The sequence below is a fragment of the Nicotiana tomentosiformis genome, chromosome 4 (genome assembly GCF_000390325.3).
Source record: "Nicotiana tomentosiformis chromosome 4, ASM39032v3, whole genome shotgun sequence".
Taxonomy (NCBI): Eukaryota; Viridiplantae; Streptophyta; class Magnoliopsida; order Solanales; family Solanaceae; genus Nicotiana; species Nicotiana tomentosiformis.
In genome coordinates, this window is record NC_090815.1 from 90,560,653 (window position 1) to 90,632,741 (window position 72,089).

Here is a 72,089-nt window from a genome sequence, read left to right on the forward strand (position 1 = left end):
ATAAAAGGTAAAAAAATCTTCTGATTCACTGATTGTCGGTTCCTTATCGATACTTGCCGAGATCCCTGCCGTAATATTCGGACGGTCACAGATATTTCGGCCTTATATTGGATTGTCTGACAATGTTTTTCAAAGTTGTTCGAGGCTAGGACCGATTGTCGCGCCCCTTTTTCTCGCGAAATCGGGTTTCGACGTGTGACAACTCTTTTAAAAGGAAGGGTTATTAAAAGAGAGAGTCACCACCTAATGATTTTTAAGGAGCGTTAGGGCGCCTATTGCAAATGACTCGGGTTTACTAGTTTGCGTCACCAAAGATCGGGTAAGGGCTCAAATTACCTCGAAGAGAAGGTGTTAGGCACTCCTTGAGGTCCACAACGGTGGGTCCGACCGAACTCAAATCATGTGAATTAGTCTAAGAGAAAAGAAACAATTGACAAATGAAATAAACAATTTATTTTAAAACAGAAATAGGGGAGTCCTAAGTTTTTTAGCATAAAGGATCACCCCGTGCAATATAAATAATACTTCGTAACTCCTTCAAGACGGGGTGTTACTCAAATTATTCAGCGGGCACAGACTATCATCTCCTGCTACCCAATTACTATCTTTAAGTTATTTACCTAAAGCGCTCTAATCAATTCTAAGTCGTACCCTATGCGTGCACTACACGTCCCATGCCTATGGTCCAGGAGGCATTTGGACCTCTATTTCATGGTGGTTCTAGACCTTAACTTAGGCAGCTCAAAACGGAAAATACTAAGCGACATACAAAATAGTTTAGGACTTTCACATATAAGCAAATAAGGGCTCAAGTTAGCCCCCGCATTTAGACAACAAATGCACATCAAACTCATTAACATTGATAGATTTTAATTAATTAAAATTGCAGAATCCTATAGGCAGGATCTCTATGTGAACGAATGAGCAATCAGTTATACGCAAAATCTAGTTTCTTAATACGATTACGAAGACCTACATAAATTTGCCTACTGATTTTAGCATAATACGATTAAGCCTACCAGCATGGTATCTAGATGTTTTACGCGATAATAAATTATGGCAATCACAGAAGCATATCCAAAATCACTTGTTTTGATCCTATAGGCATGTTTTCTAATGAGGATAGTAGCACAGTGTTTGACAAAACTCCTGAACCAACAGGCAAAATGATAAATAAACTGCTTCAAACCTATAGGCATGCTTTCTACAATTTGGTCCAGTTTTAGATCCTATAGACATGGTTTCTAGAATAAGGCAGCATGTAAACAGAATTTTTGCGCATACATTGAATCACACCATTTCCTATAAGAATGGTCTCTAACAAGTAGAAATATAACACAATTGAACCAAGCATTTAATCTATAGGCAGGGCTACTAGCATATGATGACTGAACATAAAAAAGTACCTATAGGCATGATTTCTAACATACGACATATAATAACACATTATCAAACCTATAGGCATGATCTCTACCCAACTTGTTGTTTTAAGTAAGATAAAAATCCCTTTTTCAATTTTACTAATACCCCAAAATATTATTACAATAATTATTACAGACCCAAAATGAATATAGTAAATTACATAATAGATATAGCTACAGGGAGCCTATAGCAGGCCCAAATACACCTGTACAGGCCAGGCCTTCATTCTCACAATTCACAACAACTCCAGAATTTCATATTCATAGATACAAAAGAGCTAATTGTTGAGTGATTCACCCAGTGAGCATATGTCAAGGCTAAGCATACAGAACCCAAGACCCTAGTGTGTCAGAGTTCCCAAGGGCTTCAAGAACCTAGGGCAGTGCTCACACTAGGGCGGTTGATTAGAAATAATTAAGAGAAAAAACTAGGGACCAAGTCCTAGTATGTCAGAGTTCACAAGGGTCTCAAATGAACCATGAGCAGTGCTCACACTAGGGAGGTCAAAGAAAAGAATCTAAGTAGCCTTGGCTTTCAGCCGGCTAAGGATAAGAATTCAGAAGGACCAGATAGTTGAGGAATAGAATGAAGTCAAGGGATTCCACTGAAGGACAGAATCAATTGAGCATATAAAAATAAATAACAGGCATGTTTAAACTTAAGGCGGACTTAATCAAGTTTCAGGAAATAAATTCAATCACATGCTAACAAGGCAAGTTACAAGACAAATTTATAGTGGAAAGAGAATTCAGATTAGGCTAAGTGCCGAAACTAGTGTCATAAGAAGAAATTATATCAACTGGCAATAGACTATAACATGCTGAAAACTAATTAGGGCAATTACTAGAGATGTCAAGATATGATGAAAACAGGATCAAACAGGCCACATTATAGTGAATTCAGAAACAGACTTGTTATCCTATTAATGAATACATCCATACCTAGTTAACTAATCCATAGAAGGAGATATGAGAGCATATTCAAAGAGCAGGATAATAACAAACTTAAACTTCAAGAGGTGGCTATCAGTGACATATAGGTTAGGCAGAATCAAATTAATCAACTCAAAGTAGGCCTAAACATGTCTCAAACTACGGACGTAATGGCATTTAGGTTAGTAGAATCTAATTGAAGTAACACATTAAACGAAATGACAGATAAATCATAATGAAATGGTAAAGGTTTGGTAACTCACTAGTTAAAATGAAACAAGAAGGAAAGGAATCCCACAATATTGTGAATATCACCCAAAGAGCAAGAACTCAGAATTTCTAGACTTGGCTTTCAGCCGGCCGGGAACTAGAGTACATAACAAGATTATTCACGAATAAGGAGTATACAGCTTTAGTTTTATAGCTTTTTAATAATTTTTCGAACTTAACCAAAGGGGAGTGGGGAGGGGTTTAAATAGTGTAGGAACTAAACACATAAATATGAAAATATAATTAATTCAAACAATCAGTAAAGAAGAAAAGTTTTGAAACCCTAGTTTTTAGGTAAACTCCACAAAATTGGCAGAACATAAAGGCAGTCAAACACATATTGTATAAAATGAACATAGACATGAATATTATTCACAAAACCAGAACCAAACCAGATTTGGTTCAAATAAAAAGGATCTGAAACCCTAATTTAGTGCAAGTAAAAATAATCGGCAGAAATAGACAGATTCATACATAATAAGGCGAATATAGACGAGATAGTACTTAATATTAAAGCTTGATTCAATTTCGGTTCGAATCAAAGAGAGTCTGTAAACCCTAACCTTAGGGTTAAGTATGAATCAGCAAGATACGAACAAATCGGACTCACACGGTGCAAAATAACGTGTTGGACTTAATGTCGTCCAGATTCTAGAGATGAAGATCGATTAGGGCAGAATCAGAGTAGGGTACTTGCCATGTTTAGGCAAGTACTAAATAATACCGTAAAGAATCAACCAATAAAGGAAATATGTCAAAATGGTAAGTAAATGGGAAGAAAATTCTATTAGGAACGGGATTAGGGGAGGATTTTGGAGAAGCGGCGGGCTAGGGTTCTTCATAGAGAAGGGAGTAGAGAGGCGGCAGGTTTGGAGGAATGGGGTTAGGGTTTGAGGACGGGTGATATACGGAAAAGGGGAAGGCGTTTGTGAGCCGTTGATAATTGTTGATCAACGGCTGGGATTTGGGAAGGGGTTGGGTCGAGTTAATTAAATAGATATGGGTACTGGGCTAATGAGTTTGGGCTTAGGGTAATTGGGCTATGTTTGGGTAGTTAGGTCCGAAATTAGTTATGAAATTAGGGATAAATTTTAAATACCCAATTTTAATAAATAAATAATTTATAAAAATAATAGATAAATAACAAAAATATCACTTGGGCATGAAAATGATTAAAAATAATTATTTAACATTATAAAAATATAAAAAATTATTTTTTTGTATAAATAATGTAATTATATGTAGATATGGGCTATTATTGCAAAATGTGCAATTTAGCCCTAAAAATGCAAATGTAATTACACGAAATACACTGAAAATATTTAAAATTTCATATTAGTATAAATGATAAGTTTAAATTATTAAATCATCATAAAAATAATTAGGAGGGTAATTATTGGATATTTATATAATAAAATACATAAATAAATTGATTTAATGTCTTTAAAAATCATGGAAGATTATGAAAAATACTTGTGTATGCTTGTAAATCAAATGATGATGCATATGCACTATTTTGAAAGTGTATATATATATATATAGAAAAATATGAGGAAAAAATTGGGTATCAACAGCTGCCCCTCTTTACCCGGGAAGGATGAAAGAGTTATCGGGTAAAGAAATAATGATCAATTTTGACCGAATGGGGTGTTTTGAAAACTATAGGTCGCACCCTGGTCTCTGAGGTGCCTACATATTCCTGGTTATACAGGAATCAGGTCATGTGTAGTTCTGGATCCAACGGTGGAATAAACCGATAGAATTGTTGTAAGAACGGACTGAATGTTCTGGATATGACAGGTTGAGAATGGTTACGGATATTTGAGTGGGCATCAGGTGAGAATAAGTAACGGATGGTGGTCGGTTGCGTTTGAAATAATTGAAGGATATGAACGTTGAATGGAAACTGGAGCGAAGATTGCTCCCATTATGAGAACGGTTACTTCCCGGATTACCTGCAAACTCAGAATACAATGCATGCATACAGATTATCGCATAAATTTAAACATGATGCAAATTCCCTTTGGACCATGGAGATCGTCCTTGGACGGTGAGGATGACATCCTTAGACCATGAAGTCCCGGGCCATGAATTGTGCGGTAAAGGATTCGCAGGCTATGAAATGATGTTCTCGGGCTATGAAGACGGTGCCTCTGAACCATGATACCTTTGAATAATGATGTGCAAGATTAAGAGATCCTCAGGCCATGGCATGGTGTCTCCCGGCTATGAGGATAATGCCTTCGGACTACGACGCCTTCACATAAATTGGCTATGTATCAGCCTATGAGATGCAGAGATATGATGCTTGAGATAAAACAAGACAGAGCTTAGTCCTGTGTAGAGTCGGGAGCAGATCTTAGTCCCGAGAGAAGAGAATAATGCAAGGTTTGGAGCAGAGAAACATTTGTGGTTATGCAAGGAGAGACAATGCTTAGTCTCATGCAATGAGAAGACAATGCTTAGCCTTGTGCAGTTGAGGAGGCAGGGCTTAGCCTCATGCAAGATGGAGGCAGTGCTTGGTCTCATGCAAGGGGAAGGTGATGCTTAGCCTTATACAGTTGAGGTGGCATGGCTTAGCCTCATGCAAGATTTGAGACAATGCTCAGTCTTATGCAAATGGAAGGCAATGCTTAACCTTATGCAGTCGAGGAGGCAGGGCTTAGCCTCATGCAGGATGGAGACAATGCTTAGTCTCATGCAAATGGAAGGTAATGCTTAGCCTTATGTAGTTGAGGAGGCAGGGCTTAGCCTCATGAAGGATGGAGACAGTGCTTAGTCTCATGAAAATGGAAGGCAATGCTTAGCCTATGCAGTTGAGGAGGCAGGGCTTAGCCTCATGCAAGATTTGAGACAATGCTTAGTCTCATGCAAATGGAAGGCAATGCTTAGCTTTGTGCAGTTGAGGAGGCAGGGCTTAGCCTCATGCAACATTTGAGACAATGCTTAGTCTCATGCAAATGGAATACAATGCTTAGCCATATGCAGTTGAGGAGGCAGGGCTTAGCCTTATGCAGTTGAGGAGGCAGGGCTTAGCCTCATTTAGGATGGAGACAGTGCTTAGTCTCATGCAAATGGAAGGCAATGCTTAGCCTTATATAGTTGAGGAGGCAAGGCTTAGCCTTATGCAAGATGGAGACAGCGCTTAGTCTCATGCAAATGGAAGGCAATGCTTATCCTTATACAGTTGAGGAGGCAGGGCTTAGCCTCATGCAAGATTTGATACAATGCTTAGTCTCATGCAGCGAATAAATAATAAGTGATAATGGAGTATTTCTTAGCTGTGGATGAGTTTGGTAGCCTTGTTGTTGTGAAGACAGTGATTCTAAGGTGCGCACGTACTGGCGATTATCTCTTGTTCCTACATTCAAAGAAAAATCGTGAGTTTTGCGGGAAAGGTTGGTTCGTGCCTTTGTCTGCTCTGCTCCGCGTTGGAATCCTATTCGAATTACCATGGGTAGCATTTGGCTAAAAATAAAGTTTTTCGAAAAATATGCATGCATAGTTATTCAAAACACAGTAATGTGCAATTTAAAAATTGATTAGATGAACCAATAATTGCGACATTGTTAGAGACATTGCGACCTTCTTTCCATAGAATTTTGAGGGTCCTCCTCAAAGTTCTGCCCCAGTTACCTAGACGAACCTCTGGTTGTTCTGCATACAGTGTCGTTGGCTGAACTTGCTTCGGAATTTTGAATGTCCTCCTCAAAATTCTGCCCCAGTTTCCGATTATGGGGAAAATAGAAATTTTATTGTATTGTGACCGAACCCACAGGGCTGCCTACGTATTCCCTCTTAAACGGGAATCAGGTCAAGCGTAGTTCAATTACATCATATGAAGAAATGCAAAAAGTTTAGACATAGTATCTTTTGTCTACGTCTGAATTGATAGGCTTCGGTCAAATTTCTCTATCCATCTATGCGAGTATGAGTGCTCTTCCTGTTAGTACCCTGTGAACCATATAAGGCCCTTGCCAGTTGGGTAAGAATTTTCCTTTGGCTTCATCCTGATGTGGAAAGATCCGTTTCAACACTAGCTGCCTCGGTGCGAACTATCTAGGTTTGACCCTTTTGTTGAAAGCTCTGGACATTTTGTTCTGATAAAGTTGACCATGACACACTGCATTCATTCTTTTACTGGCAATGAGAGCTAATTGTTCAAAGCGACTTCTTATCCATTCCGCATCACTGAGCTCAGCTTCTTGTATAATTCTCAAGGAAGGAATTTCTACCTCGGCGGGGATGACGGCTTCAGTACCGTAGACCAATAGGTAAGGAGTTGCCTCGGTTGACATGCGGACTATGGTACGGTACCCTAATAAGGCAAATAGTAACCTCTCGTGCCATTGCTTGTGGTTGTCTACGATCTTCCTCAGTATTTTCTTGATATTCTTGTTTGCGGCCTCCATGGCTCCATTCATTTGAGGCATGTATGCTGTGGAATTCTTGTGCTTGATTTTGAAGGTCTCGCACAAAGCTTTTATTAGGTCACTATTGAGATTGGCGGCGTTGTCGGTGACGATGGACTCTGGAACCCCAAATCGGCAAATAATACGATCTCTGACAAAATCTGCGATGACTTTCTTGGTTATAGCTTTGTAGGATGCATCTTCGACCCACATTGTGAAGTAGTCTATGGCCACTAAAATGAACTTGTGCCCGTTTGAAGCGGAGGGCTCGATTGGTCCAATGACGTCCATTCCCCAAGCGGCAAAAGGCCAAGGGGCACTCGTTGCATTGAGTTCATTTGGCGGCACCCATATCATATCTGCGTGTATTTGGCACTGATGACATTTTTGGACATACCTGATGCAGTCTGTTTCCATAGTCATCCAAAAATAACCTGCCCTCAGTATCTTCTTGGCTAAAATTAAACCATTCATGTGTGGTCCACAAATTCCAGAGTGTATCTCTTTGAGCAGTTTGGAAGATTCCTTGGCGTCAACACACCGTAATAATCCTAAGTCTGGAGTCCTTCTGTGCATAATCCCTCCACTTTGGAAGAAATGGTTGGACAATCTTCGGAGCGTGCACTTTTTAGTATGATTTGCATGCTCCGGGTACTCTCCTTTTGCCAAGTACTCCTTGATATCATGGAACCATGGATTCCCGTCTGCTTCTTCTTCAACATGAGCACAGTAAGCCGGCTGATTATAGATCCTTATCAGAATGGGGTCGATGAAATTCTTGTCTGGATGCTGTATCATGGAGGACAAAGTGGCCAATGCATCTGCGAACTCATTCTGGATTCTCGGGACATGTCTAAACTCTATCTTCGTGAACCTCTTCATCATCTCTTGAACATGATATAGATATGGTAATATCTTGGTATTCTTTGTAGCCCATTCTCCCTGCACCTGATGTACCAGCAGATCTGAATCGCCAATTACCAGTAATTCCTGGATATTCATGTCAACGGCCAAATTGAGCCCCAATATGCAAGCCTCATATTATGCCATATTATTGGTGCACGGAAATTTGAGTTTTGCGGATACCGGATAATGTTGACATGTTTTTGACACCAAAACGGCTCTAATACCCACTCCTTTGAAGTTTGCGGCTCCATCGAAAAACATTCTCCACCCGTCGTAGGCTTCGGTGATATCATCTCCTACGAATGATACTTCATCATCAGGAAATACGTTTTTAGTGTTTTGTATTCTCCTCCTACAAGATTTTCCGCAAGATGATCCACTAATGCTTGTCCCTTAACCGCCTTCTGAGTCATATAGACAATGTCGAATTCACTCAACAATATCTACCATTTTGCCAGCTTCCCTGTAGGCATGGGTTTCTGGAAGATGTACTTCAGAGGGTTCATACTTGATATGAGATATGTGGTATAGGCACAGAAGTAGTGCCTCAGTTTCTGGGCTATCTAGGTCAAATCAAAGTAGGTGCGTTCCAGCAAAGAATACCGTGCTTTGTAGGGTGTGAACTTCTTACTCAAATATTATATGCCATGTTCTTTCCTTCCCGTCTCGTCGTATTATCCCAAGACACAACCGAAAGACCCATCTAATACGGAGAGATAGAGTAGCAGTAGTCTACCAGGTTTTGGCGGGACTAGGACTGGCGGTGTGGACAAATATTCTTTGATTCTGTCAAAATCTTTCTGGTAGTCTTCAGTCCAATTGGTTGCGGCATCCTTCTTTAACATTTTGAAAATCGGCTCACAGATCACTGTTGATTGTGCTATGAAGCGGCCGATGTAATTAAGACGTCCCAAGAAGCTCATCACGTCTTTCTTATTCTTTGGAAGCGACAAATCCTGGATAGTCTTGACCTTTGATGGGTCTAGCTCAATTCCTCGGCGACTGACGATGAACCCTAATAACTTTCCTACGGGGACCCCAAAGGCACATTTTGCGGGATTCAATTTCAAATTGTACCTCCAAAGTCGATCAAAAAATTTCCTCATGTCTGCTATGTGATATGTACTCTTCTTGGATTTGATGATGATGTCATCCACATATACCTCTATCTCCTTGTGTATCATGTCGTGGAAAATAGTTGTCATGGCCCTCATATAAGTGGCCCCAGCATTCTTTAGACCGAACGGCATCATTTTATAGCAGTACACCCCTCATGGTGTGATAAAAGCTGTCTTTTCGGCATCCTCTTCATCCATCCAGATCTGATGATATCCCGCGAAGCAGTCCACAAAGGATTGGAGTTCATTCATGGCGCAATTGTCGATCAGTATGTGTATGTTGGGTAACGGAAAATCATCTTTGGGACTTGCTCTGTTTAGGTCCCGATAATCAACGCATACTCCGACTTTCCCATCCTTCTTCGGAACTAGCACGATGTTAGCCAACCAAGTTGGATATTCAACCACTTTGAGAACCTTAGCTTTGATCTGTTTGGTGACTTCTTTTTTGATTTTCAAACTTATATCTGGATTGAACTTTCTGAGCTTCTGCTTTACTGGCGGACACATTGGGTTGGTAGGTAGTTTATGAGCCACTATGGACGTGCTCAAATCGGTCATGTCATCATAGGACCATGCAAAGATATCCTCATATTCCTTCAAGAAACCAGTGTATTCTTCTTTATCTGATGGTGACAGGTGAATGCTTACACGTGTTTCCTTGACTATTTCGGAGTCTCCTCGATTAACTGTTTCAGTCTCATCCAAATTGGACTTAGGCTTGTTTTCAAAGTTTTCCACTTCTCTAACAATTTCCTCGGGCATTATATCCTCTTCCAGATCCTCTGAATCATTATCCTTATGTTGCGTTGTCTCATTACATGTAATAGTCGTAAGTTCATCGGGATAGGTAATAATAATGTTGTAGAGAAAAAAAAACATAAAAAATAATAATAAATACTAAAAGCATCAATGCATTTAGATAAATCTTTAAAACGTCAAACAGGTGCGGCTCGATGACCCGAGCAATTATTTCAAAACAAAACATGCTTAAAACAAAATGTTAAAAATGCCTTAAATGCTCATAAAAATTGCTTTTAAAAATAAGTGATGCTAATTGCTAGGTTACCCAGGAACTCGATAGGCCCTTGATGGTGCAGCAGTCCAGTTCTTGAGAACATATCCCTTCTCCACGGTCTGAATAATGAGGCCTTCCTCCTCCTCCTCAACTATCGCACTGCAATCCATGTCACCATCATCCAAAAATAGATTCCTTATACCCGCTAGAACTTCATCTTATTCGGACTCCCACATCATGTCAGCTTAGTGAAATGACTGGCTCAACTGTGGTATTGGTTGCTCTAGAGAGTAATAAGGACCACGCCATGGTGGCGACCAATTCTGATACTCGTGCCAGGTGTATTCATACCCAAGCCCAAAAGTTGTGCTGTGACGCTTTAGCTGTATTGTTTTGGTGATCCCCTGGAGATTCTTACCGAGACCTTTACCAGGCTCATACCTTGTCCATGCCAATATGCCTTCTATCTTACTGCTCCACCATTTGTCATTTTCAATTGCATTGACGTGCTCGATGCGATGGTATGTTTCTCCACCCAACTTCCTTCTATTCTCGATGACCGGAACAGTTTGACTGGTGTAAATGGGATTACTTTCGTCCCCATAGATGATCACTTCCTGATGGTTCCACTCAAACTTCACAACCTGATATAGAGTAGAAGCTACGGCCCCAGCAGCATGTATCCAAGGTCGTCCCAATAATAGGTTGTAGGTAGCAGATATGTCCAACACTTGAAACTCAACATCAAACCAGGTTGGGTCCATATGTAGGCTGAGGTTGGTTTCCCCAATTGTGGCCCTTTGAGACCCATCAAATGCTTTCACATTCATACTTCCTGCTCGTATCTCGTGCAGGCCTTTACCCAATCTTTTCAGAGTAGTTAGTGGACATATGTTAAGACTCGAACCCCCATCTATTAGGACTCTGGAAATGAACTTATCCTCAAATTACACTGTGATATGCAATGCCATGTTGTGACTTAGTCCTTCTGGTGGTAGCTCGTCTTCATGAAAAGTGATCTTGTGGCTTTCCAACACTTGTACTACCATATTGGCCATCTCTCCACTGGTAATGTTGTTGGGTAAACAAGCCTCATTCAACACTTTCATCAACGTGTTCCTGTGTGCCTCAGAATTCTGCAGTAGTGATAGAATGGATATCTGAGCAGAAGTTTTGTTCAGATGGTCTACTATAGAATATTCTCTTGCTTGCACCTTTTTCCAAAGATCATTCGGGCCAGTCTCAATGATGGGCTGGTTGGAAGCAGCTTATTTACTTGTTCCCCTTAAGTGTTCAGGTGTGTAAATTCTACCAGTCCTGGTCATCCCTTATGCTGCACCAGATTCTTCCATTTTTCCTTTCCTCCTGGCTTCTGCAACATAGTCCCAGGGTATGGCATTGGACTTAAAAGATGGTGTGGGTGCTACCGTCACAGTGCTGGGTATGATCACTTCTACTTCAAACGGAGCAAGTGCAGCTGTTGTTACTTCCACCTCGAACGGGGTTGGTGCGGCTACTTCAACTTCGACTGGTGGCTGTATATGTACCACAATAGGAGTGAGAGTGACCGCAGGTTTCTTTGGGTCATCCCCTTCTCGAATAAGCCCAATTGACCCTTCCGGGTCCCATTCTTCATCAGTTTCTATCACATTCGCACCCTCGCCCCTGTGATCTGGGAGGGGATTGTTGCGGACGTTAGGTGTAGCCTCCTTTGCTTGTATGACCTTGGTATCAATTAATGTCTGAATCTTATCCTTCAAAGTACGATACTCGTCAATAGTATGACATTTTATGCCTGAGTGATAGGCACATAACTTATTTGGATTGACCCATTGAGAGGGATTTTCCATGGCAACAACGGGAATAGGGGTGACATATCCAGCAGCTTTCAGTCTCTCAAATAACTGATCGATAGGTTCAGCAATAGGGGTGTACTGTCTGGGCGGCCTGCGATCGAAATTTGGTCTAGGTTTCTGATAGTTTTAGCGGGCTGGCAGAGAGTGATAGTATGATGGTTGGGTGTTATAAGTATGGTAGGCAGCGGAGGGTTGTGGATATCTGGGAGGTGAAGGCTGATATGTGGGTGGAGGTGTTTGTTATGTAAAAGGAGATTTTGGACCTTGGGCTATCATCATGGCCCATACTTCTTTCTTCTTGGATATACCCCCTGATTGCAAAGCTTTATTCGTAGCCTGTAATGCCTCAAAATTAGTTACCATTCTGCTTTATCCCTTCTTCAATCCTTTCCCCCAATTTGATAATGTCAGAGAATTTGTGATTCTCGATAACCATTAACCTTTCATAGTATTATGGATCTTGGGCCCGGACGAAAAACTTATTCATCTCCTCTTCTTCCAATGCCGGCCTTACTTTCGCAACTTCCGATCTCCATCGAGTAGCATACTCACGGAAAGTCTCTGTTGGCTTTTTCTTGAGATTCTGGATATAGAAGACATCTGGCGCATTCTCCGTATTAAACCTGAACTGATCCATGAAATTCGATGCCATGCTTACCCAGCTAACCCACTTCTTTGGACTTTGACTGATGTACCATGATAGGGTGTCTCCAGTGAGGCTTCTCATGAACAGTTTCATGCGAATCCTTTCATCTTTTCCAACATCTACGAGCTTGTCACAGTATGTCCTTAGATTTACCTTTGGGTCACATGTTCCGTCAAATATCTCGAACTTGGGAGGTTTGTAACCCTCCGGCAGTTCTACGTTTGGCTTAATACACAGATCTTCATAGTTCAAACCCTCAATACCTTTACCCCCTTCGATACCCTGGACTCGGCTTGTGAGCTTCTTAAGTTCCTCTGCCATATTCTTGATGAGCAGGTCCTTCTCGACGGATTCTGGTGTGTGTGGGGTTTGTTGAGTGGGGTGAGGTAGAGTTTCTACGTATATGGGGTTACTTTAGTGGATATCGGGGATTTGGGTGTAGTAATGATCATTGGTTGAGTTCTGCGGATCGGGGGTAGGTTGCGGTGTATTTTGAGGAGTATGCTAGGTAGTAGTTTGTGGATACTGAGTTGGAAGATGTTGGTGTTGAGGAGGAGTTGGCACTGGTGGAGGGTTAGGATTTTGAGGAGGTGTGGTGTATTGATGAGGAGTGGGAGGATTTTATGGATGTTGGTTTGGTGTGTTTTGAGGAGGTGCTGGGTTTTGGGCATTCTGTTGGTTAATATCCGGGACGTTTAAGGTGAGGGAGAGGTTTGCCAAGTTGCGGACCCGCTCAAATTCCCCTTGCAATTTCAATATTTTCTGCTCCAACCGTAGAAGCAAATCATTCTGTGCCGGAGTACTCCGACCATTTGAAGTTTCAACAATTTTCGCATGCGCAGCGTTATCCTTCCTGATACCACTCATGTCATCCATCTTAGCCTTTCCCTTACTTTTAGGATCACTTGGAGGAGGAGGAGGTGGAGGGCCTCTGGATCTGGTATGATACGCTGATGATGGCAGTATGCAAGCACTACTACAAAAACATTTATTAGCGGTAATTAATATGCTCTTTAGCAGCAATAAAAATTGTCGTTAAAATATTTACCAGCAATTAGACTTTGGCTGGTGTTGCCAGCGTCGCTAAAGGATTTAGTGGCCATTGCACGAAGTGCCGGTAAAGATCCTTTTTATTGTCGCTAAAAGTACTTGGGATTTAGCGGCAATTATTTACCGGTAATTAAAATGGCCACGAAAACTGCCATATGATATCCAACATCATACATTTTATGGCTTTTGTTATTGCCGGTAAAGACCCATTCAATTGCCAGTAAAAAGTGCTCTTTCAGCGGCATATATAATTGTCGCTAAAACTATCTATGAATTGGTCTTTGTTTGTATATTTAAAAGCTTTTGTTATGGGCACTAAAAATCCATCTGATTGCCTTCTTAACGAACTTTCCTATTGCTAGTAAGAATTAAAGAAAGGTTCCTTTCATAACCTGTAATGCGCATTACATAGATTCAAATTCAATTATAATAAGAATAAGATTCATTTTCAAAAGGTTTAATACACTTCATTAAACCCACAACAAAATATACTAATCCATAATTTCAAAGTATCAACAACATAACCAAAAAGGTAAACTATTTGAATCTAATAACTTGTGTGATTTGTCATCTACTAACTGGCATTATCAAATTGCTACAATACTATACAATAAATGGTGCCATTAAAGTTTGTCCAACTCTTGATCATGATAAAACCTTGCACATGCGAGATTATCTGAAGAACTACTTAATCTTTGTTCGAAGAATAGTTGTCTGGCTACCCATACCATACATACTTAGTCATTAGTCTCCAAAGCTATATGCCTTGCATAATGCAGTACCTTTACAGGAAACAAATCAAAGTATGAAATTAGTATTTCTTTTGTTGTAGTGGCAAGCTATGACTCTGTGATAATTACACAACTACTTTAAAACCGATAACGGAAGACTTTGGTGAGTGTCAACTGTCAAAGCATATGTTCCTCATTCACTTATATGTTATGCATGCAGACGTTTAAGCCAACACAAACGAAAAAAATAAAAAACCTCAAAACTATTTTCAATTAACAGCGGAAGGTCGATATTTAAGGATCCCAATAATCTATACTATGTGACAAGTAGCTCTTTTAAGTTAATTTTTCACAAACTACTTACTTTTGTATTTTAGACTTATAAGACCACATGTTCATGTTGTCATTCCACTATAATTACATGAAATAGTAAAAATCTAAGCTGAATCTGGAACAAGCTAGCAATATAATAAAATTTATGTGTTTTAGTTGTCTGTCCAATAAGATAGCCGGCATTACTTGGTTATTTATACTTTATTAATTTACTTATGTTTGGTCAATAGAATGAAATGCTTGATGTATGTTTGATGTATAAATGTTTTATGCTTTCTAGATAATTTCTATACAACCTTTTCTTATTCGACCTTTCGAAATCTTTTCTTTCAAAAGACATTGCCATATTAGACAAGTATATATACTATCAAATTTTGCTTTCTTTCTTTGGGATAATTAAATAGTAATTTAAACAAGTTTTTACTTAAAAGTTAACTAGGGAGTTAGTAGATGATCCCTATTGTATACAACTTGTTCAAGGATGACATAAAAATGACCTAATTTTTCAATAGAAATTATTCTTAATTTCAAAGCAAAGTAAGATGTCACTGGAACCATAGACACAGATCGAATATATAAAAGGTTGGAAGCAGAGTAAAGCACTCAAATACCTTAATGGCAGCTTCCCCATATGTTTTCTTTTTACCACTTGAATGAGGTTCAGAGGTGTCCGTGCTTCCAACTTTAAGTTTCTCATAGAGTCCTCTATCAGAAGCATGTCCACTCCCTTTCTGCTTCCCGCTTTGGTACTTGATATCTGTTGGAGTCGAACTAGGAGAAGCAATAGCAGCTTTGGCAACTTTGATCTTTCTCACCTTGGATACAGGACCGTATCGTAATCTTCATAACTAGAATCAGAATATACATTCCCATATATTTTGATACACCAATGAATCCGAGCAATTGAATTCAAGAACAGAAAGATAAAAGGACAATATCCAATATATTACACATGTACGAATATATGATCGTGGGAGGAATATCTATCTGAAATTAATTACCCAAAAAGTTTGTTCACATCTCTAGGGGAATGCCAGACAAACTCAATTCTGCAAATGCTACAGATCAAACTCAAGAAGGACAAAGATGAATAATAGAATGAAAAACAAGGCACAAATGCAATGTAAATGAAAGTGAATAAAGAAAAGGAGGAAAAATAAGCAACTCAAATTTCATTCACCAACATATTACATCATGTCTCCAATCACATTAAAGAATTTAGAAGTTTAAAATAATCTAGAACTATGAGAATTTGTTAACATTGCTATACTAACAGACTAGCAACATGACTGAAAACAAGGATCTAACAACCACCATGGATATTGCAAAGAGCCAAATATAGAAAATTGCAGAATGGAGATAACAAACATACATTCAAATATGCAAAAAGAAAAGGAATTTTTACATTGAAATGGCATTCATGGTGTTTATGTCGCTTGTGCATGGCTGCTTTTTGCCTCAAGAACCTAGCATATATCAATACATTAGGAAACAAGTAGACCAAATAAGTATCTTAAGCATATTATAATGTATAAACCTACCTCCAATGTGGGCTTAAGAAAATCTCCACCAAACTCTGTGTTAATATCAAGTTAGATGTTAAAAACTATTTTTCCTCTATCGAATATCATCTTAATGATGTAGATATAAGAAAAAGAAGATGAAGTTGATGATGACGTACCAGAGTAATCGATCCAACTGGAAATAGAAATGAATGTTGGGTGTTAGGGTTCCAATTGATTTTAATTTTTTATTCCTCTAGGTTCTTGATGAAAAACAAAATACAAAAATGAAGGAGGGAAATGAAAAACAATTTGGAGAGAGTGTGAAAAAAATGCCGCTCTTGGACTTGTTAGTGTAATAGTAAAAGACGCAAGCTTCAGTGGCGCTTTTTCTTAATTGCCGGTAATAAGTGTTTATTCTCGGTAAATGTTCAATTGCCGCTAACATTGGCCTATAAATTAGCGACAATTAACTTATTGTCACTAAATAATTGCCTCTAAAAGTCTTTTTCGTCATAGTGAAGAACCAACCTTAGGGATGAGAATAATCAAAACAAAGAAAAGTTAAAACGTAAACAAGTCAGTAGGGGATTTTGAAAGGATATTTACAGTATTTAAACATGTATTGCAGAATTATAAATTCGCGTCCTAATTTTGGGGACCTCATTGTGCCTGAGGTAGGCCTAGCGACACATTAGATTTGGAGAAACTTGATGCCGATAACTACCTCTTTTCATTAATGTAATAAATAGATCAAACCTCTAAAATGACAATAGTTAAAAGAGTTGTTAGTGGCATTTGCCTTATTACAATCAATTTCTAAAACGACTCTAGAAAAGCAAATAAACAACAATTCTATTCTATTCGGTCCCGGAGGGACCCTCTCCAAGCTTGGCCTTCTTGGCCCCATCGATCAGATTCCCCAGGTCGCGCATGTCCAGCAGCAGATACGCCCTTGCTAGGTGTCCTCCTTCGTTTCCCTCTGCATTCTGACAATTCACGATTCTTTTCTTCATCTTCCCTTCAAGTTCCATCAGACCCTGCTCTAAGTACTCCAACCTCTCTGTTGATTTTGTAGCAACTTCCCTCCATTAATTGATTGATTCCATGTCTATCTTGTGTTGTTCCAAATGTCTGGCTTCAGACTCAAGGATTCTCTTGCGCAACCTCTTGTATTTTACTATGCTTCAGAAACATCGTCTATGACCCTGTTTCCTCGATCGATCCCTGGCTCGACTTCTCCTGCTATGTCATAATCCAACCATGATAGGTAGAAATACACATGACCGGTGTGGTACCGATTTGGTTCGATGGTATCCTTTTCCACAATAATCTTCAGATGCCACATGTGACAACTCGCAAAATCGGGTTTCGACGTGTAACAACTCTTTTAAAAGAAGGGTTATTAAAAGAGAGAGTCGACACCTAATGATTTTTAAGGTTCCTAAGGGCACCTATTGCAAATGACTCGGGTTTACTAGTTTGCGTCACTAAAGATCGGGTAAAGGCTCAAATTATCTCGATGAGAAGGTGTTAGGCACTCTTCGAGGTACACAACGGTGGGTCTCGACTGAACTCAAATCATGTGAATTAGTCTAAGAGAAAAGAAACAATTGACAAATGAAATAAACGATTTATTTTAAAACAGAAATGGGGGGTGTCCTAAGTTTTTTAGCATAAAGGATCACCCCGTTTAACATAAATAATACTTTGTAACTCCCTCAAGACGGGGTGTTACTCATATTATTCAGCGGGCACAAACTATCATCTTCTGCTACCCAATTACTATTTTTAAGTTATTTACCTAAAGCGCTCTAATCAATTCTAAGTCGTACACTATGCGTGCACTATACGTCCTATGCCTATGGTCCAGGAGGCATTTGGACCTCTATTTCAGGGTGGTTCTAGACCTTAACTTAGGCAGCTCAAAAGGGAAAATACTAAGCGACATACAAAACAGTTTAGGACTTTCACATATAAGCAAATAAGGGCTCAAGTTAGCCCCCGTATTTAGACAACAAATGCACGCCAAACTGATTAACATTGACATATTTTAATTAATTAAAATTTCAGAATCATATAGGCAGGATCTCTAAATGATACTGAATGAATGAGCAGACAGTTATACGCAAAAGCTAGTTTCTTAATACGATTACCAAGACCTACATAAATTTGCCTACTGATTTTAGCATAATACGATTAAGCCTACCAGCATGGTATCTAGATGTTTTACGCGATAATAAATAGTGGCAATCACAGATGCATATTCAGAATCACTTGTTTCGATCCTATAGGCATGTTTTCTAATGAGGATAGTAGCACAGCGTTTGACAAAACTCCTGAACCAACATGCAAAATGATAAATAAACTGATTCAAACCTATAGGCATGCTTTCTACAATTTGGTCCAGTTTTAGATCCTATAGACATGGTTTCTAGAATAAGGCAGCATGTAAACAGAATTTTTGCCCATACATTGAATCACACCATTTCCCATAAGCATGGTCTCTAACAAGCAGAAATAGAACACAATTCAACCAAGTATTGAACCTATAGGCAGGGCCGCTAGCATATGATGACTGAACATAACAAAGTACCTATAGGCATGATTTCTAACACACGACATATAATAACACATTATCGAACCTATAGGCATGATCTCTACCCAACTTGTTGCAAGTAAGATAAAAATCCCTTTCCCAATTTTACTAATACCCCAAAAAATTATTACAATAATTATTACAGACCCAGAATGAATATAGTAAATTACAGAATAGATATAGCTATAGGGAGCCTACAGCAGGCCCAAATACACCTGGACAGGCCAGGCCTTCATTCTCACAATTCACAACAACTCCAAAATTTCATATTCATAAATACAAAAGAGCTAATTGTTGAGTGATTCACCTAGTGAGCATATGTCAAGGATAAGCATACAGAACCCAATACCCTAGTGTGTCATAGTTCCCAAGGGCTTCAAGAACCCAGGACAGTGCTCACACTAGGGAGGTTGATCAGAAATAATTCAGAGGAAAGACTAGGGACCAGGTCCTAGTGTGTCAGAGTTCACAAGGGTCTCAAATGAACCTTGAGCAGTGCTCACACTAGGGAGGTCAAAGGACATAATCTAAGTATCATTAGCTTTCAGCCGGCTAAGGATAAGAATTCAGAAGGACCAGATAGTAGACGAATAGAATGAAGTCAAGGGATTCTACTGACGGACAGAATCAATTGAGCATATAAAAACAAATAACAGACATGCTTAAACTTAAGGTAGACTTAATAAAGTTTTAGGAAATGATTTCAATCACATGCTAACAAGGCAAGTTACAAGATAAATTTATAGTGGTGAAAGAGAATTCAGATTAGGCTAAGTGTCGAAACTAGTGTCATAAGAAGAAATCATATCAACTGCAATAGAACATAACATTTTGAAAACTAATTAGGGTAATTACTAGAGATGTCAAGATATGATGAAAACAGGATCAAATAGGCCAGATTATAGTGGATTCAGAAACAGACTTGTTATCCTATTAATGAATACATCCATACCTAGTTAACTAATCCATAGAAGGAGATATGAGAGCATGTTCAAAGAGCAGGATAATAACAAACTTAAACTTCAAGAGGTGGCTATCAATGACATATAGGTTAGGCAGAATCAAATTAATCAACTCAAAGTAGGTCTAAACATGTCTCAAACTACGGACGTAATGGAATTTAGGTTAGTAGAATCTAATTGAAGTAACACCTTAAACGAAATAATAGATAAATCCAAATGAAATGGCAAAAGTTTGGTAACTCACCAGTTAAAATAAAATAATAAAGAAAGGAATCCCACAGTATTGTGAATATCATCGAAAGAGCAAGAACTCAGAATTTCTAGTCTTGGCTTTCAGCCTGCCGGGAACCAGAGTACATAACAAGATTATTCAAGAATAAGGAGTATATAACTTTAGTTTTATAGCTTTTTAATGATTTTTCGAACTTAACCAAAAGGGAGTGGGGAGGGGTTTAAATAGTGTAGGAACTAAACACATAAATATGAAAATATAATTAATTCAAATAATTAGTAAAGAAGAAAAATTTTGAAACCCTAGTTTTTAGGTAAACTCCACAAAATCGGCAAAAAATAAAGGCAAAGAATCACATATTGTATAAAATGAACATAGACATGAATATTATTCACAAAACCAGAACCGGACCAGATTTGGTTCAAATAAAAAGGATCTGAAACCCTAATTTAGTGCAAGTAAAAATAATCAGCAGAAATAGACAGATTCATACATAATAAGGCGAATGTAGACGAGATAGTACTTAATATTAAAGCTTGAACCAATTTCGGTTCGAATAAAAGAGAGTCTGTAAACCCTAACCTTAGGGTTAAGTATGAATCAGTAAGATACGAACAAATCGGACTCACACGGTGCAAAATAATGTGTTTGGACTTAATATCGTCCAGATTCTAGAGATGAAGATCGATTAGGATAGAATCAGAGTATGGTACTTGCCATGTTTAGGCAAGTACTAAGTAATACCGTAAAGAATCAACCAATAAAGGAAATATGGAGAAATGGTAAGTAAATGGGAAGAAAATACCATTAGGAACGGGATTAGAGGAGGATTTTGGAGAGGCGGTGGGCTAGGGTTCTTTAGAGGGAAGGGAGCAGAGAGGTTAGGGTTTGAGGACGGGTGATATAAGGAAAAAAAGGGGAGGGGTTTGTGAGCCATTAATCATTTTTGACCAACGGCCGGGATTTGAGCAGGGGTTGGGTCGGGTTAATTAAATGGGTATGGGTACTGGGCTAATGAATTTGGGCTTGGGGTAATTGGGCTATGTTTGGGTAGTTAGGTCCGAAATTAGTTATGAAATTAGGGCCAGATTTTAAATACCCAATTTTAATAAAATAAATAATTTATAAAAATAATGATAAATAAATAAAAAATATCACTTGGGCATGAAAATGATTAAAAATAATTATTTAACATTATAAAAATATAAAAAGTTATTTTTTTGTATAAATAATATAATTATATGTACATATGGGTTATTTTTGCAAAATGTGCAATTTAGCCCTAAAAAATACAAATGTAATTATACGAAATGCACTGAAAATATTTAAAACCTCATATTGGTATAAATGATAAGTTTAGATGATTAAATCATCATAAAAATAATTAGGAGGGTAATTATTGGATATTTATATAATAAAATACAGAAATAAATTAATTTAAAGTCTTTAAAAATCATGGAAGATTATGAAAAATACTTGTGTATGCGTGTAGATCAAATGATGATGCATATGGACTATTTCGAAAGTGTATATATATATATATATATATATATATATATATTTGAAAAAATATGAGGAAAATATTGGGTATCAACACCGATTCCGGGACCATTGCTTCGATATTCTCGAAGGCAGGCGTCACGCCCCCGGGTTCTAGCCCGGTGAGACTTTGGCTCAATTTCGGTCCCTTGTTGCTATATCTTGAGCCTGGCTTATTTTGTCGGAGTCTAGGATGCACCGTGAGTTAATTTTACATGTTTACATATAGTCCCCTCGTTTTTCGTAGAGTAAACGATGAGAAACAACACGAGCTTCCGAGTCATAATAGCATTAAATGCATGTCAGCCGCTGGTCGGTCGTGCCTGGATGTGAAATGCCGCTGAACTATTATAAATACCTCCTCCTTTGTTCATTTTTACTTTACATCCAGACCTTATACCCTCGTACCTTTAGGATTTCAATACTCTTTAGCACTTTTACCCCAGTTATTCGAGGTTCTTGCAAGAATTTTTACCCATCTTCATCTCAAGCCAACAAGTCTAATCCTTCAACTTCCTTTCTTTCTTCATCTTTCTCAGATTTTCCTCCATCTTCATTTTCTAAAAAAATGGAAAGGACTTCCAAAACCGTTCCCCAAGAAGAAGCTCTTTCTACTTCACGGTCGGCTAATAAGGTCGAGGATACCGCTCAGCGTGTGGCCGTTGATGAACCAGTGCACGGCCCCTTTAAAAATGTTCATCCCCAGGGGATGTTCGGCCAACGTCGATTTCAAGGTTGAAAAGCCTTCCTTCGTACAAGGTTGGTGCAAAGAGGTTTCGAGATATATCTGCTCGATTAACGAGCTCGCATTGCCACCTAGTTTATCAGCAGTCCATCCGGTGTTCCATGTGTCCATGCTCCGGATGTATCATGATAATCCTTCCCATGTGTTAGATTGCAATTCAGTCTAGTTGGACAAGGAGACTTATGAGGAGGAGCTGATGGATATTCTGGCTCGGCAGGTCTGACAATTGAGGTCTAAGAGTTATCCTTTAGTTCGAGTGTAGAGGAGAGATCAGCCGGTCAAGGCAGCGACTTGGGAGTCCGAATCGGACATCCGGAGTAGATATCCATACTTTTTCACTAGTCCATGCACTTTTCTATGTCTATTCGAGGACGAACGGTTGTTTTAGAGGTGGAGAATGTGATGACCCGATATGTCATCTAGAGTTTTAAACCTTAATTCTGTGTTTCAAAACATCAAATATCTCCTTTAAGCCTTTTTCGATTTACGTGCGCAGTCCGAGTAATTTTTCGGAAGGTTTTTATGTGAAAAATTGATAAAATATGAAATTGTGCCTTAAAGATCCATTTGAGTTGACTTCGGTCAAAATTTTAGGCAAACGGACCCGGATTTGTGTTTTAACGGTCCCGATGGATTCGTATCGTGATTGGGGACTTGGGCGTATGACCGGAATCGAATTCGGAGGTCCCTAGCTCGAGTTATCGCATTTTGTCAAAAATTTGAAATTTAAAGGTTTAAATAAATTATAAACTAGACTGATGTTTGACTTTGTTGACACCGGGTCCGAATTTTGGTTCCGGAACTTGGTATAGGTCCATTACGATATTTAGGACTTTACTACCAAATTTGGTGCAAAACGGAAGTGATTTGACGTGATTCGGAAATGCAAAACATAAGTGATTTGGTGTCCGATTCATAGTTTTAGGCGCTATTTTTGCGATTTGATCGCGCGAGCGAGTTCGTATGAAGTTTTTGGACTTGTGTACATATTTTGTTTGGAGCCTCGAGGGTTCGGGTGAGTTTCAGATAGGCTACAGAGTGGATTTGAACATAGAATCATAGCCGGTGCCTTGTGTTTCTGGTGTTTATTGCAGATCTCGTATTTGCGAAGAAACCTTCGCATTTGTAAGCATGGGTAGGGGGACTGATCTCGCATTTGCGAGGTCCATGTTCGCATTTGCGAACTAGTAAAATCTCTGTCAGGTTCGCATTTGCGAACCACTTCCTCGCATTTGCAAAGAATGGCTGGGTAACAAGGGATCGCATTTGCGATCGATAGGTCGCATTTGCGAGAGGGCCAAAGTTCACAATTGTGAACAAATCATCGCAAATGCGATGATAGCTGAGATGGAGATTCTTCGCAATTGCGAAGTATGTCTCGCATTTGCGGAGTTCGCAATTGCGAACCCTAGGTCGCAATTGCGACCTTTGCGCCTCGTCAAAATCTGAGTTAGACGAGATTTTTGTTCATTCTTTCAATTTTCAATCCTAGATTTTTGGTTGAAATCTTAGGAAATATAATGGGTAATTGAAACTTCAAAGGCGATTTTTACAAAGGCTATTTTTTCCCAATTCGTTGGTAAGTGATTCTAACTTACTTTCTTTCAATTACCCATTATATTTCCTAAGATTTCAACCAAAAATCTAGAATTTTCATGGTAGAGATTGGGGATTTGGGTAGAATTAGGGATTTTGTAAAATTAGAATTTGGACCTCAAATTGAGGTCGGATTTCGAAATAAATTACATAACCGGGCTCGGGGTGAATGGGTAATCGGGTTTTGGTCCAAATTTTGGCTTTGGACCAAGCGGGCATAGGAGTTAACTTTTTCAATAATGACCTAAATTAAACCTCTATCATTTGTGGGTAGTTCCTAAGGCTTATTTTGAATCGGTTGGTTGATAATTTACTAGATTTGATTGGTTCAGAGGCTTGTTCGATAAACAAAGCCGTGGTTGAGCTTTGAGTCGATTGTGAAGCAAGGTAAGTATCGTGGTTAACCATAACTTGAGAGATTAGTACGTATTTGCCTATTTTCTTCGTGTTTAAATATTTGTGTACAACGTATATGTGAGGTGACGAGTACTTATGCATTGTTGTTGGGTTAAAAGATGCGGGTGGGACTTGTTTCCTTGTAATTTCTTTCTTTCTTTGATTATGATATCCATGCTTAGACTAGTTTGTTTCTTAATTGATCGTTCTTTTCGCATTTATGAATTATTGTGATCATTGAGTACTTTTGGAAGTTGAGGTTTGGTACGTTAGAACCGTTGTTGATGTAAGGTTTGTTCTTGCTTATTCTACCTCCCAAATGTTATATATTCATTGCTACATGATGAGGGAGAGTGTTAAATCACGAAGGGTGATGTCGTGCTGATTATGGCTACATTTATTGATTAATACATGGTGAGGAAGAGAGTTAAAGCACGAAGGGTAATGTCGTGCCGTATTTATCGTTTCATGACGAAATTGAGAGTAAAAGCACGAAGAGTGATGTCGTGCCGTATTTATCATTTTATGAAAAGTTTGAGAGTAAAAACACGAATGGTGATGTCGTACCATTGTTACTGTTTCATGGTGAGGTTGAGAGTAAAAACACGATAGGTGATGCCGTGCAATCTTTATTCATAATATTTCTCTATTTTCATTGGTTGAAGGTTTATTGACTGTTTCATGTTGTCATTTCCTGTTGTTGTTACCGTATCTTGTACCCCTTTTTCATGTCCCCTCCCAATCGTACATATTTAATCTTTATTTGTTGTTATGTTGTATGTATATTTTTGTCTATACATGTTGAATTACGTATGTGTCCTGTCATAGCATCGTTACTACCTCGTTGAGGTTAGGCTCGACACTTACGGAGTACATTGGATCGGTTTTTCTCATACTACACTCTGCACTTCTTGTGCAGATTTTGGTACTGGTCCCAGCTGTCCGTGAGGCGCATCAGCTTGGATTAGCCTATATGGAAACTCGAGATAGATCTGTTGGCGTCCGCAGACCTTGAAGTCCCCTTCCTCTTTCCTTATTCATTGTTCATCTCATTCGAGATAGTTGTATTTATTTGAGACTCTATTTGTAGAACCTCTAGAAGTTTGTGTACTTGTGACTCCAAATCTGGGTTGTACTAGATATTTGATTATTAAGCTATTTCGTACTTTATTTTGGCTCCATTCCTGTTTAGTTGTTTAAATTGTTCGAAATGTTTAAAATTGGCAAAGAATTACTCTCACGTTGGTTTGCCTAGCAAGTGAAATGTTAGGTGCCATTACGGTCCCGAAAGTTGAAATTCCGGGTCGTGACACAGATGTTGCTTCATGCGGTGCTGAATTGATGCCCTGTCTCACTTTTGACAAGTCAAATGTATTTTTCACAAATGAGCCATACTAAAATGTTTGGGATTTGAAAATTTCTCGAGAACTTGATCACACTAGCTTCAAAAAAAAGAAAAAAAAAGAGAGGAAGCTTTTGAAAATAAAGAATAACAGATGAAAGTGTATTTGATAATACTTAGCATATTTACAAATTCAATTGAAAGAAAACAGAAGAAAAGACATCGTTTCCCCAACCCATACTATTGACCCAAACAAGAAGCCAAAAAAAAAAAAAAAAAGGTAGAAGAGGAGAAAAGGAAAGAGGAAATGAAGAGAGACAGCAAGATAGATTATTTTGTTGGTGCTAATTCTCTTTACCCTTAAGCTAACAAATTATTGTTCACTAGTTAAGGTGATAGGATTTCTATTATATTAGTTTTTGCCTTCAGCAAATTACTAAAAAAAGCTTGTACACGCTTTTGTAAATTAAGGTCCTTAGCTTCTCATATATCAACGACAGTAGGCATCAATTACTATATAGTGTTATGCAAGTAAATGATAAACAAATGCGATATTTGCTTAATTACCATATTTCTTTTTCAAGACACTAGTTTAATTACTCATCCATTCAAATGGATCTTCTCATTTCGCAGACTGTTGTTAGTACCTTCTTTTTTACCTTTTGCAAATAAATAAATGTTAATAATATCCTCAACATTTCCTAGGTTAATTTTCCTCTCCCAAATAATTTTAAAAATTTAACATTGTGATAACGGACGGATGGAGTGTGTTACTAACAGAGTTCAATTGAACAGTTTTTCTCGTCTTCTGTAAGATATATCAACGACAGTAGGCATCAATTACTATATAGTGGGTCATGCACAGTTTTTCTCGTCTTCTCTAAGATTAAACTCTTTGGAAGTGACCTACTGAAAATGCTAGTATTATAAAGTTGGGGGGTGGGGGATTTTTTCCCCCCTTGAATCCATTCAGTGGGGCTTATGCCTCCCGAGGTGGTGGGACATTTGATTTGGACCTCTACCCCATAGTTAATATTGAAATAGATAATACAAAGGAAATTTGGGACATAAAACCAAAACCTCCGACAAAACACCAAAGTATAGGGGTTCATGATCTAAGTTAAGTTATTGATTCTTATACATTGATTGAAATTGGTTCTAGAATCATATCTCTTAATATGATGTATTGTGTTTAATTTCTCTACTATTCCCGGCCTATTTTTGTAGCTAGAGAGGCTAGACTAAAAGATACTGTACATGCTTCTTGAGTACATGTGAAGGTTACTTAATCAGTCAGAAGTTGAACACCTATGTTTCTGCACCAGAATGCCATAAATTACATCAAGTGAAAAACTTAACTTGTTCAAAGCTGAACTGGAAATCATTTACATATAAAGCCTTTTAGGGCGACACAAGGATTGACACTAATCATGCTTGAATATTAACTTTACTCAATTTATCAATGTCTGATACAAGTGAATTAATTTCACTCTTTGTGATTTCGGTAGTAAATGTCAAGTTTCATAGTTTTTCTTTCTGAAATCAGTCATACATGCGAATAGAACTGTATACGGTTAAAATCGGGACCACCCGATTTTACTATTTGACCGAGGCCGGGAGATTGCATCGAAGAATGACCTCGTAACAGAACAGACTAAATCACGAGGATAAGGTACCGAGTTCAGAATCAAGGTACCGGTCGAGATCGAGGCTAGTAGCGATCAAAGTCAAATGAGACAGACATCGAGCAAGATCGAAGATAGCACAATAGCAGAAAGGCGAGATATCCGCGACTGGTCGAGGATCATGGCGTAAATTTCGGAACGGATCAAATCAGAAACGGTTAATTAGTTAATCATGGGATTTTCTTCTATAATTAGAATTATACCATAAGTGGAATTCCTCTACTATTTAAAGGGGGATTCTAATCATTTGGAAGACACATGGTTCGCATATATCAAAGCAATATAATTCTCTTTCTCCTTTATACTATTGTTCATCAGCTTGTTATATTGTAACTGTTCTTACATCAACCAGTTCGAGGGTACCCAAACGTGAGGGCTGAGTTTCATTCCAACACTGGTTTGCTTTACTTTATAGTTTATTTCTGTTATTAATCTTTATATTTATCAATTGGTATTAAGTGAAATCACGCGTCCTTAGAACCACATTATAAGTATAATTGTTATCCAATTTTAAGAGTAAACAGTTTGGTGCCCACTGTCGTGTCCTTAGAACCACATTATAAGTATAATTGTTATCCAATTTTAAGGGTAAACAGTTTGGCGCCCACTGTGGGGCCAAGGATAATAGTGATTGCTTAATACTAATTCCGATAACACACACTGATTTACACTTGTTCTCGTAAGAATCTTTGTTTTCAGGATAAACATGTCAAACTCACAAGCAGCGCTTACACATGAGATTGAATCTGTTCTACTGAAGAAATTTGGAGAAACCTTGTCGAAAGGAGCAATGATATGGTACCACAATTTGCCGCCTAATTCCATCAATTCCTTCTCCATGCTTACAGAATCCTTCGTAAAGGCACATAGCGGAGCAATGAAGGTTGCGACTAGGAAATCAAACCTCTTCAAGGTGAAACAAAAAGACAACGAAATGTTGAGGGAATTCGTATCTCGGTTCTAGATGGAACGCATGGAACTACCATCGGTCACAGACGATTGGGTTGTTCAAGCCTTTACTCAAGGTTTGAACGAACGAAGTTCGGTGGCATCACAACAGCTAAAGCAAAATTTAATTGAATATCCAGCGGTAACCTGGGCCGATGTACATAATCGGTACCAGTCAAAGATCAGGGTCGAGGATGATCAATTGGGGACCCTTTCCGGTTCCGTTTATCCAAACAGGCCCATCAGCATAACTCAAAGGGATATCGATAGAGAACCCCGGTTGAACAGAGATCGGTATCAACCATACAACGCAGATAATAGAAATAGCGGCCCAGGACGCAATCCCACCCGGAATGATCGAGGACATAGCTCTCGAGGGCTCATGAGAAAAAGTGGCTTCGATAAACATGCCGATCCCACAGAAGCACCATAATTATCAGAATACAACTTTAGCATCGATGCATCAGGTATTGTGTCAGCCATTGGGAGAATCAAAGATACTAGATAGCCCAGACTCCTACAAACTGATCCATCCCAAAGAAACCCCAATCAAATATGCAAATGCCATGGTACACATAGTCATAGAACTGAAGACTGTACACAACTAAGGGAGGAGGTGGCCCGTCTATTCAACGAGGGTCACCTTCGAGAATTCTTGAGCGACCGAGCTAAAAACCATTTCAGAGACAGGGATGCAAACAGGAAAACCGAGCAGGAAGAACCACAGTACGTGATTCACATAATTGTTGGAGGGGTCGATATTCCACAAGGGCCCGTGTTCAAACACACTAAAGTATCAATCATCGGGGAAAAACGAATTCGAGACTATGTGCCATAAGGCACTTTATCATTCAATTATGAGGAAGCAGAAGGGATCTCACAACCCCACAACGATGCTTTGGTAATCTCTATCCTTATGAATAAAATTCAGGTTAAATATGTTTTAATTGGTCCAGGAAGCTCGGCCAATATTATTCGATCGAGGGCCGTGGAGCAGCTCGGCCTACAAGATCAGATCATACCCGCAGCTCAGATTCTCAATGGCTTCAACATGGCGAGTGAAACAACTAAATATAAAATCATCCTACTAGTAAATGTAGCTAAAACTATTCAAGAAACAAAGTTCCATGTGATCGATGGCGATATGAGATGAAACACACTGCTCGGAAGACCCTGGATTCACAACATAAGGGCGATCCCCTCAACCCTTCACCAATGTTGAAGTTCCCAACACCGGATGGAGTAAAAATGGTGTATGGGGAACAACATGCTGCCAAAGAGATGTTCGCGATCGACGAAGTAATACCGGTATCAGCGCTTTTGTCAACAAAGGGATCAGAGTTCAAAGGAAAACAGGAATCTAAATAGCAACCACAGCCACCAGCCTCGACTCAGTCGGAGAAGCAGGTAACGGACGAAGACGATGACTACTGGACCCCTCGATCCTTCATAATCCCTGAGGATTCTGACGCCACCAAATTGACAGTCGAAGAGCTGGAGCAAGTCATATTGATCGAGAATCTACCCGATCGAAAGGTATACCTGGGTACGGGGTTAACCCTCGAGCTCAGGGAAAAATTCATTAAATTTCTTATTAATAATATGGATTGTTTTGCTTGGTCCCACCTAGATATGACAGGGATCCCGCCGGAGATCACTATATATCGACTGAGCCTGGACCCGAAGTTTCGCCCGGTAAAACAAAAGAGAAGGCCCCAGTCCGAGGTAAAACATGCATTCATCAAGGACGAGGTAGCCAAACTTCTCAAAATAGGATCCATTCAGGAAGTAAAATATCCCAAAATGTTAGCAAACATAGTTGTAGTCCCTAAAAAGGGAAATAAACTTAGAATGTACGTAGACTGTAAAGATTTAAACAAAGCATGTCCTAAAGACTCTTTTCATCTGCCGAATATCGACCGCATGATCGATGCCACGGCCGGCCACAAGATCCTTAGTTTTATCGATGCCTACTCTGGGTACAATCAAATACAAATGAACCCGGAGGATCAGGAAAAGACTCCGTTTATCACTAAGTACGGCACCTATTGTTATAATATAATGCCGTTTGGACTAAAAATGCTAGTGCTACTTATCAACGCTTAGTAAATTGAATGTTTGAAGAACAAATAGGTAAATAAATGGAGGTTTATATTGACGATATGCTAGTTAAGTCCCTGCGAGTAGAGGACCATTTGACACATTTGCAGGAGACTTTCGATATACTAAGGAAATACTACATGAAACTCAACCCGAAGAAATGTGCATTCGGGGTCGGCTCGGGCAAGTTTCCCGGCTTTATGGTATAAAATTGGGGGTTCGAAATCAACCCCGATAAGATCAAGGCAATCAAAGACATCACAGTCGTAGACAATGTTAAGGTCGTACAAAGATTAACAGGGCGTATAGCCGCCCTAGGCCGATTCATCTCGAGGTCTTCAGATAGAAGTTACAGGTTCTTCTCACTGCTCAAAAAGAAGAATAATTTTGCATGGACCCCGGAATGCCAACGAGCATTGGAAGAATAAAAGCGGTACCTATCGAACCCGCTATTGCTTCATACTCCGAAAGCGGACGAGCAACTCTACTTGTACTTAGTAATCTCAGAAATCGCGGTAAGTGGGGTCCTAGTTCGAGAAGAGCAAGGTACGCAATTTGTTGTTTACTATGTTAGTCGAACTTTAGGTGAGGTCGAGACCCGGTACCCACACTTAGAAAAATTAGCGCTTTCCCTAATAAGCGCCTCTAGAAAATTAAAACCATATTTTCAGTGTCACCCGATATGTGTGGTGACTATTTATCCCCTTCGCAATATTTTTCATAAGCCCGAACTTTCGGGATGATTGGCCAAATGGGCCGTCGAGATCAGTGGGTACGATATCGTGTATCGACCCCCGAACGGCCATCAATTCTCAAATCTTAGCGGACTTCATGGACGACTTTACGGGCTAGGCATCGTTTTGAAGCCGCACACGGGTAATACAATTAGACAAGTTATCAAAACTTCAAAGTTAACTAACAATGAGGCTGAGTATGAGGTCATGATTGCAGGTCTCGAGCTAGCTAAAGGTTTGGGAGCAGAGGTCATCGAGGCCAAATGTGACTCCCTGCTTGTGGTAAACCAAGTCAACAGAACCTTCGAGGTTCGAGAAGATCGGATGTAGAGGTACTTGGAAAAACTACAGGTGACTATAAATCGGTTTAAAGAATAGACCCTACAACATGTGCCTCGAGAACAAAATAGCGAGGCCGATGCCCTAGCAAAGTTGGGGTCGTCAGTCGAAGACAACGAGATTAGCTCGGAGACTGTCATACAACTTTCAAGGTCAGTAATCGAAGAAGGCCACACCGAAATCAACTTCACAAGTCTGACCTGGAATTGGAGGAACAAATATATAGAGTACCTAAAGAACGGGAAGCTTCCATCGGATCCTAAGGAATCGAGGAATCTACGTACGAAGCCCGCATGATTCTCATTGGCCGAAGATGGAACACTATATAGAAGGATGTTCGATGGACCATTGGAAATATGTTTAGGACCAGGAGATACCGATTACGTACTACGAGAAATCCATGAGGGCACCTGCAAAAATCATTCAGGTGCCGAATCATTGGTTCACAAAGTCATCAGAGAAGGATATTATTGGGCCGATATAGGAAAGGATACAAAAGAGTTTTTTCGAAAGTGCGACAAATGTCAAAGGTATGCGCCGATGATTCACCAACCCGGAGAGCAACTCCACTCAGTCTTATCCCCATGGCCATTCATGAAATGGGGAATGGATATCGTCGGCCCTAGGTAAAGCAAAATTTATTTTGTTTATGACTGACTATTTCTCTAAGTGGGTTAAAGTGCATGCTTTTGAGAAAATTAGAGAGAAAGAAGTCATAGATTCCATCTGGGACCACATTATATGCCAATTTGGGATCCCCGCCGAGATCGTATGCGACAATGGAAAGCAATTCGTTGGCATAAAAGTGACAAAGATTCTCGAAGATCACAAAATAAAAAGGATCCTGTAGACACCATATCATCCTAGTGGGAACGGATAGGCCGAATCGAAAAACAAGACCATCATTCAAAATCTAAAGAAAAGATTGAACGACGCTAAGGGAAAATGGAGAGAAATATTGTCCAAAGTCCTTTGGGCGTATCGAACAATGCCAAAATCCAGTACAGGGGCAACACCGTTCTCTTTAGTATATGGCGCCGAAGCTCTGATCCCGGTTGAAGTCGGGGAACCTAGCCTCATGTTTCGATATGTAACTGAAGAGTCAAATCGCGAGGCTATGAATACAAGCCTCGAATTGCTAGATGAAAAATGGGAAGCCGCCCTCGTTCGAATGGCCGCACAAAAATAACGGATCGAAAGGTACTACAATCGAAGAGCCAATCTTCGACACTTTAAAATCGGGGACTTGGTTCTAAGGAAGGTCACCCTCAATACTCGAGACCCAAACGAAGGAAAACTTGGCCTGAACTGGGAGGGACCATATCAGGTCCTCAATATCATCGGAAAGGGATCCTACAAACTTGGCACGATGAACGGAGAACAATTACCAAACAATTGGAACACATCACTCCTCAAATGATATTACTGCTAAGGTACGACCACCTCCATTTTCATTTATATTTTATACTAACCATTTGTAGGTGTTTAATCGAAGAAACCAAAGGATTCTTCAAACACAAAGTCCTTAGGTCTGAAAGCACGCGTTGCACTCTTTTTCTCGTAGACCAGTTTTTGTCCCAAATGGGTTTTTCCGGCGAGGTTTTTAACGAGGCAACTATTGTTCGTGCTAACTTAGAGCAATTCAACAGTATTCGAGGCCCCTTTACAATCGACCTTGAATACTGGGGGGAATCACCCTCGGATAGTTACAAGGAAAATGCTTTGTGTCGACATGGTCTCGATAGGTATAGGACCAAACGGTCAAATAAACCATGTCCATGTAGATTACTCGAGCCCTAATGAAAAAACATGTACGCATGTATAATGTACGCATATATAATCTATTGAAAGAAGTATTTTTCCTTACCAGATGTTCCATGCCTTAGAGAAATTTATACTTTACAATTTCATACTTATGATCTATTATGGAAACTGGCTTAAGGGCCGATCACAACTGAAGTTCAAATAATTTACCCTATACTTGGGGGCTACCGTCCAAAATATTGACATGATCGAATTACTAAATCTCGAAATTGTAAGACCTTAAAAAGGCAATCCTCGATTTTATAGGCCACGGCCACCCCACTCGGGGACTGACACTTCGAACGAGTTCGAAGTATAGCAGGGAAACAAACCTAAGGGGAAAATCCCAAACTAAAGACTACGGCCAAATTAACACGGTTCAGAGACGTCCGAATTCTGTTATAAAACAGGCCTTCAAATATTCTCATAAACCAGTTAAAAAGGGTAACCCTCGGCTGAATTACTAAGGGTCTCGATAATATCGACCCTCGAAAAACCCTAAGGGATAGCGAATTGTTCGAACTACCAGAAAATTTTGTGCTAAGGCATAACAAAGCAAAGGATTTCGATAACACCAATCCGTGAAAAACCTAATGGGTACAAATTTATCTCGTGCTAAGGCATGATAAATTTTTATGATTAATGTTTCAAGCCGAAAAGGGGGAAAAGCCATTCTTTTGAGGCCACAACGGCCTAATTCAAGAGCCTAAGGTCCATTTTATTTTTTGAGTTCGAGAATTCGTCCTTACTCAACTAAAACCTAAGGGTTACTCTACTTTGAGTTTGAGCAAGTACTCACTCGATTTTAAAGACTACACTGGTCCGACTTCGGTCTAGTTTCCTAAAGTCCCAAACTTGTGAGCAAAATCTCCATAAAGTATGAAGGCATGAATGAAATAGAATTTTTACGAGGCAGGAAATAGAATAAAGACAAGTCAAAGAGAAAAAAGATCTTTTATATATACGAAAATATTTACAAGGACCGATCAGGGTCCCGCACAAAAAATCAAAAAGAAAAAGCCTAAGATTCCTTATTTTCCTCAAGGGTAGCTTCCTCTCCATCGAAGTCCTCCCTATTCTCGGACCCGCTCTTGCTGTCATCATCATCATTGGAAGAGGCCAGCGATCTAGCATCAGCTTCATGCTCTTTAGCCTTTATTATCTCGTCGGTAAGATCGAAACCTCGAGCATGGATCTCCTCGAGGGTTTTCCTTTGAGATTGGCATTTGGCGAGTTCAGTAATCCAATGTGCTCGAGTTTGAGCGATCTCGAATGCCTCTCTCGCTTGGACTTGAGCGGCTTCAGCATCTCCCGGTAGATGGCCACGATCGCCTCTGCCTCGGCCTTTGCCTTTTCAGGTTCGGATTTGGCCTTTGCAAGTTCGGAAGCCAACCGAGCCTTGAGCTCCTCTATTTTCTTTGCCTGAGCTGAGCTCTTCTCCTTCATGCCTCAAAGTTGACTTTCGACCGATGACAATTGGGCTCGAGCAGCCTCTTTTTCAGCAGCAAAGTGGTCCATACTTGTTTCCACCCCAAGGTCTCCGCCTTCATTATGTTGACCTCCTCGCAGAACTGCTCGATCCTCTTGACCTTCTGCTTCAGCTGTGAGATTGAAATGTTAGCCACCGTTCCCGAATCAAGCCCATGAGCTTTTAAGATTTTCATTACCTGCTCGATCAGGTCGGTCTGATCTTGGTGAGCTTTGGCCAACTCGGCTCGGAGGTCCTTGATATCCTCTTCTTTTTGCCTACTGAGAAGTTTAAGGGCATTTCTCTCCTCCGTGAGCCCTTGGAGGTCAGCCTCACATCGGCTCAGCTTTGCTCGGGACTTTGCGAACGCCTCCTAATAGAGCGCCAAAGCCTATACGGAAAAAAGAAAGGAAATTAGACATGAAGAGAAGAAATAAACTAAGTATGATATTGACAAAGGGATTTGAGACTCACCCGAATCAAGACTTGTTGAGCCTTAGTGAAGAGACTCGATGCTTCACTCAGGTCGGTAGCATCCTCGACCCCAATAAAGTAACCACGGAAGGGGTCCTCCTCTCCATGGGCCCTGTCTACTTCGGGAGTCCTCGTAGCTTGGGCCTCCCGAATTGCCTCCTCGGAAAACGCAGGGAGAATCAATGAGTCTCCAATATCTATTGCCCCAAGTGAGCCACTTGGGGTGTTCTCCTCGCTGCGAAGGGCTTCGAAGCCGACCCTTTCAGATATACCCGCCTTTTGCTCATCTCGACGGGAGGCATCTTTGTTCTTCAACGACTTGGGGACTTTGCCCGAGTCCTTTTCTAAGACGCCGAGGCGGAATCTCCTCAACCACCACCGATTCAGCGGCCTTTGGGGCCTCGATGGTTTTTTTCACTCAGGCCACCAGTTCCGAACCATCATCTTCATCCTCTTCTTCTTCCTTCCTTAGCCATTGAATCACATCCACAGGCAGGGCAACGGTATATTTCTTCGGCTTACGAACCGGATTCTTCTTAGGCTTTGGATCCTCGGAGGTTGAGGTCATTTTCCTCTTCTTATCCTTCATCGGCTTCGAAACCGGGGTCGAAGTCTCCTCCTCACCAGACGGGGGTCTCATGACCGCATCATTGCCCAGGCTTGTACACGAGAAAATTGAATAAGTAGAAGAAGGGCATCTTAATCAAATCAACAAATACACAAAAAGTGGGCTTACCATGATTCTTGGCCTCCCATCGGCCCTTTGTTAAATCGTGCCATGAGCGCTCGGCGTATGTAGAGGTCGAGGCCAGGTTCCGAACCCAGCTCTCAAGGTCGGGAATCGTACGGGGCATCCAAGCGACCGCTACATCATGGAAAAAGATATCAATGAGAAAAGACCAAGGAACAAATAAAATACATGGAAGCTAACAGTGAGACGGTACTTACGATTCATGTTCTATTTCTCAGGAAATGGCATCTTCTTGGCTAGGATTAGGTCGGAAGTCCACACTCGAACGAACCGGCTCATCCAGCCTCGATCCTTGTCCTCGTCTATGCTCGAGAACAACACTTTGGTAGCCATACATTGGAGTTTTATTAACCCGCCTCGATAGAGGCGGGGCTATACAATCTGATAAGGTGATCGAGGATGAAAGGGAGCCCCTCGACTTTGCTCACGAAGAATCGGAGCAGAATAACAATTTGCCAAAAGGAAGGATGGATTTGGCCTAGGGTTATTTGGTATTGACGGCAAAAATTAACGATGACGGGGTCGAGGGGGCCCAACGTGAAAGGGTAAGTGTAAACACTTAGAAACCCTTCCACATGAGTGGTGATATCTTTTTCGGGGGTCGGGATCACCACCTCTTTGCCTTCCCAGTTGCGGTCTTTCTTTACCTGCTTAAGGTATCCCTCAGTTATTGAGCATATATACCTCGACATTGGCTCGCATCGATCAGGAATCGACGAGGCTTTATCGGTCTTAAAATCGGAGTTTAGCACGCACCCCCAAGAATGCATTCCTCAAGACGGGGATCCACCAGCGTTTTTCCGTCGGTCGGTTGAGAAGATGAAGCAACTTCTTTTTGTGGTACCATTTTTGATGTTTTTGCCATTCTTGTGTAAGTTTGAAGAAGAGGAAGATAATAGGACTTGACATTTGAGACATGATTAACAGCAAAGCCTGAAGATTTGTAAAAGGGACGAACTTAAGAGATGTAAAAGCTTTAGATATTAGAAGGAAGTGAAAGTAAAGTTTGAATCAATGAGGAAGTGATCTATTTATTGGACTCACGGCGACAGTTCAAAGGCACTAGTGGCCGACAACCAACTAACACTCATTAATGACTTGGGAAACTGTACTGACGGGACGTTTTGGTCACTCCCGTCGCTTACGTCACGAGGATGTCGTCATTACAGGTCGAGATAGAAAATTGAAGGCTCAATTCGTTTCTTGTCATTTCACTCTAAAAAACGAGGAGACTATCTGTATACGATTAAAATCGGGCCCACCCGATTTTACTATTTGACCGAGACTAGGAGGTTGCATCGAAGAATGGCCTCGTAACAGAACAGACTAAATCACGAGGATAAGGTACTGAGTTCATAATCGAGGTACCGGTCAAGATCGAGGCTAGTAGTGATCGAAACCAAATGAGACAGACATCGAGCAAGATCGAAGATAGCACAATAACAGAAAGGCGAGATATCCACGACTGGTCGAGGATCATGGCATAAATCTCGAAACGAATCAAATTAGAAACGGTTAATTAGCTAATCATGAATTTACTTCTGTAATTAGAATTATACCATAAGTGAAATTCCTCTACTATTTATAGGGGATTCTAATCATTTGGAAGACACATGGTTCACAGATATCAAAGAAATGTAATTCTCTTTCTCGTTTATACTATTGTTCATCAGCTTGTTATATTTTAATTGTTCTTACATCAACCAGTTCGAGGGTATCCAAACTTGAGGGCTGAGTTCCATTCTAACACAAGTTTGCTTTACTTTATAGTTTATTTCTATTATTAATCTTCATATTTATCAATTGGTATTAAGTGAAATTACGTGTACTTAGAACAATATTATAAATTTAATTGTTATCCAATTTTAAGGATAAATAAGAACATTCATTAAAGTTAAAAGAGACATATAAAAAAAGCTATTGCTCAGATTTCTGCAACTGAAATCGTGCAAAGTTGAGGCATCCACACTTGTTTTTCAAAGCTTCGGTACTGTATACAAAGATAGAAAGTAAAGGAGACTTTTCTCTTTAAATTATTGCATCAGAAATAGTATAGCTGCCATAATAGTTTATTAATTCCAGCTATGCTTAGCTTGCAGCCTCTATCGAACAAAAAGAGTATACCAACTCAAGTCAATTTGAGCCGACAACATGACAAAACCAAATCAAAATGCATACTCTAGCTTTTTTACTTTGGTAGGTTTTAAGTAATCTAGTGAGACTTTTACCTTCATTCATGAAAATCTTGAAAAGGGTAATTGTATAATTGAAAGCTATATAAAGGGGTCGGAGTGAAGCTTAAGAGGACAACAACTTTTCTCATTTGTTTCAAAGATGGGGAAAATGGCCTCTCTATTTGCCTCTCTTTTAGTGGTTTTAGTGTCGCTGAGCTTAGCTTCTGAAAGCTCAGCAAATTATCAATACTCATCTCCACCACCACCTAAGAAACCATACCTCTACAAGTCTCCTCCTCCACCAGTGCATGTCTATCCATCACCACCCCATCACCCTGTATATAAGTCTCCACCACCACCTAAGAAGCCATACCACCCTTCACCAACACCATATCATCCTGTACCAGTTTATAAATCTCCACCACCACCCAAGAAGCCATACTACCCTCCACACCCTCCGGTTTACAAGTCACCACCACCACCCAAGAAGCCATACTCTCCCCCACACACCCCGGTTTATAAGTCGCCACCACCACCAACTCCCGTTTACAAATCACCACCACCACCCAAGAAGCCACACTACCCTCCACACACTCCAATTTATAAGTCGCCACCACCCCCCAATAAGCCATACTATCCCCCACATACCCCGGTTTACAAGTCGCCACCACCACCAACTCCCGTTTACAAATCACCACCACCACCCAAGAAGCCACACTACCCTCCACACACTCCAGTTTATAAGTCGCCACCACCACCCAAGAAGCCATACTATCCCCCACACACCCCGGTTTACAAGTCGCCACCACCACCAACTCCCGTTTACAAGTCGCCACCACCACCCAAGAAACCATACTATCCTCCACACACCCCAGTTTACAAGTCCCCACCACCACCAACTCCAGTTTACAAGTCACCTCCACCACCAACTCCAGTCTACAAGTCTCCACCACCACACCACCCCTATGTTTACGCTTCTCCTCCTCCTCCCTACCATTACTAAGAAGTGACATCACAAAGTTGAAGGTAATAAAGCCAAATTAATTAAGACATTTTCATAATGATGTCAAGAATGCAAAGCAAATTGCATAACTGCCTTTATGCAAAACATTAATATAATATAAATTATAAAGAACTGCGCTCTCTGCTTCTTATTTTCTTAGCTTCATTTATTAGTCACTAGCTGTTCAGAATTTTCAGTATCTTTTGATATTACTAAGAACCTAATCACACAATGTATATTCTTATGCAGGAAAAGCAGAATGCTGAGCTAAAAGAAAGGCTTTTTCCATTTTCGAGAGACAATGAGAAAAGAAGAAGAAGAAGAAGAAGAAGAAAAGAGTAAATAATAAAGCCCCACAGGAGGCGAAGTTCTTGTAGCTCCATGTTATCTAAGTTATTGATATTGTTTGCCCTATATTTTATTTCTGTCATTGTGTATGTTTTGTTCAGTTTCGATCTCCTTGCAAAATGCAGAGATTATGAGATGAATAAACTAAGTTATATTATTATACGTGTTAATATTCTCCTCCTCTCTCTAGCTAGCCTTTTGTTTTCTCTTTTTCTTATTTGATTTTCTTTAAATCAATCCATTTTAGGAGAGGGCCAGGGAGTGATCCAGCAAAACATGAAGATTAGAAGAAACTTCCCTCTTTTTTTTCCTGAAAACAATTTAACGTCGAGATTTATCTCTTTTTGTAATGGAATCATTTCTACAGTTATGACTATTTTAAAATTGATATCGCCAGACCTAGCAGATTAAAGTACTCCTTCGGCTCCATCTGGCAGTGTACGGAGAATGGATTACTTAATATTCAGTATGAAGTTGGACATAAAATCTTAAGAGCGTTAGAGAATTTAACCGGAGGAGGATTTAGGATTTGAAGATGCGGGTGTCACAATTTTTTTTTAATGTACACCTTAAAATAACTAATATTTTCTCCGTTCCAGTTTATATGTAAACCTATTTCCTTTTTAGTCCGTTCCAAAAAGACCCCTTTCTAAATTTGGAAATAATTTATTTTAAATTTCCAATTCTATCCTTAATGAGAAATTTTTTTAACCACACAAATATTCTCGACCCTTTTTTGACTTGTTTAGGACCACAAATTTCAAAAGTATTTATTTTTTGTTACACTTCGTGCCCAGTCAAATAGGTTCACATAAATTGAAACGGAGGGAGTATAGAGTTTGTTCGGGAACGTTTGTCCGATTTATTTATTTATTAGTTTATTCAAGCAATTAATATGTATTTTTTATTTAAAATTAGAAAATTACATCTCTTTCCCAGAAAATACTTGTGAGATTTCACTCAGTATGTTGTTGTACAAAAATTACATCTCAAACATCAAGAAGCAAATATAATTAGCATTTTAAAGAAGGAATCACACTTCATTATTAACAATACAAATAAAATCAATATTTTTTACAAGGAACTGCATCTTTTTTTATATGCTAAAAGTAAATTTGCACAAGTAAAATATCTTTAATAAGGGAATTTCACCAATCAGAATAAGAAAAAAATAAAAATATCTTCAATAAATAAATTATACACCATAAGTAAATGCAAAATTAGATAAACTACAAGATCCCAAAAATTTAAATAAAAAATCTCAATATTTTTCTAAGCAATACTTACGAAATATTCACCATAATTTAATAGTAAAGATAGTTAAATTGTATTTAACAATCATAGAATAACAAAAGTTTTTATGTTATAATAAAAAATAAATTATAAAAATTAAATTTGATCTTAATCCAAAATTTCTATCAAGACCCAAATTTTTTGATTTTGAAAAAAAATTTTAAAAATTTAAATTAAGAGAAATTATTATTTTACGGTATTTTAAATATATGAGGCTCTTTTTTGAGTATTTTTGCTAAAGATTAGAGATAAAATAAGAGAATAGAGGAAAACATATAAAAAATTATAAGCGACAAATAGAAAATTGAGAGGTAGCCAAAAAGGAAAATGACCGGGACAAAGGAAATAAAAAGAACAATAAAAAATGAAAATTAGACAAGGTTTGCACCTTTGTCTGGTTTGCGATTGGGGGTGGCAGGATCAAATATTTAATTGTAACGACCCGATCGATCGTTTCGAGAGTTATAGCCATGTTTCCCCTATTTCTTCTTCTTCCGTATTCTTCAGTTATATTATGATATATCGGGTTAGTTGGTTCGGGTCCGGAGTAGTTTCAGAGTGAATTGAGACACTTTAGTCTCTTTGAGATAAGCTTAAGATGGAAAAGTTAATCGAATGTTGACTTAAGTGTAAATGATCTCAGATTTGGATTTTGATGATTCTGTTAGCTCCGTTAGGTAATTTTGGACTTAGGAGCGCGTCCGGAATGTGATTTGGAGGTCCGTAGTGGAATTATGCTTGAATTGGCGAAAGTTGGAAATTTGGCGATTTTGGTCGGCAGTGGAAAATTTGATATCGGGGTCGGAATGGATTTTCGGAAGTTGGAATAGGTTCATAGTGTCACTTGTGACGTGTGTTTAAAATTTGAGGTCATTCGAATGTGGTTTGGTAGGTTTCGGCATCATTTGTGGAATTCGAAAGTTTAGAAGTTCTTAGGCTTGAATCCGGGGGTAATTTGATATTTTGATATTGTTATGAGTGATTCGAAGGTTCCACTAAGTTTGTATGGGCTTATATGACTAGTCGGTACATTTGGTTGAGGTCCCGAGAGCCTCGGGAGGTGTTTCGGATGCTCAACGGAAGGAAGTTTTGGACTTAGGCTTGGCAGATTATTCTGGTGTTTTCACACCTGCGGTGGGAGGCCCGCGGGTGCGGGCCCACAGAAGTGCGTAGGAAGTCGCAGATGTGGGCAAGGCTGGGTTGGATTGGAATCGTAGGTGCGAGAAGGGGGACCCATCTGCGAGCTCGCAGATACGAGACTGAGACGCGGATGCGGAAGAGAGGAGTTTGGCTGTTTCCGCAGAAGCGGAGGAAAATGCGCAGGTGCGCGTCCGCAGGTGCGAGACCTGGGACGCAGGTGCGGGGCCAGTGTGTTAAGTGAGTTTCCGCAGAAGTAGAGTTCCCAACCACAGAAGCGGCTCCGCAGGTGCGGATATTGGACCGCATGTGTGGTTTTGCTGGGCAGAAAGTATAAATAGATGACTTCGAGATTTTTTCTCATTTTCACAATTTGGAACACGGACTTTGGAGCTTTTGGAGTTATTTTTGGAAGGAAATTTGAGGGTTATCACTGAGGTAAGTTCCCTGAGCCTAATTATCCTTAGCTATGGTGTTTTCCCGTTGATTTCTCACATAATTAGTAGGGTTTTGAAGTAAAAATTGGGGGTTAGGGCTTGGAATTTTGGAGAGTGGATTTGGGGGATTTGAGAGACCAAAGAATGTCGGATTTTGATGAAATTAGTATGGTTAGACTCGTGAGTGAATGGGCTTTCGGGTTTTGTGACTTTAGTCGGATTTTGAGACGTGGGCCCCGGGTTTGAGCCGATTTCGGGTTTTGGTTCTAATTCAATAGTTTTATTGTGGAATTGATCCCTTTAGCATATATTGATCGTATTGTATTGCTTGTGGCTAGATTCGGGACATTTGGAGGCCAATTTGAGAGGCAAATGCATTGCGGAGTAGGATTTTGCTCGGATTGAGGTAAGTAACAGTCTTAAATCTGGTTTTGAGGGTATAAAACCCCGAGAATTTGTATAATGTGATATTTGGAGGTGACACACATGCTAGGTGACGGGCGTGTGAGCATGCACCGTGAGAGATTGTGACTTGGTCCGTCTCGTAAGCCTGTAAAGTAGAATAGCCATTGTTATTACTTATATTTCCTTGTCTTTGAGCAATTGACTGCCTTTCATGTTACAAACCATGCTTAGGCCATATGAAATCATTTTTGGGCAGCGGTTGTATATTTGTTGAATTGACTGCTAATTAATGTCTTGTACTCAGTCACAGTCTTATTGTGTGTTATATCTCTGTTTCCTTTCATTTCTTATTGATACTTGTTGTATCCTTTGTTTGGGCTGGTTATTATGATATTTTGTGAGCCCGAGGGGTTGGAGAGGCTATAGATTGAGATAAGGCCTGAGTGCCGAGTTGGAAGCTATGTGAGCAATATTGGATCGGGTTGCACGCCGCAACAAGTCTTCGGGCCATATATTGGATCGGGTTACACGCCGAAACAAGCCTTCGAGCCATATATCAGATCGGGTTGCATGCCGTAGCAATATATCGATCGGGCTGCACGTCGCAATAATATATGGATCGGACTGCACGCCGCAACAATATATAGCGCTTGGGCTGTAGGAGCCCATCCGGAGTCTGTACACCCCAAGTGAGTGCAGGTACCTTTAATTGTGAGTATTGAGGCTGAGAGCCGAGTGATTGAGCTGTTGAGATAGATGAGTGACAGTAGCCCTGTAAGGCTGTACTTGCTCTTATTTTGTTATTGCACTTCGTTGCTAATTGTTGTTGTTGTGAAACTTTCTGGAGGGCGTATATTGTTGTACCTGAACTCGAAATGTTTTGATTTAAAACACTAAATTGAAAGCATGTCTATTTTCTTGCTGAAATTACTGAAATGAACTGCATTGTGTAGTTCGTCACTGCTTCTCATTTCCTTATTTAATTTTGTTACTTACTGAGTTGGAAGTACTCACGTTATTCCATGCACCTTGTGTGCAGATTCAGGTGTGACTGGACATGGAGGTCATTGAGTTCGTGCGTAGTTGATCTTCCGGAGATTTACGAGGTAGCTGCCGGCGTTCGCAGACCTTGTGCTCCTTCCTTATTATCTTTCTTTCTCTGTATTGATATCTAGACGTAGACTATTGTAGACATTGTCTTTTAGATTGAGAGTCTAGTGGCTCATGACTTAGTGACACCCCGATATCGGGCTATTTTTCCGCACTTATATTTTATTTGGGTTTTACCCCGTATTTATGAGAAACTCCAGTTATTTTAAATATCTTAATTCACTTCTGTTAAATTTTGAAAGTGTTTTGGAAAGGTCGGCTTGCCTAGTACCATGATAGGCGCCATCACGACGGGTTAGGTTTTTGGGTCGTAACATTAATCTAGTTTAAGAAAATTGCTACATAAATATTTGATAATTTTACCAATCTAGCGGGTGACGTACAACGCCAACCCTAAAGGATGGATCCTCCCCTGAATTTAACTCTTTAAAATTTAATAATTATGTAATACTAGAGATACTAACTTATGAAATATCATTAAAAATTGACAAGAAAAACTTTTCCTTTCTACAACGGCTACATAAAATCCCTTGTCTTAACGCATCCTGCACACGCTCCACTAGATGGAGCCGCCAGGAGGCATCCCACCGGTGCGTACGGCAGATCAGGTTCACCCATAGGTGAAACATCTCACAATATTGATTCTAAGCTAGGAAAACTAACCTATGCTAATACCATCTCAGCTTCTTCATCATCTTCTCAAATCCCCAATCCAAACTCCAATTGCCATGAAAAGGAGAAAGTGATAGCAAGACATACGACTCACAATGGCATGCCAGCTCTGATTTTCGAGGCTAAAGACTACTATGGCATAATGACGGATTCATGTAAGTACACAATTGTGGGAAAATTTCTTCGACCATGCCCCCAAATTGACCGGATTATGTCAAGATTTAAGGAAATTATTCCATTGAAAGGGTCGGTCAGAATAGGGGTCTATTACAATCAAAATGTCTTCATTGATCTCTTCAATAAGGAGGACTGGAAAACAGTATGGTTCAGAAGAGTTATCGAAATCGACGGGATGCAAATATGGTTACAAAAGTGGTCACCGGACTTCAAGCCAGAAGAGGATCTGCTAGTCACTCCGGCCTGGGTTCTTCTGCCAGCTTTACCATTTCATATGCATGATTGGCACTACATCAAACAACTGTTGAGCTCTGTAGGTACGCCTCTTGCTCTAGATGCTGCTACAATTGGTAGAACAAGGCCTAGTATGGCCAAAATTAGAGTGGAAGTGGACCTATTAAAACCTGTGCCTCAAAGTATTTTTGTGGGTCAAGAATATGATAAATCGCCGTTAAAAGGATATACCTAAAAATTAGAGTATGAAGGCGTCCCAAAATATTGTAAACATTGTCGGAAATTGGGCCACTACATAGTCAATTGTAGGGCTCTTGAAAAGAAAAAGGCGGTTCAAGCTAAGGAAGAGGGAGATAGAGATGAGATTATCAAAAATGAGGATGAAGCACATTCTATGAACAAGATGATGAAAGAAAACAATAACGGCAAGGAGGACACAATTCAAGTAGATTCTCACCGTGTTGATAACGGTAAAAAGAAACAGGAATAGGGGAATGAAAATACAAAGACTAATAGCAATAAAGAAGGGAAAAACATGAAGAAAAGAAATAAGAAGAAGAAAACCAAAAAGATGCCGAAGAAGAAAAGCAAAGTAAGATTCAAACTTACGCAGAACAGTAGCAAAAATAATTTTATTTCTACATCGACGAGCAAACAAAATGATCAGTCTATAGCTGCTATTAGAGATAGTATTCAGAATCAAGAAACATTTGATACACAAGAACATGAGAGACAAATCAATGTTAATGATACTGGCAAGAATGAAAGGCTAGAGAAAGAGGAAGCTCCTAATATAGAAATGGAAAATGTCAATCAAATGTCTGATAATAAAGATACTAGCAGGGAAGAAGAAAGCAAGGAAGAGGAAATGCACAAGCATACAACCTGTGCCTCAAGCTCATCTACTTTCCAACAGAGGTTAGAAATCAACCTGGAATAAAATTAGTTGTTGATATGGATGGAAAAGAGTGGGATCGGGATATGAATGAGGGAAATACTAACAAACTCAACATGAGCTCTAAAAGAGATAGCGACACAGAGAATGAAGACATTGAGGAAGTTTCATAAAGTCAAAAAATGGATAATCAATACATTGCTAAAAGAGGCCGAAGTGAAACTCGAAAAAGTGGCAAAGGTCAAAGAAACAGAACACATCCTTCTCAAAGAAGGAAACAAAGAGAGAAAAACACCCCAAATTATTTTTATGATTAGTGCAATCTTCTAGAACATAAGGGGGGTGATATCCAAAAAAGCTATTCACGGGCTCAAAAGGTTGATTGGCATCAACAACACACATTTTGTAGCTGTCTTTGAACCTTTTAATACTAAAGAAAAGGTAGATGGATACATGAGATTCTTAGGGTATTAACATTGCCATTCTAATGGTAATGGTCAAATTTGGTGCTTCTGGAATTCTTACAGCAATAAAATGATTTTCACAGAAAGTGAACAACACATTACCATCAAATTGGAGAAAGCTATAGGTACTCAAGATATCTTTGTTACGACAGTATATGCTAAATGTAATTCAGAAGATAGAAGAGTCCTTTGGTCATCTTTGGAACATGATAGTCATCTGGTGGATGCACCTTGGTGTATCGGGAGAGATTTTAATGTGATCCTTTAACCAAGTGAACAATTAGGGGGTAAACCTCATAGAATGTACAAAAGCATTAAATTTCAAAACTGTATGGATATTTGTGGAGTTACTGATATTGGTTACTCAGGCCCAAATTTTACTTGGTGCAATAACAGGAGACCCAGGAAGAGAATTTGGAAAAGATTGGATAGAGTCTTTGTTAATGATCTATGGGACAATTTTGTTTCAAAGATGTTCAATTAGGCTTTTGGCAAGGACGAGATCGGATCATAGACCTCTGCTCATAAAGGATCTTTACGCCAACAATAATTATATTAAGTATTTCAGATTTCTTTACTGTTGGGTTAATCAGTCTGATTTCTATAATATTGTTAAGGAAATTTGGAAGAAAAAGGTTATGGGTAATCATATATGGATCTTGCAATCCAAGCTGAAGGCTCTCAGTAAGAGATTAAGTCAATGGTCTAGGAAAGACATCGGTGACATTAATGAGGCTGTTATCAACTGGGAGGAGAAGCTTCAATATTTGGAAGATAAAGACATTGAAGACAACACCGAGCAAAGTAGAGAAAAAATGAACAAAGCCCATGCTGAATATATTAGATGGTTGAGTATCCAAGACTCCCTTCTCAAACAGAAATCTAGGATAAAATGGTTTGAAGATGGTAATAGTAATACCAGATACTTTCACTGCATTCTCAGGAAAAAAAGGAGGAAACAACAGGTAAATGGAATTAAGAATCATAAGGGTAAGTGGATTATGGGTGATGAGAAGATCTCCAAAGTTGCAGTCAGGCACTTCAATTCCCATTTCAACTTACCAACTCCTAACCTCAACCCCACTATTTTAGAGTGTATTCCTAATAGCATTACTGAGGAGGATAACCTAATTCTCAGTAAGATGCTCGATGAAGCTGAAATAAAAAATGTTGTGTTGAGTCTAAGTGCTTTTAGCACAGCTGGACCGGATGGATATAATGGAGCATTCTTCCATAATTGCTGGGATATTATCAAAGAGGATGTCATTGCAGTTGTTCTGGAGTTCTTCAAAGGGAAAGGTTTGACTAAATTCTTCTCTCATACTTGCTTAGTTTTGATTCCCAAAATTGATACTCCTTATTATTTTTTAGATTTTAGACCAGTTAGTCTATCTAATTTCTCTAACAAAATCATCTCTAAAATTTTTTCTTTAAGGCTAAACCCCCTCTTGCACAAATTAGTTTCTCCTAATCAAAGTAGTTTTGTGAAGGATAGACTAATCTCCGAGAATATTTTACTGGCTCAAGAAATTATTCACAAGATTACTGATAAAAACATGGGAGGTAATATTATTATTAAGCTTGATATGGCTAAGGCCTATGATAGAATGGCATGGCCTTTTGTTTATTCTGTGTTAAGTAAATTTGGTTTCTCTAAATACTGGATAGACATGGTTCATAATTTGATTTCGAATGTGTGGTATTCGATCATTATTAATGGATCTAGACAAAAAAATTTCTTTTCCTCTCAAGGTCTTAAACAAGGTGATCCCCTTTCCCCTTCTTCGTTCATTATAGCTGCCGAGGTTCTCTCCAAGACTCTTAATAATTTGTATAATCATCTTGATTTCACCCCTTTTTCTATGCATGATAAGGTCCCAAAAATTAACCATTTAACCTATGCAGATGATATTGTTATTTTTCGTAGTGGTAATTCTGCAACTATTAATCTTGTTATGAAGCAAATTGGTAACTATGAGAAAAGCTATGGTCAATTGGTTAACAGAGACAAGAGCTTTTTCCTCACTGCTCCTAAGATTGCAGCTGACAGGATTAATAGAATTAGGAAGTGCTCTGGTTTTATGGATAAGAATTTTCCTTTTAATTACCTTTGTTGTCCTCTATATGTGGGCAGAAAAAGGACTGAATATTTTGACATCCTGATTAGTAAGATAGTGAAAAGGCTCAATGGTTGGTAAGGCAAGCTTTTATCATATGGAGGTAAAGTTGTGTTGATCAAAAGTGTCATTCAATCTTTGCTCGTTTATACATTATCTGTTATATCCCTCCCTAAAACTACTTTTAAACTAATTGAAAAATATTTTGCTAATTTTTTCTGGGGTAACTCTATGGAACATAAAAGGTACCATTAGAGTTCCTGGAATTACCTCACTGTGCCTACAGATGAGGGTGGTATTGGTATTAGAAAGATGAAAGAAATCAGTAATATGTTGGCTATGAAAAGGTGGTGGAGGATCAGGTCCACATCATCTCTATGGGCAACATATGTGAAACATAAATATTGCATTAGATCTCATTTGGTTTCGAAATAATGGGCTCCTGGGAATGCACATGCCTGGAAACATGTTCTTATTATAAGAAACATTGCAGATAAGCACATGGTCTGGCAAATCAATTCAGGCTCTAGCAGTTTTTGGTGGGATAATTGGACCTTAAAAAGTCATCTTGCAGGTTTAGTTACTACCACTAGGAGGAGCCATAAAACTTTGGTGCGTGAATTCATCACTGAGGGCAGGTGGGATGTTAGAAAGCTGAAGAATGTCCTTCCAGAACATCTGATAGATCATATCCTAAAAATTGACATTGAAAATCAAGAAAAAGAGGATAAGGTTTATTGGGACCTTATGGAGAATGGTAAATACTCCAACAGGATAACTTGGCATCTGGAAAGAAATTCTAGATCTAAGCAACAACATATTGGTAAGATTTGGAACTCTTATATTCCTTTTAATATGTCATTCCTAGTTTGGAGACTTTGGAAAGGGAAACTCCCCTATTTCTAGGTTTGGGAGACATATTGTTTTTAGGTGTAACTGCTGTGAGAATCCTACCTATGAAAATATGCACCATATTTTTGTAGAAGGACAGGCAGCCAGTTATGTGTGGAAACATTTTGGCTCTCAACTTGGAATTAACTATCACCCCCACCCTAGTAGATATATGTTAAATACCTGATGGCAAACTAAGTCTGTTAATGATGTACATAAATTAGTGTTAAGTATTACTCCTATTATCATATGTTGGGTACTGTGAAAAAAAACTTGTGCTTGCAGGTATGGAAATCAAAAGAAATTCAACTTCTATAAGTTGAAGCAACAAATCAGTTGGAATGTGAAAAGTGCAATCAACAAGGCCTATCCAAATTGTAATCTCAAGTTGTCTTGGGACAATTTTTACGACACTCTAGTAAGGATTCATCCCAAATAGAATTCCATGGCAGTGCAATGGCAAAAACCAGAAAGAGGAACTCTCAACCAACTAGCTGACTGTTTAGCAAAATTGGCGGCCAAAACTCAGACCGAATTTTACTACTTCTCCGGTCAGCAACTTCCTAAAGGTGCTAAGGGCCCCTTTCACCTGGACAAAAGCCAATTACCGAGTATTAGAATCAAGTGTGACAAGGCTAATTTTTTTTGTAAGCTAGGATTTTTGTTGGCGGTGGCAGGTGAACTTTATTATCACCTCGCCATATCTTTTGAAGGGTAACCTATACCCTTGTGTTGTACTAATGGGAACAAATTTTGATTAATACAACACTCCCAGATAATGGGAAAAAAAACTTAGGAAATATCAATTATTAGTGAAATGACTACATATATTCCATCCTACAAAAAGTTATCACAGCTACTCCAAGCTTGAAGGACTTTATATATGTCTTTAGCAAGCATATCACTTAAAAAATTTCTTTCGTTCAGAATGATATTCTTTCTTTTCTTATGTAATTTTTAAAATCAAGAGAAAAAGAAATGCAATAATTCTTTGAAATATTGTTAATTTACTTCACTCCTGATGCACTTTTTGCTGAGGTAATTTTCACACCTAGCTAACACAAGTTTTTCTTTGAAGAGAATTTTCTGAAATTCACACTTACGCATATATGAACTAAAGTTGGTGACTAGCAATCATCCAGATCATAAGATGAAGTCAAATAAATAAATCATTCCTGAAGTAGCCATTTTCAATTCATATACTGTAATTCATACTCTATTTGATTAATGCGTGACAAAGCTAAAAAGTAGTTTTTTAATCAAGTCAAAAGTTTTTTAGTGAAACGGTAATTGACCAATACGCCACAATATTAGTAATAAACTTGGTGCTTCATTTGCCCCCTCCCCCTCTCCCAAAAGAAAAATAATTGCGGTATTCGGAATACCATGTCAAACCGAATATTAATTTTAATATTTTTAAGATAAATTTTATATATTTAAAAATTATCAAAGATACTGTAAATCACCATTTATATCTCAGTAAAGAAAAGCAGGGGCGGATCCAGCCCTCTAGCACCGGGTTCAACTGAACCCAGTGCTTTTATTACGGAGTATAAATTTATATGTAAAAATTTATTAAAATTACAATAAATAGTAAATATGAACTCATAACTTTAAAAATATAATAATGTAATGCTAAAAACCTTAATGGTTGAACTCATAGAATTTAAATCTCGGATCCGCCTCTGAAGAAAAGGATGTTTGACTACCCACGGTAATAGTGGCATTCTTTGAGAGACAGTAATAGTGTCAAGAGAACCTAATTACTGAAAAGATAAGAGGATTAAAGTGTTCCTACTATAATAAATACAAAGCAAAATGGGTAAGTGTTGCTTAATTAAGATTGCCCAAACATGCATGAGTTATGATGTTGGGCGTAGTAAGAACGCTCCTCGGGATGAGGGAGATGAAAGTATTGCAAGGCGTAAACCAAGATAATCTCTCCAAATTAGAATTAAAATTACTATTCAATTGTAAATTCTTAATTTAATATAAAAATCACAAAAATTAGCTTGTTATTAAATTTTTAAAAGTTAAAAAACTTAAAAGTCAAAATATTTTTATGTTCTTAGCCATAATTGTTTCTTCGTCTTATACTAGGCAAAGGAAAAATAATCAATTCACAAACTACTACGCCAAAACGCATCATCCTTCATCACTTGCTGTGATTTGGCTTTTGATTGTAAATTTATTCTTCGCTTTTCTTTCTTTTAAAAATCCTTGATCTTTCAAGTTAGTTTATAAATTCTAATCATTTCAACAACAAAAAAATCTAATTAGTTTTTTAGACGAAGAAGTTGTGATCTTTAGTCAATTAGAGCGTTTTAAGAAGAAGCAATTGTATGTATATTTTTATTTATTTTATATTTTTTAAGAATTTCTATAATTTTTATATAGTTTTAACTTCTTTTAATATTTATTTTTATTCTATTAGTTTATAAAATATTTATAATTAAAGATCCACGGGGTTTATGCTCGATTTCTCGAGGTTTACGTCTCGTCCCTTATCAGGTAAAATGCCTCGCCTCGCACGTGCGCTTTTTAAAATACTGGTTATGATTAATTAAGTTGTCTGCTTATAGAGCTTTCAAAATACAATCTATATAAAACATAGTTAGCAGAGGTCAGTCTGTCTGGCATTTCCTCCCGTAAAGAACTACTTTTTAGTTTAGATACATGTATTTCATCCAATCCAATAAGTCATGGAGTTTGTGATTCGACAATTAAAAATCCAAAATGGCATCATTGGGTTCGTGGATCTACAATTGATAAGTCAATGATGATGTCATAGAGTTTGTGGTTTTACAATTGAGAACTCAAAGATGACGTCATGGAGTTTGTGGTTCTACAATTGAAAACTAAAGGATAGAGTCATGGAGTTCATGATTCTAAGATTGAGAACTTACGAATAGAGTCATAGAGTTTCTGGTTCTACAATTGAGAACTCAAGGATAGCATCATGGAGTTCGTGATTTGACAATTGAGAACTTAAGGATGAAGTCATTTTTGTGGTTCTATGATTGAGAACTCAAGAATAGAGTCATGGAGTTTGTAGTCCTATAATTGAGAACTCAAGGATGGCATCATGGAATTCGTGGTTTGACACTTAAGAACTCAATGATGGAGTCATGGAGTTCGTGGTTTGACAGTTGAGAACTTAAGGATAGATTCACGGAGTTCGTGGTTCGACAATTGAGAACTCAAGAATGAAATTATTGAGTTTGTGGTTCTACAATTGAGAACTCAAGGGTGGCGTCATTGAGCTCGTGGTTCTACAATTAATAACTCAAAGATGGCATCATGGAGTTTGTGGTTCTACAATCGAGACCTCAAGGATGGCATTATAGAATTCATGGTTCTATAATTAGGAACTCAAGGATGGTATCACAGAGTTCGCAGTTTGACAACTGAGAACTCAAAGATGGAGGCATGGAGTCCGTGGTTCGACAATTAATAACTCAAAGATGGCGTTATTGAGTTCGTGAATCTATAATTGAGAACTCAAGGATGGCGTCATGAATTTTGTGATTCTACAATTGAGAACTCAAGGATGACGTCATGGAGTTTGTGGTACTATAATTAAAAATTCAAGGATGAAATCATGTAGTTCATGGTTCTACAATTAAGAACTCATGGATAGAGCCATGAAGTTTCTGATTCTACAATTAATAACTCAAGATAGATAATGGAGTTCATGATTCTACAATTGAGAACTCAAGCATGGTGTCATGAAATTCGTAGTTCGACAATTGAGAACTCAAGGATTGAGTCATAGATTGTATGATTCAACAATTGAGAACTTAAAGATGGATTTATGGAGTACGTGATTCTACAATTGAGAACACAAGGATGACGTTATAGAGTTTGTAATTATACAATTGATAACTCAAGGATAGCATCATTGCTTTTGTGGTTCTATAATTGAGAACTCAAGGATGAAGTCATAAAGTTCGTGATTCTACAATTGAGAACTCAAGGATAAGATCATTAAGTTCGTGGTTTTAAAATTAGGAACTCAAGGATAGAATAATAGACTTCATAGTTCTATAATTGAGAACTCAAGGATAGTAATGGAGTTTGTCGATCCACAATTGAGAACTCAAGATGGAGTCATGGAGTTTCTAGTTCTACAATTGAGAACTCAAGATGGAGTTATGGAGTTTCTGGTTCTACAATTGAGAACTCAAGATGGAGTCATGGAGTTTCTGGTTCTACAATTGAGAACTCAAGAATGGTGTCATGGAATTCATGGTTCCCCATTGTCAAAGGATCATTTCATTGAAATGTTTGCTTGAATATATCTACTCTTATTAAAAGGAACTTTTCTCTCTATACGGTATAGCTACAAACCCAATGAAGAAGTCGGAAGCAGTTCATTGCATGTGAGAGCTTGTTGATAGTGAAGAAGCCATAATCTATCTATCGGATTGCCGTAATAAAATTTGTGATTCTAAAATTGAGAACTCAAGGATGGTATCATGAAGTTTATGGTTCGAAAATCAAACACTCAAAGATAGAGTCAAGGATTTTGTTGTTTGACAATTTAAAACTCAAGGATGGAGTCATGGTGTGTTTGGTTCTACAATTGAGAACTCAAAAAAGGCATCATGAAGTTCACGATTTTACAATTTAGAACTCAAGAATAGCATCATAGAATCTATGGTTCGGCAATTGAGAACTCAAGGATAGAGTTAAGGAGTTTGTATTTTTACAATTGAGAACTCAATGACGATATCATAGCATTTGTGGTTCTACAATTAAGAACTAAAGTATCGCATCATAGAGTTTGTAGTTCTACAATTGAGAACTCAAGGATGGTGTCTTGGATTTTATAGTTCTACAATTGAGAACTCAAGGATGGAGTCATAGAGTTTGTGGTTCTATATAGAGTTGTAGTTCTAGTGAGAACTAAACTCCATGATGCCATCCTTAAGTTCTCAATTGTAGACCCACAAACTTGATGACACCATCCTTGAGTTATCAATTGTAGAATCACGAATTCCGAGACTTTTGATTCATGAAATTCAAAATTTAAATTTAAATTACACTTTTGAAAATAAAACCGACCAAGTTACCTGTATAAACAAAGAACAATAATGTAACAGCCCGACCAGCCGTTTTGAATTTTAGCTTGTCGTTTGACGGTTTGAGGCCTTGAGTAGCTTCATATTATGTATTATGACTTGCGTGTATAGTTATTTTTGACTTTCGAGAGGTTCAGAGTTGATTTGGGAGAATAATTCTCAATTCGGAAGCTCTAAGTTGAAGAGTCGACCAAGGTTTGAGTTTTGAGTAAATGACCTCATAATCGGAATTTGAAGGTTTCTATAAGTTTGTAAGGTGAATTCAGACTTGGGTATATGTTCGGATTGAGTATCAGGTGGTCCAGGAGCGTTTCAGGGCTTATTGTCGGAAGTTTTCATTTGAAAGTTTTTAAATTTGCTAAGTTTAACTTGAGTGGACTTTGGTGTTATCGACAGGGTGGTGTTCTAGGACCTCGCATAGGTCCATTTAGTTGATTGAAACTTGTATGTAAAGTTTGATTACAATCCGGAATACTTCATAAATGTGTTGAAGTCTTTGCTCAAGGTAGGTCAAATAGATTATGTAAGCAATTGCACTAACTACTACTACGTAACTACTGACATTAGATTAAAAAATAATTTTACTTACTTAAATGGTTGAGTAAGCTATTAGCCTATTCTTATAAGCCTACAGATAGTATTAATTCCGTGTTCTTCGGAAATTTATAATTCTTTGATTTGATCATTATTTCAGACTATTTTAAGGAATGCTAAGAACAAGATTAGGGAGTTTATCCCTCGATCATTTTTGTCCAATTTGAGTTCATCTCTTCCACTGTTTACTATGTAGAGAAAGAAAGTTTGTTACTCGTGCAGTAATGAAAAATTAGAAACAAACTAAAAATTAATTATATACTGTTAATTAAAATAAAAGAGTAACCAAAAGAGAATAGAAGATCTCTGACTCGTCTAGGCATATGTTTTGTCTAAAATATTTGTCGGCAATAATTCTTGACTAGGTCAATGAAGCTTTGATCTGTGCTTGTTAATAAATCCATATCTCTCTTAGAAGTTAGAACTATGTATTATTAAATATATATAATAATTTAGCTTAACTAATGGAATTCTATGAGGAGATTTGCAATTTTACCTCTGTCGGTGATTAAGTTATGCTATTAATTAATTGTTATAACTTAAATAAAATGTCAAAGTCGTTGGACGAACCGAATAGAGTAATCCACCTAGTGGTACTAGAATTCAATTATTGAACGGTATCTTCTTACTTTAAAAATTAAAGTAAAAAATAAGCACGTCTTTGGTTTGTTACATGTGTATGACAACTTGGCTGGTGCGTCACAAGCACATGCGGGGCCTAAAACCAAAATTTAATACGAGACCTAAATTTTTAAATGGAAGTTATAAGATATATTGTTATTTAAAATCTAATTTTCTAGCTTTTTGAGATATAAAGTTGTTAATGATATTTTTTATAATCAGTTTTTTCTAATAATTCTTTTTCAATCGATATTATAGACAACTCATTTAGTCTTTCTTGAGATATTGTTGATTTTAGATAAGATATTGTAGAGCAATAGAAGTATAAAACTATTGCAAGCTTAAAAGTATTGTTGAACACTTAAACCTAATAAACTCTTGGAGAAAGAATGTGAGTAAGAATAATAAAGAGAAAGACAAAAAATATGTAGGGTTTTTGAAATATGAAGAGATTGGAAAAAAGAAAGATTGACTTGAACTAATTAAAAAAAGAGAGTAAAATTCTTACACGTTCTCTAATGAAGGAGTAAAAAGTAAAAAATTAGAGCGTTGAAAAACTATTCATCTACCCATTTTTAAGTAAGTCAAATTATTACTTTATTTTTATATATATATATATATATATATATTAATATAAAAGAAAAGAAAGCTCTTTATAATTTTTTAAACACCTATAAACCTTTTATTTTTTAAAAACGGGGCCCCAAATTTGGGGCCTAAGGTATAGGCCTTACCTCTTGTAACATTATAGCCGGCCTTGCAACTTGGCGAACATTTATTGAATCCGAGGGTAAAGGAATTTTTACATTCCTATGCACTATTTGAAACTTTATTACCCTATCTACTCAAGTTTCAATTAAATTACATCTTATATACAAATTTACCAATTATATACACTTTAAGAATTAAATGAGTATCTCTTTATATTATGAATCAATTATTTCCCATCCTTATTTTCTCTCCCTCCCGTGCTCTCTCTCTACGTCTCTCTCTATCTCTCAACCCCTAATTCCAGTAATGTAGAGCAAAGGAAAAGAGAGCAACAATTTCACCATTGACAGCTATTAAAAAGCTTTAAACCTTTGAATTCGAATTTGGGTTTTCAAAAATCATTACTTATTTTGATTGGGTGTTGTTGCAAATAATTAGGAATATTGTTTGGAGTTTATATCTCAATTTTGAGGGTGTTTTGGTGAAGATTAGACTTGATTTTGGCTGAATTTCAGATTGAAACTCGAAGAAGAAGAAGAAGAAGAAGACATGATATACATTATACTTACGAAATTGTAGTAAAGTTGTAGAAAATTTGTATTCTGTTGTTTATATATATATGTTTTTATTTAAATATTATATGAAAGTTGAACAATATTGTATAAAAATTATATTTAAGTTGTATGATTTTGTAGTTGTATATAACTGAGTAAAAATAATGTATGAAAGTTGTAGATAAGTTGTATAATATATAATTAGTTGTATGAAATTTATTTTTACTATGTATAAATCTTATACAAAATATACAAAAGACATATTGTTTAAAAATTATATTTAAGTTGTATGATATTGTAGTTGTATATAATTGGATAGAAATAATGTATGAAAATTATAGATAAATTGTATAATATATAATTAGTTATATGAAATTTATTTACTAACATTTATGTGATTGCTTGTTAGAGTCGGTTGAGACATAAAATTTTGTTTATTCTTGATGTGTATTCATGTATTAGATCTAGATGGAGAGTAGCAATACCTTGGAAGAAGCATCTTTGGATTATGGTCAAGTTTTGCCTGAATAAAATAAAGCATCTGCCTTGTCTAAAAGGCTACCTAGGTTGAGAATATTTGGCATGTTTCATAAATGGTTGAATGAACTTTTTTTAGGTGTACGTGAATGATTTGTTTCTTTATAAAAAAAAAAGGGTTAATAACTTATTTCTTGACCAACTTTTAGTCATCTAAATTCTGGTGGGCGCATTATGTTTCAGGAATACGACATTAGTTTTCTCATTACAAATTATCATTACGAAGAGATGCAGAAACAGAAGCTTATTGATTTCATAGTGCAATTTACGTAACTTATAGATATTTATTTTAAGGGTGGAGAAAAATAGGGCGGAAGAAAAACAAGAAAAGAGAAGAGGAGAAAAAAAAGGAAAAGAGTGTAACTAAATCCCTTGATTGAAGGCAGAAATAATAGATTTGGGAGCCTTTTAAGGTGGATTGTATATATTTTGTAACCAAAATATGTTTAGGTCGGGTAAATACCAAAATATGAATATTTTTCGTAATAAAGTTTCAAATAGTGTATAGGAAAGGAAAAAAATCCCAAAAAGAATCAATCATAGTTTAGGTAGAGAAAAGTTAAGAAAATATTAAATATGAAAAGATTATTATTTGCTCGAATTAGCAAAAAGAGGAAGAAAATGAGTATAATAATTTGAGGAAATGAAAGAAGAAAGCGAAAAAGAAAGGTATTGCCAGGCTAAATGAATCAATGGACAATCGTGGTCCTCTAAAAATACCACTAAAGATCTAAATCAAAAAGTAAAAAAAATTCATAATTAGAGGAATTTTTCAATTCTACTTGCAGTTCAGCAATAAAAACACAAAATTTGGAAATTATTATGAAGAAAAGTCCTTGAACTTTTTAACTGATTCAATTCAAGCTTTTAACTCTTCTTCTGATTTTACTTTTCTTAAAAGTTAAAACTCATGAGCTTAAATTTCAAAGAGAAAAAAAAAATTGCAACAACAGAAATTTAAATCATAAAGTCATGACTACTAACATAAAACTAAATTAAAGTAATATTTTTCATTTTATATATGTAAGTATGTATTTTGTTTTTCGGTGTTATGCAATAAGTTTTCATGAAAATGCAGAAGTAATTATTTTGGTTGGTACTAATTCTATGATAACCACAAAAGTGGGATTATGGACGTGTAGGAGGGGCGGCTCTAAGGCTTTGGGTAGCAGGCCATTGCCTTAGGCCCCTAAATTTTGAAGACCCCAAATTTATTTTAAATTTTTATTATTATTGTTATTATTATATATTATATAATTTATATAAATAATTAGAATAAAAAAAGTGTTACAGTATATTTTTTGTTATTTGATTGAGGTTATTTTATATAATAAATTTATAAATTATGATAATTTTCTTCCCTCATTAATTAGTATATTTAACAAGAGTGGGTTACTCTAGTGGCGAGCATCCTCCACTTCCAACCAAGAGGTTGTGAGTTCGAGTCATCCCAAGAGCAAGGTGGAGAGTTCTTGGAGGGAGAGAGCCGAGGGTCTATCGGAAACAACATCTCTACTTCAAGATAGAGGTAAAATCAGGGGCGGATCCAGCTCTCTAGCACCGGGTTCAACTGAACCCAGTGCTTTTATTGCGGAGTATAAATTTATGTGTAAAAATTTATCAAAATTATAATAAATAATAAATATGAACCCATAACTTTAAAAATATAATGATGTAATGCTAAAAACCTTAATGGTTGAACCCATAGAATTTAAATCTTGGATCCGTCTCTGGGTAAAGTCTGCGTATAAAGTACCCTTCCCAAATTCACTAATGGAATTATATTGGGATTAAGGGCCTCCGAATATAATTTCGCCTTATGTCCCGAGATCTGTTGAGCCGCCGCTGTGTAGCTATCATTATTGATTGGATGCCTTGACTCGGCGAACAGAGAGAGCAAAACCAATAGTATAGATCAATGACGTGGTAGGTTCCAATCAGCTGTCTAAATCAAAATTTGTACCATGCACATATCAATTTATTTTCATTCATATCATACCCCAAATTATTCGCTTCTCACCTGCCCATCTCACTGTAATAATCTTTTGCATTAAATTTTAGGTTAAAGCTTGTTCAGTATTGGGACCTAGATATCATTTTCCTTGTGCTTCCTCGTACATTTGTATTTTACTCCATTCGGTCATTTTCGTATAAAGATTTGGTACTTTCCCTAAAAAATTATTTATATACCTTAACAGATCAAGCAATATGAGATTAAATTGGAAACAAATTAATATACTTTTTTGATTTCCTAAAATAACATATACGGTCTCCGTTTTAATTTATGTGAACTTGTTTGACTGGGCACGGAGTTTAAGAAAAAATAAAGACTTTTTGAATTTTGGTCCTAAACAAGTCAAAAAGGGGTCCAGAGTATTTGTGTGGTTATAAAAGCTTCTCATTAATGATAGAATTGAAAGTTTAAGTTAAATTGTTTCTAAATTTAGAAACGAGTCATTCTTTTTGGAACTGACAAAAAAAGAAATATGTTCACATAAACTGGAACGGAAGGATTATAAAGGATCGGAGGGAGTGTTGTTGTATTCCTCGTGAAGAGCTATTACATTTCATTTCATTTCAGTCCATTTAAAATTAAATGTTGTAATTTTTTGAGGCCCTTTAGAATCGTGATGTTGCTTCATCCGGCGCTGAATTGATTCCCTTGTCTCACTTTTGACAAGTCAAATGTATTTTTCACAAATGAACCATAATATAACAATTGAATTTATAAGCTTTGTTGGTGCTAATTCTCTTTACCCTTTGTTTCCTCGAAAAATAGATAACAATTGAATTTATACGCGACTCTAAGGATACGTGATATAACTTGGTACAAACCGAGATATATATATATATATATATATATATATATATATATATATATATATATATATATATATATATTAGTGCATGAAATTAACTATAAAAGAGATAAATACAAACTAAATGAATCAATTAGCCTTAGCCTTGAAGTTCGGTCACTCTCAAAACAAGTAAGGATTCTGCTCATGTATGAATATAGTAACAACATCTTGAAGCTTAAAGAAGGTAATTTGTTATTTTTATTGCCTAAAAAATGTCCCCCCTCCCCTCCCCCCCCCAATATACAAATGATCTAACCTCCTTTATATAGTGGGGAAGTCTTACTTTGAATATAATTCTCAATACAGAAGGAATCCCATGATAGATTAATTAATTGGCATCTCCTTGATATGCGCCGGGATTTTCGCCGAGATTCTCCCCCTGATTGCGGATATACCAGCTTTTTAATTTTTTGGCTCGATCTCGATCTTGGCCGATCTCGACCGGTCTCCATTCTGCTCGGTCTCAATCTTGACCGATCTCGATCAGTCTCTATTTTGCTCGGTCTCGGCTAATCTCTATTTTGCTCGATCTTGATATTGATCTTGGTCGGTCTCTAGGTCACGAGCTCGGCAACCTTACTTCACATCATATATATCTTGATATTATACGAGGTTGAACCTTGATCTATCATGTTTCAGTCTCGATTAGTCATATGAAGGGCAAGCTCGATTTTGACCGTATATAGATAGTCCCCTCGTTTCTCGGAAAGAAGATGGTGAGAAACGATATGAATTTCCAAACTCCGACTTGATGAATAATGATGTCAGCGACGAGCCCGATTATGACGTATGCGACAAAATATTTTGTTGGTCCAGTTATCAAGGCATTAAATACCTGTCAGTTGTTGGTCGGCCATTACCGGTTCTGTACCGTCTCCAATAACCTATAAGAACCCAATCTTTTCTTATTCAAACTTTTCACTCAAAGCTTCTTCTCTGATCTTGAATCTTCTTCAGAAAATCTCTTTGCTTTATAATTTTCACACCCAAAGTTCTTGAACTCCAATTAAACCGCATACCATCCTAATTTTATTTTCCCTTGTTCATCAATGGCGAAAACCTCCAAAATAGTGCCGCAAAAAGAGGCCCTTTCTTCATCACGACCCGCCGGAGGTAAGGATACGGCGGAGCCCCACCCTGAGGAATTCATTCTGGTATGGTGCTCAACCGTCATCAACTTTAAGGTCGAAAAAGCCTCCTCGGTACCGGGCCGATGTAAGCCGATCTCGAGGTACATGTGTTCAATCACTAACGAAATCCTCAACAAAGTGAAAAAGGAATGCAACTGGGGCGGAAAGCATGTGGCAGTCCCATCGCCTGAACAATCGATTACTACCCATGTGGAGGGGCCTTACCCCTTCACGTTGGGTCCCTTAGACCCTGTCATCGTCGCCTTCTGCAAGAGATACAACGTGACCCTTGGCCAGATCCATCCTTCTTTTTGGAGAATAGTAATTCTCCTCCGATTCTTCTCGAGCAAAATTGAGGGGTGTCTTTTCACCCTCGATCACCTTATGCGCCTTTACAGTCTCCGACTCTATCGATGAGGGCTAATCAAGCTTGCTCGCCGAGTAACCAAAGCCCTGTTCTCGAGTATAGATGAGACTCGTGACCGAGGTTGAATGGGCCGATTTGTTTGAATCAGGACTTCGGACCTGATCCCTGCTGAAGACATCTCGTTTCCTAAGAAATGGAATATGAATCGTGAGTAGTATTCCCCTTTGAACGTTCCAGTTTGTGGCTCTTATTTTCATTTTCTTTATCTACTTTTTCTATGTTATTACAGTTGTGTCCCAGATACCGGAATCGATTCCTGAACTTAAACAATGGGTTGAAGGTCGGTGTTGCAGAGACCATACTCCGAGCGTGCTTGGATTGAATTATCAAAGGGTCGATGGGAGGCCCGTAGTCATGGTAAGTTTCTTTCTTAGAACAGTTATCGTTTGATCTTCTTCTCTTTCTTATTCCCCTTTTTTCCTTTGTAGGCCTCGGGAAGGACGTTGCCATAAGGCCCCCATCTGGTGACGAGAAGTACTTGCTCCGAAGCAGGTCAAAGAGAAGAAGAGAAAAGGGGCTCCGAGTTCCCCGATCTCGAAAAATAAAAAACCAGCGAGGAAGTCTCGCAAGTCCAAGGGGGGCTCCGGTATTATGCCTTCGGACCTGATCCGTCGATTAAGGGATGAGCCCGAAGAAGGAGAAGAGGAAGTAGCCTGTGTGCGGGCTAATGTTCTGATACAAAAATCCTCCGAATCGGTGAAGGTTGGTGAGGGAATTCTGGCCATAATTGCTGAACCAGAAAAAGTTGAGGCCATTCCGTCCCGAGCTGAGATGGTCGAAGGAGAGACTGGAGGCAAGGCTTCTCGGGTAGCAGAAGATGTCTCGAGGGACGAGCTCAGGATGGTCGATATTTCTGGATCCCCACAGATTTTGAACGCTATGATCCGTTAGGCCAACATGTTGGAAAGTCGATCTTACGAGGGTATTCAGGGGGCAACTGATATCGATGGATTTTTGGATGGGCTCGAGTCCGCTGCCCCGGAGGATATTTTCGGGTTTGGTGGATTACCGGTACCGAAGAAAGTATCATGGTCGGGTGCTATCGGGTCTTCATCGAGCCCAAAACTGGTGGACCGATTCACGGCCCCGAGTGTTAACCCCGATCGTAGGCGGAAGATAGTGCTTTACATCCCGTAGGATGACTGAGTTTTCTCTCCCCCCATGGGGATTGCTAGTTACCTTAGATCCTTGGCGACGAAGGAGGATCAAGCCGTGATGAACGCGGTAGGAGCCGATTGCCTTTTCAATGAGGCCCAACATGATCTGAATCGGGTAACTTCGAGGGTACCTCTATTGTTTCTTTTATACTTAGAGTTGTAGATAATTCTAATATCTTCTTCCTTATTTACAGGCTTCGGTGTTGCATCACGAGGCTTTCCTCCAAATCCGGGAGGAATGAGGCTGAAGTTTGGGACCTCACTGAGAAAGGTGACACCTACAAACTTCTTAGTGAGAAGCTTCAGGCAGATTTGGTAACTGCTCGGGATGAGCATGCCGAGATGGCTAAACATGTATTTCGAGTGCTTCACGATAGTGAAGATGAATTGAAGATAACTACTAATGATCTAATTCTGCAGGTTCGACAGAGGCTCGAACAAATTGGAAGGCTCCAAATGTAGGTGAATGCGATACAGGATGAGGCGGAAGAATTCAAAAAGTACATGGACATTCTAGCCTCAAAAAAGGAGATCGTCCAAGCTCAATTGGTGTCGGCCGTGGCCCAGCTCCAAGATGCAAAAGATAAGGCCTCGGTGTTCGTCGAGAAGATCAAAGAGCTTCAGTGTCAGTAGGATTTGGTCGTTTCTGATAAGGCAAGTTTGGCCGATGAACTCGAAGTGGCCAGATTCGAGGTGGCCATAGCCAGAGCTGAGATGGTCGTGGGTAATAAAAGAGCTAATGCTAAAGTAGCCCAGTTTAGAGTTGATGTCGAAGTCAATCAGGCCAAGTCCAAGGGCATGGTTGAACATGCAAAATGGTAGGCTCGAAAGGAAGCCCTTGTAGGGGTTCAAGCCCAGGGCTTCGATATCATGGTCGAGGTAGAAAAGGCCAGAGTAGAGGAAGCCAAGGCCCGAAAGATGGACTTCCCTGAGGAAGACTCTATGAGTTCAAGCAAATCCGAAGACGGAGAAGATCCCGAGGATGGAGATGCGACCTCTGATGAAGACCAAGCCTCTTAGGACTTTTTATTTTTTCTTTTGCATTTTTTCCGAGGCTGTTTTTTGGCTGTTGTAAATTTAGGCTGATTTGGCCTTTGTAAAAAATTATTGTTTATAAATATAAGGCTTTTCTTTCCCTTTCGGCACTCGTATTTTTCCTTTGCTTTATTTATATGTACAAAGGTTGAAAATGCCTTAGCATGAAACAATAAGGTTGTGTTCGAGGGTTCGAACAAACCTTGCCTTTATTTCCTTTCTGGGTTAAGGCATTATTGGGGTTTGATGTTATCAAAGTTTTTCCCGAAAAACATCTTAAGTTTGAGATTCTGCCGAGGGTATCCTTTAGAACCGGTTGTGAAAGAATTTATATTTTTCTAAGGCCTATTTTTGTTACGGATTTCGGACGTCTCCGAGCCGTGTTAAATTGGTTGTAGCCTTTTAGTTCGGGATCTATCCATTGGGCTTGTTTTCTCGTTTTATCTGGGCTTGCCCGAGATAATAGTTCTCGAGTGGGGTGGCCGTGACTTTTAGAAATCGGGGCGTTTTATATTAGGTCTTTTTCTCCTGAGGCCCGATGACTTGGGCTGTTTGAGTCGGATGGCATTCCTCGAGTGAGGGAGAGATCGTTCATTTTCCAGTTAAGTATTGCCCTTGGGCTTGTTTATATTCGGAAGTACGAAGCTCTTTGTAAAGAGAGAAGATAATTTTTTTTACAGCATAAGATGTTTGTAAGGAACATGCTTCTCTTTATTCTCGATCGAAACAGGGTTCAAGTAATCTATATGGGCACGGTTCGATTTGACTATTTGACCCTTAGAATAAATCCTATATATCGAGATCCTCTCTTTAGGAAGTAGTTTCCTTTCTAGAGTTGATTCGAAGATAACGCATATCCGAAGGTAGCCCTTACCAGTATTCGAGGTTGATTGCAAAGAAACCTCGGATAATGTCGAATGGATCTCTGATACCGATTTGTAATCGGGCTTAATTCTAAGTTAGCACAATTCATCATTGCCTCGTTAAAAACCTCGTCGAAAAAATCCATTTGGGACACAATCGGTCTGAGGGAAAAAGAGTGCAACACGTGCTTTCAAACCTAAATACTTTGTGTCGTTTGCTAAAAAATCCATCGTCTTTTCTTGTCGACCACCTGCAAGCGTTAATCTGAAAAAAGAAAAGGAATAGAAAAAAGGCGTACCTCAGCAGTAGTGACGTTTCAAGTGAGATATGTTCCAATTGATAAGTAGTTGTTTCCCATTCATCGTTCCAAGCTTGTAGGACCCTTTTCCGGTGACCTCGAGAATTTGGTATGGTCCTTCCCAATTCAGACTCAATTTCCCTTCATTGGGATTTCGGGTGTTGAGGGTGACATTTCTCAGCACTAAGTCCCCGACATTAAAATATCAAAGGTTGGATCTTCGATTATGGTATCTCTCGATCCGTTGCTTTTGGGAGGCTAGTTGGATGAGGGTTGTTTTGCGCCTTTCATCCAATGGCCATGGTGACAAGATCGAATGGAGCAGTTCCCCAAGTTGGTGAATCATTGCTGCATGCCTTTGGCATTTGTCACATTTTCGAACAAATTCTTTTGCGTCTTCTTCTATGTCGATCCAGTAATAACCAGCTCTGATTACCTTCTGAACCAATGATTCGACACCTAAGTGATTCCTGCAAGTGCCCTCGTGAACTTTCCTTAGAACATACTCGGTGTCTCCTGGTCCCAGACATATTGCTAATAAACCATCGGACATTCTTCTAAACAAGGTTCCATCTTCGGACAAGGTGAATCGTGCCGCCTTTATGCACAGGGCCCTCGATTCTTTCGGATCTAATGGAAGCTTTCCGGTTTTCAAATACTCTATGTATTTATTTCTCGGCGTGGCCTTCTTCGACTACTGACCTCATGAGTTGCACAACGGCCCTCGATCAAGCTCGTTGTTCTCAATTAATGACCCTAAGTTTGCGAGGGCATCAACCTCACTATACTGATCTTGAGGCATATGTTGCAAAGTCCACTCCTTAAATCGGTGCAAATTTACTTGTAACTTATATAGGTATCTTTGCATTTACCTAATTCACTACGATGAGGGAGTCGCATTTGGCTTCGATCACCTCTGCTCCCAAGCCTTTGGCTAGTTCGAGACCTGCAATCATGGCCTTATATTTGGCCTCATTGTTAGTCAATTTCACAGTTCTAATAGATTGTCTAACCACGTTGCCTATGGGTGGTTTTAGTATGATGCTAAGCCCGGACCCTTTCGCGTTCGAAACACCGTCCGTGAAGAGGGTCCAAATTCCTAAGGACGTACCCGAATTTATCAACAGTTCTCTTTCGACCTCGGCTACTAGGGCCGGGGTGAAGTCAGCTACAAAGTCTGCCAAAATTTGAGACTTAATTGTTGTTCGGGGTCGATATTCGATATCATACCTACTGATTTCTATGGCCTATTTGGCCAACCGTCCCGAAAACTCGGGTTTATGCAAAATATTTCGAAGTGGATAAGTTGTTACAACACATATGGGGTGACATTGAAAGTATGGTTTTAGTTTCCTAGAGGCGCTTATCAAAGCGAGCGCCAATTTTTCTAGGTGGGGATATCTAGTTTCGGCCTCACCTAAAGTCCGACTGACATAATAAATAGAAAATTGCGTACCTTGTTCTTCTTAGACTAGGGCTCTACTACCGCTATCTCCGATACTGCCAAATATAAGTAAAGTTGTTTGTCTGCCCTTGGCGTGTGAAGCAGTGGCAGGCTCGATAAGAACCGTTTAAACTCTTCCAAGGCCTGCTGGCATTCTGAGGTCCATGTGAAATTATTTTTCTTCTTTAGCAACGAGAAATATCGGTGGCCTTTATCGGAGGACCTCGAGATGAATCTCCACAGGGAGGCCATGCGCCCGGTTAACCTCTGCACGACCTTTACGCTGTCTACCACCGTGATGCCATCGATAACTTTGATCTTGTCAGGATTAATCTCGATTCCTCGGTTGGATACCATGAACCCGAGAAATTTGCCTGACCCGACCCCAAATGCACATTTTTCGGGGTTCAGCTTCATGTTGTATTTATTCAATATACTGAGAGTTTTCTGCAAGTGCTTTAAATGGTGCTCTGCTCACAGGGACTTAACTAGCATGTCATCAATGTAAATTTCCATATATTTCCCTATTTGTTCTTCGAACATCCGATTTACTAGGCGTTGATAAGTGGCACCAGTGTTTTTTTAATCCAAATGGAATTACATTTAGTGATGAACGAGGTCTTTTCCTGATCATCTGGGTTCATATGTATTTTGTTGTACCCGGAATAGGCATCGAGAAAATGGAGGATCTCGTGGCCGGTCATGGCATCGATCATGCGATCGATATTAGGCAAAGGAAACGAATCCTTGGGGCATGCTTTATTTAGATCCTTGTAATCTACACATATTCTAAGTTTGTTTCCTTTTTACGGACTACTACTACGTTTGCTAACCATTCGGGGTATTTTACTTCACGGATGAACCCTATTTTAAGAAGCTTTGTTAACTCGTCTTTGACGAAAGCATGTTTGACCTCGGACTGGGGTCTCTTTTTTTGCTTCACCGGATGGAACTTCGGGTCCAAGCTTAGTTTATGGGTGGTGATTTTCGGTGGGATCCCTGTCATGTCAAGATAGGACCAAGCGAAACAATCCATGTTAGCTATAAGAAAATGAATAAGCTTTTTCCTGAGCTCGGGATTTAACCACGTGCCTAGGTATACCTTTCGTTCAGGGAGATGTTAGATTAGTATGATTTTCTCCAGCTCTTCGACCGCTAATTTGGTAGCGTCGGAATCATCGGGGACTATGAAGGATCGAGGGACCCCATAATCATCATCTTCGTCAGTCCTCTTCTTCTCTAGTTGGATCGAGGCCGGCGTTTGTGATTTGCTATTTGATCTCCTATTTTCCCTTCAAATTTGACCCCCTTGTCGAAGAGAGTGATGGCATGGGAATCACTTTGTCAACAACAAACATTTCCTTTGCGGCGGGTTGCTCCATGTAGATTGTTTTAATTTCCTCTAGTGTTGGGAATTTTAGAACCTGGTGAAGGGTCGAGGGTACTGCTCTCATTTTGTGGATCCATGGTCTCCCGAATAGGGAATTATACCTCATGTCGCCCTCGATCACTTGGAACTTCGTCTCTTGGATGGTCCCGGCCACGTTTACTGGCAAAGTTATCTCGCCCTTAGTAGTTTCACATGGCATGTTGAATCCGTTTAGCACTAGGGCCGCGGGCACAACCTGGTTCTGTAGACCGAGTTGCTCTACGACCCATGATCAAATGATGTTGGCCGAACTACCTGGATCAATTAACACACGCTTAACTTGAGTCTTATTCATGAGTACATATATTACCTGCGCATCGTTATGGGGCTACATGATTCCTTCTGCGTCTTCATCGTTGAAGGATGAGGTTCCTTTCGGTATGTAATCCTGAGCTCGAGATTTCTTCTCCCTTATGATTGACACCTTAGTGCGTTTTAACACTGGCCCTTGGGGAACATCGATCCCTCCGATAATCATGTGAATTATGTGTTGCGGTTCTTCTTGCTCATTTTGTCTATTGAACTCTCTATTTTTGAAATGATTCTTGGCCCGATCATTTAAAAACTCCCGAAGGTGCCCTTCATTGAATAACCGGGCTACTTCTTCTCTCAACTGCCTGCAATCTTCCGTTCTGTGGCCATGGGTGCCATGATACTTGCATACTTGATTGGGATTTCTCTTAGCTAGATCGATCTGCAGAGGTCGAGGCTATTTAGTATTTTCGATGCGTCCGATAGCTCATACGATGGCAAATGTATCAATACTGAAGTTATACTCCGACAATTGCGGTGCTTCCTTAGGTCCGGTATATCTGTCGAAACCATTCTTGCTCATCAGCCCTCAAGAACCATGGCCTCGATCACTTTTCCTTTCACCTCGTACAAAGTTGTGCCCAAGTTTGTTGCCCCTACGATCTCTATTATACGGCTGTTATCGATCCCTGTTCAATCTTGGTTCTCGATCGACGTCCGTGTTGCTAACGGATCCAGAAGGAACCCCCATCTGGTCGTCTTCGACTCTAATCTTTGATTAATAACGATTATATATATCCGCCCAGATAATAGTCGGGTACTTAATCAAGTTCTACTTCAACTGTTGTGAAGCTACTAAACTTCGTTCATTTAGTCATTGGGTAAAGCTTGAACGGCCCAATAGTCGGTGACCGGTTTGTTCCATTTGGAAACGAGATACAAACTCTCTAAGTATCTTGTTATCTTTCTGCTTTACCTTGAAAAGGTCCGACTTTCTAGTCTCGACCTTTATAGCTCCGGCGTGTTCTTTTACAAAAGAATCTACAAGCATGGCAAAAGAATCGATAGAGTTAGGTGGTAAATTATGAGACCATATTATTGCTCCCTTTGATAGGGTTTCCTCGAATTTCTTTAGTAACACGGATTCGATATCGTCGTCCTCTAGATCATTCCCGTTAATGGCACACATGTAAGAGGTGATATGCTCGTTGGGGTCGGTCATTCCATTATACGTAGAAATCTCGGGCATTTGAAACTTCTTGGGGATAGGTTTGGGAGCCGCGCTCGGGGGGAAAGGCTTTTGTACGAACTTTTTGGAATCCAAACCTTTCAACATTGGTGGTGCCCCCTGGATCTGATCAACCCTGGAGTTATAAGTTTCCACTTTTTTGTCGTTTTCTTCGATCTTCTTTTCCCTTGACTCTATCCGCTTTGTCAGTTCCTCTAGCATTTTTATAATTTCGGGATTAGTCCCCGATTCTTGTCTATTTGACCTTACCATAGCTGGTCCCGTTTTGTGGGTGACTTCTTGGGGTGGACCGGGCTCAGCCATGCTCGGTGCCTAGGTTTGGCTCTACAACTGAGCTATCGCCACCTATTGAGCTTGCAGCATTTTGAAGATCATACACATGCTGATCCCGTCTTCTCCAATATTTTGGGTATTTTGAACTGCAGATCGGGTTCCACCATGGAAGCTATCTTCGGGACTGGAATGTTGGTTTGCTTCGACAGCCACATGCGAATTAACGTCAATCGGAACCACGACCCGAGTCCCAACGGGGTCAGCGGGTGGCTCTTCATCCCCGGGCGTCACATTGTTATTATCACCTTGATGGCCAGATTCGTTGTCGATATCTAGGGGCATTAATTGAGAGTTTATCATTTTCAACCTGAAATCAAAGATACCTCCAAGAGCAAGTGTAAAATAGTGTGTTTTACAGAGATTTGTATCAAATAACCACGATGGGCGCCAAATTGTTTATCCAAAAAATGGATAACAATTGAATTTATACGCGGCTCTAAGCATACGTTATATAACTTGGTACAAGCCGAGAAAATATATAAATCAGTGCTGAAATTAACTATAAAAAAGATAAATGCAAACCAAATGAATCAATTAGTCTTAGCCCTGAAGTTCGGTCACCCTCAAAACAAGTAAGGATTCTGCCCATGTATGAATAGAGTAACAAAATCTTAAAGCTTAAAGAAGGTAATGTGTTATTTTTATTGCCTAAAAAATATCCTCCCACTACAAATGATCTAACCCCCTTATATAGTGAGGAAGTCTTACTTTGAATATAATTCTCAATACAGAAGAAATCCCATGATAGATTAATTAATTTATCTCTCCTTGATATTCGCCGGGATTTTCGCCGAGATTTTCCCCCTAATTGCGGATATACCATTTTTTTTGTTTCTTGGCTCGATCTCAATTTTGGCCGATCATGATCTTGATCGGTCTCTATTTTGTTCGGTCTTGATCTTGGCCGATCACGACCGGTCTCTATTCTGCTCGGTCTCAATCTTGACTGATCTCGACCGGTTTCTATTTTGCTCGGTCTCGACCAATTTCTATTTTGCTCGATCTCGATCTTGGCCAATCTTGATCTTGGTCGGTCTCTGGGTCACGAGCTCGGCAACCTAACTTCGTATCATAACTTGATATTATACGAGGTTGAACCTTGATCTATCATGTTCCAGTCTCGATTAATCATATGAAGGGCAAGCTCAATTATGACAGTATACACTCTTAAGCTAACAAATTATTGTTCATTTGTTAAGGTGATAGGATTCCTATTATATTAGTTTTTGCCTTCAGCAATTTACTATAAAAACTCGTACACGCTTTTGAAAATTAAGGTCCTTAGCTTCTCATATACCAACGACAGTAGGCATCAATTGCTATATATTATACAAGTAATTAATTAAATGATAAACAAATGCAATATTTGTATAATTTCCATATTTCGTTTTCAAGACACTCCTTTCATTATTCATCCATTCAAATGGATCTTCTCATTTCACAGACTGTTGTTAGTACCTTTAGCAAATAAATGTTAATAATATCCTCAACATTTCCTAGGTTAATTTTCCTCTCTCCTAAATTATTTAAAAAAGCTATCATTGTGATACTCAAATACATTGGTCTTAGCACAATTTGAGCATGAATGTTGTATGTCTGGATCCTCCTGGATGCCATTTTTCCTTTGCTTTTGGATAACTTTTCGCAACTTTAGTCCATTGCTTGAACATGGTTTTTTGTACCTCTGGTCTGTTCCCATGATGATAAACTATGATAACTAACATTTTCAGAAATATTGGATTGAATTAGATATATGTTTACCCTCAAAATAGGATAACAATTAAATTTGTAAGTGATTTTAAGAATATGCGGATTAACTTGATACAAAGCAATAAATTAAATTACTATAGAATAAATAAAGATAAAATAAATTCAAACCACACGAGTTGAATAGTTTCAGCCTTAGTGAAATAGCCGTTCTCGAGCCGGGCTCGCCACGACCGGTAAACCGTTGAAAAAAGAACAAGAGCTAAAGACAGAGAAAATAATAATATATTGCTTTTGAATGCATGTTATCATACACTTCATGCACTATCAGACTCCCTTTCTATAGTAGGGGAGTCTTATTTTAGGTACATATCTGCAAAAGATAAAAAATCTCTAATTCACTGATTGTCGGTTCCTTATCGATATATGTCGAGATTTCCGCTGTAATATTCGGACGGTCACAGATATTTTGGCCTTCTGTTGGCTATGTTGGATTGTCTAACAATGTTCTTCGAAGTTGTTCGAGGCTAGGACCT

The 72,089-nt window shown here is 38.7% G+C and overlaps 2 protein-coding genes and 1 long non-coding RNA gene across 7 annotated transcripts; 1 reads left to right on the forward strand and 2 right to left on the reverse strand.

The window, feature by feature from the left end:
* Nucleotides 1-12,385: 12,385 nt before the first annotated feature.
* LOC117278377 (uncharacterized) lies at nucleotides 12,386-12,901 on the reverse strand. Its single transcript, XM_033657852.1, has one exon. It carries the CDS (start codon nucleotides 12,899-12,901, stop codon nucleotides 12,386-12,388), a length of 516 nt encoding a protein of 171 aa, XP_033513743.1.
* A 1,174-nt stretch (nucleotides 12,902-14,075) lies between these two features.
* On the reverse strand, nucleotides 14,076-16,595 carry LOC108946251 (uncharacterized). Of its 5 annotated transcripts, XR_011415513.1 has the most exons (4): nucleotides 16,376-16,594; nucleotides 16,236-16,270; nucleotides 15,306-16,160; nucleotides 14,076-14,412 (listed from the first exon to the last, which is right to left on the reverse strand). It is a non-coding gene; the product is annotated as an uncharacterized lncRNA (long non-coding RNA). The 5 variants fall into 5 exon arrangements; XR_011415511.1 differs by having other exon boundaries at nucleotides 15,306-16,270; nucleotides 16,376-16,595; XR_004508753.2 differs by lacking the exon at nucleotides 16,236-16,270 and having other exon boundaries at nucleotides 16,376-16,593.
* Nucleotides 16,596-38,243: 21,648 nt separating this feature from the next.
* LOC104102797 (extensin-1) lies at nucleotides 38,244-39,591 on the forward strand. Its single transcript, XM_009610626.4, has 2 exons — nucleotides 38,244-39,109; nucleotides 39,336-39,591. Exon 1 carries the CDS (start codon nucleotides 38,244-38,246, stop codon nucleotides 39,084-39,086), a length of 843 nt encoding a protein of 280 aa, XP_009608921.1. The 3' UTR covers nucleotides 39,087-39,109; nucleotides 39,336-39,591.
* Nucleotides 39,592-72,089: the final 32,498 nt, after the last annotated feature.

Coding starts and splice junctions, on each gene's coding strand:
- LOC117278377 (XM_033657852.1), bottom strand. CDS start 12,901: ATGGCAGAGGAACTTAAGAAGCTCACAAGCCGAGTCCAGGGTATCGAA.
- LOC104102797 (XM_009610626.4), top strand. CDS start 38,244: ATGGGGAAAATGGCCTCTCTATTTGCCTCTCTTTTAGTGGTTTTAGTG.